The sequence below is a fragment of the Microtus oregoni genome, unplaced genomic scaffold, assembly GCF_018167655.1.
Source record: "Microtus oregoni isolate MIOR12 unplaced genomic scaffold, Mior012 000109F_ref0000275, whole genome shotgun sequence".
NCBI classification, from domain to species: Eukaryota; Metazoa; Chordata; class Mammalia; order Rodentia; family Cricetidae; genus Microtus; species Microtus oregoni.
In genome coordinates, this window is record NW_024544727.1 from 888,426 (window position 1) to 958,166 (window position 69,741).

The following is a 69,741-nucleotide window of genomic DNA, read 5'->3' on the forward strand; positions in this document are numbered from 1 at the left end:
ATGTAGTTCTGGCTGTCCTGGAACTTACTTATGTAGACCAGATTGGCTTCCAACTCACTTACCTCTGTCTCCCAGGTGCTAGGATTCCAGCATGTGCCACCATGCCTGGCTTTAACATAAATACTTTTGAAGTCACATATCGGGGCTGAATAAATGGCCCAGTGGTTAAGAGCAGAGGACTGGGTTTGGTTCCCAGCACCCACATGCTGGTTCTTAACCATCCATATGAGAGCTGATGCCCTGTTCTGACCTCTACGGGCACCAGGTGTGCATATATGGTAAGGACATACACGTGTAGGCAAAGCACTCCATTCGCCAAAATAAAGTTTTAAAAGAGCCTATTTTTCTGTTTTCCACTCTGGTCTTTTCAGTTTAGCCTAGCTACAAACGTGTGGTCACTAAGGAACCCAAGTGGACTTCCAGTTCTGCTACAGAAATGCAGAGGGACAGGTGACAGCCACAAAATAGAAAATTTTACCTTGGGACGGACATCCAAATTTAATAAATGAATCAAAACTCTAGTCTTGCTATTTCAAGGAGCGATGAACAGATTTTCTCCAAATTTGGAGGCTATGTGTGGAGTTGGCTTCAGTGCAGACGGGTGGCACTGGCAGCCCCGTCTAATGAAGCAGGAGTCCCTGGGGGCTGGCACTGCTTGCTGTCTTGGGTCTCTACTGCAGCTTTGTAACGGCGTAAACGAATGCAGACAGATTGTAAAACTATATATACAGCTTTAATGGCGAAATAGACTTACAGAACCACCGTTCCCGCAGAGACCAGGAAAGCAGAAGAGACGGCTGGGAGCACACTCGCCAAATTTATAGGCAAACATTAGCCCGAGGTGAACACGTCCCCCAAGGGGCTGGACTTATCCCTACATCTCCCCTTTTTGTCTAAATAAGACAGAACCAACCAAAATACAACTATATACAATAACAACAAATAATAAATATAACAAACAATATTGAGAACAAAAACTTTGCTAAACATTCTATCTCAAGGAGTCCAAATAATGTAGAGAGTAACTAAAATTATATAATCTTCAACTACGTCAAAGATCTGAGAAGGGAATAAACACTACTCAACAAACGAGAAATATCCAAAATGTGCAACAATTGACAGAGACAACTGACTACCTGGACAATCACCCAAAGTCTCATTTGCAATGTTGAGTCAACCAATTTTGGCTAAGGCCTAACATAACTGACATACCATTATTAAAGGCAAGGAACTTTTCAAAACTATCTTACCCTGTTTTGGCAGGATATGACAGTCCTGTTTTATCCATTGATGCACGGTCTGTATCTCTGTCAGTGGTTGAGGTATGGGCATTTCTTTGCCCAAAGGCCAGTTCTGCCAAATAGAAAGGCTCCAGGTGGAGTGTCTTTGGTGCTCAACATTCTCTCAGGAATAGAGCGGTGTTGCCAGGAGCAATTGTGTCTCACTATCACGAAACTCTGAGTTAGATTAAAGGCCATTTTCTACAGCTCTTTGAAGAGGTCGAAGATTATCTATCTATACTGAGTATAATCTCTATATATCTAGAGAACCTGATTAGTCTAATTATAAATGACAAACTTAGATGACTATTTATCTATATAATTCTCAATATCTATCTAACTTAAAGACTAAGACAATAAACAACTGTGTAACAAATGAGGATAATGACCTCCAAATATAAACACTGTACAAATATACATTGCAATATGGTAAATATATTATCAATACACAAGCATTATACAAGTATCTTAATCAGAGGTAGAAATGTAAACTGCAATATGGTAAATATATACAATAAATATTTATCAATACAATATATGTCAATACATAAAAAATGTTTTAAACAGAGATAGAAACATGCATGCATACAATAATCAATATAATTTAACTTTGTATCAATATACAAGAATGGATACCAATATATTTGTCTAAAAGCAGTAACTCACAATTATAAATCTATTATCCCATCATTCCCTCTTTTTTTTTTTCAAAATGATCCCTGAGCTTATAAAATTCCTCCCCCAACCTCCCAACCCCTAAATGATGTCCCTAAACCCAGGGGTAAACTTTACTGGGAGAGGGGACGTCGTCCTCTAGAATTACTTCCAGCTGTCATGGGGGCGACGTTCTTTCTGGGGGATCCTGTGAAATAAAATGATGGTTAAATTTCAAGATCAATGTCTTTTAAAATTGCAAATAGTCTCTGAGTATTTTGTGGAGGTCTGGCCAGAATGTTGTACAAGATGTGCACCATTTCAGCTAACCAAGTTGGGATCGTCTTGTGCAGCTGGTATCCAAAACAGGTCTTGTAGTAGCGCTATCAGTATCATGACGTCATATCAACCAGGTAGAGTTGTTGTTGTGGGGCCCCGTCTTCTTCCTGGAAACTTCAAATGTCACTTCAGGAAAAACTCATTGTTCATTGTGAAAAACTTAAACATTAATCATATAGACATATATAGACATACATATATATATTCAATGAAAGGCATGATAGATATATTCAATGAAAAGTATGATAGATATGAAGAAAAGCAAAGATGTTTTCTAAACTCATATTTCTTTCTGTCCCACATCATGGCTCTTGACATGAGACAGAAACTCCAGAAACTCTGGGTTTTTCTCTTACTAACAGGCTTGGAATTGGAGAGGGACTGAGCCAGAGTCCAACTTCAAAACCAGCTTATAAAGAAATGTTTAATAAGACATATATATATAAATTAATACTTACAAAATGTGTCCATCCATCAGTAATTAAATATTCAGGGTCCCTTAATTTCTTTGAAGATGAGTATTTTCTTGTGGAGATAAGAAAAGAACCCTGCCTCCAACCTATCTGTATTTCTTACCATCAGAATGCTTGCCATCCTTATGAAAGAATTGTTATTTATCTTTTCCAAGTGGCTTCTCTTCTTCAAACCGAACCTTTATTAATTTTGACGGTATCCACAATTTTTCCTCACCTGTGGAGATAAGAGCAAAACCCCTTCCCCAACGTAGCACATCTCCTGGCTTCCATTGTGAGGTCAGCACATCCTTGAAATAAACTGGTTGATGTAGTTCAGTAGACTTTTCCATTATCCAATGTCTTTCTGCAGCTGTTGTTCCCTTCTCATTAGCATTGAGAAAATTCAAGGTTAACAAAGCATTATGTAGCCTATTTCTGGGGGTGTTTTCCACCCCTTTCTGTTTGTTCAACATATCCTTTATAGTTAGATTTGATCTTTCTATGATTGCTTGACCTGTAGGGTTGTATGGTATACCTGTAACATGCTTGATATTATAATAATCAAAAAACCGTTTCATTTTCCTAGAAACATAAGCAGGACCATTATCCGTCTTTATTTGTGTAGGTATACCCATGATAGCCATGACTTCTAATAAATGAGTGATTACTGAATCAGCTTTTTCTGAACTTAAAGCAGTTGCCCACTGAAAGCCTGAATAAGTGTCAATGGTGTGATGAACATATTTTAATTTGCCAAATTCTGCAAAGTGGAACACATCCATCTGCCAGATTTCATTCCTTTGGGTGCCCTTTGGATTAGCCCCTACAGGCAGTGGCGTTTGGTTATAGAAAGAGCAAGTAGGGCATTTCTTTACAATCTCCTTAGCTTTTTGCCATGTAATTGAAAACTCTTTCTTCAAACCTTTGCTATTAACATGATGTTTTTTATGAAATTCAGAGGCTTGTAGCACACTACCAATCAATAATTGATCAATTTCTGCATTACCTTGTGCTAGAGGACCTGGCAGACCTGTATGGGATCGGATGTGTGTTATGTACATAGGGCAAAGCCTGTTCCTGATCAAATCTTGAACCTGGAGAAACAATGAGGTTAGTTCTGTATCATCAGGTATAAATTCAGCAGTTTCAATATGTAAAATAACTCTTTCTGCATATTGTGAATCAGTGATTATAATAATAGGTTCTTTAAAATCCCTTAGCACCATAAGAATGGCATGTAATTCCACCTTCTGGACAGAATTATACGGACTTTGTTCCACCTTACCCAAGTCTTCTGATTTGTAACCTGCCTTCCCTGATTTATTGGCATCAGTATAGAATGTACGGGCTCCAGTTATTGGAGCATCACAGACGATTCGAGGAATAATCCAAGAAGTTATCTTTATGAAGTTAAGCCTCTTGCTTTTTGGATAGTTGTTATTAATGTCTCCCCAAAAATTAGCACAAGCTCTTTGTCATGGTTCATTATCTTCCCATAATTTCTTTAGTTCATCAGCAGTGAAAGGCACTATAATTTCTGCTGGGTCTATGCCTGCTAGTTGACGAAGTCTCAGCTTGCCTTTTATAATTAACTCAGAGACTTTCTCCACATAAGTTTTCAGTTTCTTACTTGGTTTATGTGGTAAAAAGATCCATTCCAAAATAATATCATCTCTCTGCATTAAAATTCCTGTAGGAGAAATTTTTGATGGTAGTATGACGAGAATACAATCGAGCTCTGGATTCACCCTGTCCACATGTGCCTGTTGTAATTTTTCCTCAATCATTGTCAGTTCCTTTTCTGCTTCAGCTGTTAATTCTCTGGGACTGTTTAAATCTTTATCACCATCCAAGGTTTTGTTCAAATGAATTATTAGATCAGGTGTTATTCCAATAGCTGGTTGTAGACTGGAAATGTCTCCTAACAGTCTTTGAAAGTCATTAAGAGTCCGTGGGCGATCTCTCCTAATTTGTGCTTTTTGTGTCTTAATTTTTTGCAAACCTATTTTATAACCTAAATAATTAACAGAATCTCCCTTCTGAATCTTTTCAGGAGTGATTTGCAATCCCCATTTAGGTAAAAGTATCTTTATTTCTTCAAACAGTCTGTTCAAGGTATCCATGTTTGAATCGGATAACAAAATGTCGTCCATGTAGCCGGGCGGTAGTGGCGCACGCCTTTAATCCCAGTACTCGGGAGGCAGAGGCAGGTTGGATCTCTGTGAGTTCAAGGCCAGCCTGGTCTACAAGAGCTAGTTCTAGGACAGGAACCAAAAGCTACGGAGAAACCCTGTCTCGAAAAATCAAAAAAAAAAAAAAAACAACAACAACAACAAAATGTCGTCCATGTAATGGTATACTATAGATTTGGGAAATTTCTTGCGTATTATTTGCAATGGTTGGTTCACAAAATATTGGCACAGGGAGGGGCTATTTAACATACCCTGGGGGAGGACGGCCCACTGGTACCTCCTCGAAGGTTGAGAATTGTTATAAGTAGGCACTGTGAAGGCAAATTTTTCTCTATCTTCTTTTTGCAAAGGTATAGTGAAAAAACAATCCTTTAAATCAATAACTATGAGAGGCCATCCTTTTGGTAATAAAGAGGGCAAAGGAATTCCATATTGCAGAGGGCCCATAGGTTGAATAACCTTGTTGATGACCCTGAGATCTGTCACCATTCTCCATTTACCTGATTTTTTCTTAACCACAAATACAGGAGAATTCCAAGGGCTGGTAGATTCTTCTATATGTCCAGCATCTAATTGTTCTTGTACCAGCTGTTCTAAAGCCTGTAACTTTTCCTCAGCCAAAGGCCATTGCTTTGTCCATATTGGTTTCTCAGTCAACCATTTTAGAGGCAAGGCTGTTGGTATCTCCGAAGGGACATCAATTGCTTGTTCTTGTACAGCTCGAATGGCCGGTTTTCTCCATTTGTAATATCTTTTAATATTATTCTCAGAAATATAGGCTCTAGAAGTAGCAGGAATGTTAATTTTGGTATTCCATTGTTGTAATAGGTCATGACCCCATAAATTCATTGCGATAGTGGCTACATATGGCCTTAATTTTCCTATTTGTCCCTCTGGCCCTATACATTCAACCCATCTTGTGCTCTGCCTTACTCGAGATAGGGTTCCAATTCCCAGGAGCTGAACATTTATATTCTGAAGAGGCCAATATGGATGCCAAGATTCTGGGGTAATGATACTTACATCAGCACCTGTGTCCAGCAGACCAGTAATAAAAATGCCATTTACACACACTCTCAGTTTAGGTCTTTGATCATTTATAGAAGTTTGCCAAAACACACGTAACTTATCTTTCTGATCATTATTGCTTGTAACAGTAAGCATGGGGCTTCCTAATTGTCCTGACGAGGCACGTTCTCTGCAGAAACTGGAAATGACTGAACCATATTTGCCATGAGGGCCTGTGAGGCCCCCCTCTCACGTTTCCCGTCTGTATCAGGTTGCCTTGTCTATCTCTTGTAGACCTGCATTCATTCGTCCAATGTCTGCCTTTTCCACATCTTCTACATAAACCTGAAGGCTGAGTCCTCCTATTCCTGTTATTTCTAGAAGATGCATTATTATTATTATTATTTCTGAAAGATGCATTATTATTATTATTATTATTTCTGAAAATCCGTTGTCTACAATTCCTTTTCATATGACCCATTTTGCCACAATTAAAACATTTGGTATTCTGGTGTCTCCTTTTACCATTGGAAATTGCTTCTTCTACTCATGCTTCAGTGGCATAATCAAATGTATCAACATTGAGTGTATGCAAGACCCATTCTTCCAAGGGCACTGATCTGAGCTTTAAAGGGCCCAAAATCCTTTTGCATTCCACATTTGCATTTTCATAAGCCAAAGACTCAATCATTATACGTCTTGCTTCTGGGTCAGATATCCCTATTTGTACAGCCTTAGTTAATCTTTGTAAAAAGTCACTAAAGGGTTCTCTCTGATCCTGTTTAACTCTGACAAATGATTCCATTCTCTGTCCTGGGTCTTGTACCCTGTCCCAAGCTCTTAAGGCTGCTGTAGTACACATGGAGAGTGTGTTTTCATCCAAATTAGCTCGTTCCTGAGGGTCGGAAAAGAGCCCTTCATCTAGAATTTTATCTAGGGAAATGTCAATTCCCTTCGCGTTTTCCTGCTGTTCTAAGAGTGTAGCCTCTTGCCTGAATAAGCATTTCCATTTCAATTGCAGTCCACTCTCAAGTACTGCAGAGCTCAGCTGGAGCCAGTCCGAGGGGGTTGCTCTGCTTGTTGTGGCCCAAGATCTTAGCATCTCTTTAACAAAAGAGGCTTGCATCCCAAAAGTCATGACAGCCTGTTTTATTTCCTTGAGATCATTCATTCGGACAGGCTCCCATGCATCCTCCTTAATGACCCTAGGGTTTTTGGAACCAATCACCTTCTCTGTTGTTATTACTGGAAAGGCAGGTAGAGCTGTAGGTAGAGCTTTGTGGAAATTGTCCCGGAGAGATTTACCCACAGATGTAGTTAAAATTTGCCTTTCTACCCTTTGCTCTTCTTCATCAGAATTTAGAAATTCCTCAATCTTTTCAATTCTGTTCACCATTGCCTTCTGCAATGTCTGAATCTCCTGTCCAGAATTATGTTCCAAAGCCTTCATTGATGATTCTAAAGTATGAAGTTTGTCCGTTAGAGATAACATCTCATCTTTGGACATAATTTTTATGGCATAAACCGTGCCTTCTTGTATTGACAATCTTTCCGTCAATCTGTCATAAGCTTTAGACAAAATCCGATTGTCACATTCAGCAGTTTTGATTCTCTCAGTTAATGTTTCATTTCCTACAGAAAGGGACTGAAGCTTACAATCCAAATCAGCTGTTCCCTCTTCCATAGTAATTAATTTCTCCTTAATATCAGCCACTAATGTTTCAGTTCCTACAGAAATGGACTGAAGCTTACGATCCAAATCAGCTGTTCCCTCTTCCATAGTAATGAATTTCTCCTAACATCAGCCTGGAGAACTTCAAACTGATTCTTGAGAAGATTGTTGTCATTCTCAATTGTTTTTAAGCGTTCAATCTCTGCCTTAATAATCCTGGATTCGTCTCGTAAAGACTTTATCATATTTCTATTATCAAACCATTTAGTGCCAATGAAAACTATGAATCCCAGAAGGATCCATAGATGTGGGGTGATAGACACCTCTTGTAAAATCTCCCACATGGTACAATTAAAAAAACTGTTAAGTTCTTGAACAGTAATGTGTTCAGACATTTTATTTATTAAAGAAAATTTTTTTTACCTGCAATGATCGGTTCCTGTCAGTGGTGGTCTCTGTGTTTTTGGAGCCTGTCCTAGAACTAGCTCTTGTAGACCAGGCTGGCCTCGAACTCACAGAGATCCGCCTGTCTCTGCCTTCCAAATGCTGGGATTAAAGGCGTGCACTACCACTGCCTGGCCGGCCTCAAACTCACAGAGATCTGCCTGCCTCTGCTTCCCAAGTGCTGGGATTAAAGGCGTGTGCCACCACTGCCTGGCCGGCCCCTCTGCTTCCCAAGTGCTGGTATCAAAGGCGTGTGCCACCACCGCCCGGCCAAGTCACTTTGTATCAAACCAAATCTGCCGCTGTGGAAGCTTTTGTTGCAAAACTGCAGGTACTTGAGTTTCTGCTAATTCAGGCAGTGGTGTTCTGCTGCAAACTTAGCCAAGGCAGGCAGGGAGGGGTTAATTGCTCTGGCGAGCAGGCGGGGCAGAATGGGCCTATGTGGCCGAGTGTGTCTTGGACTCGGCACTGGAGCCCGAGTCACGAACTAAAAAACAGCACCCAGGAGGATGCTGTGTTAGCTAGTGGGCTACCCGCTTGAGTTGGGGGCAAAATAGCCTGACGTTGGACGCCAAAATGTAATGGCGTAAACGAATGCAGACAGATTGTAAAACTCTATATACAGCTTTAATGGCGAAATAGACTTACAGAACCACTGTTCCTGTGGAGACCAGGAAAGCAAAAGGGATGGCTGGGAGCACACTCGCCAAATTTATAGGCAAACATTAGCCGGAGGCGAACACGTCCCCCAAGGGGCGGGACTTATCCCTACATGGCTTGCCGAGTTCTCCCCTAGGCACTCGTGAAGTAAGGACAGCCACCACTGGTGTGTGAGCCTTATGGGCACACCAGCTCGCAGACCCAGGGACCCAGGTGAGCTCAGCGCCGTGCCTTGCACAGGTGATGTGTGCCTCACAGAACAGCAGCCTGGGTGTTTCAGGAATTCCAATAATGAAATTCAGTTGGGACGTCAGATCCCTAAAATGTCTGTTTTTGTTGTTTTTCCGAGAGGCTAATTTTTCAAAGGTATAAGTTGGCAAGAAAAGCTGTCTATGAGCCAAGGTGATCCCCTGAGAGGAGACACTTCACCAGCAGAGAGATTGTGGGTCCAGAGAAGGGACTCCGAGGTGGAGATGGCAAGCCCCTGGGGACAGGTACACCCGCACAGGCCAGAACTTGCTTCTGCTGGGCCAGCTCTGACATCAAGTCCCCAGACAAGAGCCCCAACCCTCAGCAAGGAGACATCCACAAGATCTTGGCCCTGGCTAGAGAGCTGTTCCCTAATATAGTCCTTCCCACTCCCCAACTGTACCTGCTTCTGGATCTGGTTCACCTGAGTTGAGCCACGGAGCCCTTGTGAGCTGGAATAGATTAGGGACAGCTGGAGGCCACACTGACTTCACCATGCCTCATACGGCTGTCTTCCCAGGAGGCCTGCGGGCCTTTGCCACCCGATGCCAGATCCTTGGTGGTCCTCCCCACCCCCAGCCCATAGGATGGGGCGCTCCTGGCAGGCACAGTTCTCCTGGCACCTGGGCTGGGACCTGCCTCAAGGGCCCCACCATCACCTATGTATTTGCTCAATGGAAGAAAAGCTTCAAAACTATCCCGGAGCCCAGATTTCCTCCCCTTTTATTAGGCACAGCTTTCAAAGTCTTTAATTAATGAGGAAGGGTCTGGAGAGTCAGAAAGGCCAAGTTAGAGGAGAAAAGAGATATGGGAAAAGTTCAGCCTACAGCTGCAGCTAATGTCTCATCCCTGCATCTCAGGATATCCTGCGGCTCCATCTAGTGGCCGCCTGGTCCAGTCTCAGCACTAACCCAGCCTGGGGGTGAGTCTTTTCCAGCTAACAGGGTCAGCTAGAATATACTTCAACTGTCATTGCCCAAAGCCACCAGGGTGCAAGTCTCTCCTAGACCCATATCCAGACTGCAACGTAGGGACAAATTGGAAGTGAAAATGCCTTTGCTCTTCCCTGGGGGAAAGCCAATGTGGCTAAAATTTCTTCCCGGAGAAGACAAGAACAACATCTCCTGCTCCTCCTAAGATCTCAATTATAAACTAGGGAGTGGGTCCAGTAAAGTTTGTGGGGGGAGGAGCCCAAAGAGCGCATTAGGCTTACTTACACAGCAATGGTTGAGGGACTGGGGGTGGGAGCATGGGTGAAGGGTTTGCACCCGGCGGGGATGATGGCTTCCCCATAGCTGTGTAGATGGCGCTCTAGTTCTTCCGTGACACTATGAGGTCACACGCAATTTTGATCAGAATTGCATACACCTGGATGGGAGGGTAGCCGGATACAGAGGTGAGAGTTCCACGATACTCTCCTCCTCCAAGAAGGATGGCCAACAGCCAACAAGCCCAGATGGAATGAGGCTTAGTAAGCAGACTCAGTTGGACTCCTAAAGAAGGTGTCAGTTTGCCTCAGATGATAGTCGTGCATAACCAGCTTTCTCCCAAGGTCATCGGGCTCAAGACAACAATGGAACTAGATAGCACTCCCCACGTTGTGCCTGGAGTGTGAGCAGCCCACTGAGGAAGGAGGTCGCCCTCTCTGTGAGCCTGAGGCTACGTGGTTTATAAACCTTCACTAACCCCAGACGTGTGGAGAGTGTGTGGAGGGGAGTGTCATATCTAAATGTCAAGTCCAGTTAAGGCACCTTGTGAGTCTAGAGGCTCTTAGGAAATTCTTCAGCCCCCTGTCCTGAAGTGGCCTGGAATAATCTAGTACTCAAGGACCCTCCCTAAATGCGTCTGTGTCACCAGACAAGTTCCCTATGCCATCTGGTATAGTGCCATTTCTGGGTGTTCACTAAGAGAGGCAACAGCTCTTAAAGTCTTTAACAAATTTCCTGGAAGTCCCCAATATCCTATATCTTGAAGCACAGAAAGGCTGACAGCCTCTCTTGGTGAATTCCTGGCTAGTGGGCATCTGTACTCCTGCCACACCCCATAAAACACTTCCACTTCAACAATAAGGAAGTCAGATGGATCCTACACAAGGGTCCAGGACCATGCATGAGGCTATGCTCTCAATTTAACCTGTATGTCCCAGTCCTTTTACCGTCTTGGGGAAGACGCCTGTCAGCACCTCCTGGATCACACTGTAAGATCTAAAGAGAGGCTCTCTCTCATATTCCTGTCCACCCAGACTCTCAGCTCCCATTTTTCTTGTAATGGCAAGACCCTTCTCCCAGGTTGCTCAGCAGCTCCTGGGGACTCTCTTACCTCAGGGCTTTTAGGCTAGCCCCTGACTTTATGGACAGACCCTAGCAAGAGACCTGCCATCCCCTAAATTTCACCCTGGAATTAGCCGCGTTCCATACATACATCGTTAGACACCATCATAACTCTCCAGAAACAAGCCTCATGTATATTAAAGGGTTCTCTTTCAAAGGCTCAAATGTCTTCACCAAAGGCTCAGGTCTGGGACCAGCTGGACTGTATTCATGCATTAATGATCTCATTTTAACTACAGAGATTCCAGTCACAAGAATAATAACCACAGACCCTCTTGGGGACAGCAGGATTTTTTCTGAATTTGTATTCTCTATCTAGTTCAGCCAAACAGCTAAACCTTTCTATGCGCTCTTCAGGGAACCAGAGAAGGCTGTTAGTTTGGACCCCTGAGATGACATGGGCCTCAGACCTCCTAAAATTCACCCAAGCATCAGATCCCCCAATCATAGTAAACCCTCTTCATTAGGCTTTTGAGTGAGAGAGCACGGAGCACTTGGAGTTCTAACCCAAATTCTGGGGCCCACACGGTGCGTAGTAGGTTATCACACGAAGTCATGAGATCTGGTGATATGGGCGCTGGCTCCCTTGCCTCAGGTCCCCAAAAGCTTTTTAGATCAAGGCTTCACACTCACCCAGAAAGGGGGCTTACAGTTCATCTCCTTCAACCCTCCACAGTGGACCCTGGGGACCAATGAGGGATCAGAGAGGGAATAACCAGGTCATTAAATGAAGAGCGTTGAGTGTACAAGTGTCAAACACACGGTGGTGTTTGGGTCCCAGCCAGAACGAGGTGCCTCACTTGGTCTCACCTGAGCGCTGTGCTTCACTTGGCCTCACATGGCTTCACCCTGTACCATCTCATCCTTATCTTGCCCCAACCCCCCCCCCCCCCTTGTCAAGGCAGCCAGCACGGAGACTCTAGAACAGTGCTGTTCCTGCAGTGGCAGTTGCGGGAGGTGAAGAGGAACTTGGGTCCCTCTCCATCTCACCTCAGCCTCTCTTATTCTAAATTTCATTCAACTCTTAGAAGTCTCAAACTTCCCTCAAAGCAGAGTAGGTTTTTAAAGCCTTATTTTTGCTAAGACATGTCCACAGGCTGAAAAACAAGAAGTCTGAGGACCACAAAGAGGCCCGAGTGACGGCAAAGTGTGAGTGGAGCCGACAGGAGAGGTGTACTCCTCCCTGTAAGTCCTCCTGAGGTGAGCATGCAGGCTACACATCACCTAGGTGTCTGCGATGTCCCCAAATCTCCCCTTTCCAGCCCGCGGGGCAGATGCACAATTGCAGGAAAGATGCAGATATTCAGCGGGTGCTGCTGGGCCCGTGCAGGTGCACACACTTCCTGCCTGTGCTTGCTCTCGCTCCTCACAAGCCTAAGGGAGAGGTTAGTCATAAGAGCCAGTCACAGGAACATGTGATTTTTTTTATTATATTACAAAAACAAAAATTCCCACCAAAACACAGCTAAAAAAATAACACATTTTTCTAAGATGACATTACCCAAAACAGTGACTAGAGTCGTTGGACTACATCCATCAATACTGCCTGGAGAAGCATGTCATTACACTGGAAATGGACAGTTTGGTTTTGGTTTTTGTCCCCTGTCTGAAATGCTGTTCTAAGTAGCAACTTTTGACCCTTGCAGGATTCTTACACGGGGATCCAGGGCTGGTGCTGCAAGCTCAATGCCGTGACCTCAAAGCAGCCCAAGCCAGAGCAGTTAGCTGGGGGACAAGCAGTGCAGGAGGACCATGAGAGCAGTTAGCTGGGGGACAAGCAGTGCAGGAGGACCATGAGAGAGAGCAGTTAGCTGGAGGACAAGCAGTGCAGGAGGACCATGAAAACAGTTAGCTGGGGGACAAGCAGTGCAGGAGGACCATGAGAACAGTTAGCTGGGGGGCAAGCAGTGCAGGAGGACCATGAGAACAGTTAGCTGGAGGACAAGCAGTGCAGGAGGACCATGAGAACAGTTAGCTGGGGGACAAGCAGTGTAGGAGGACCATGAGAGCAGTTAGCTGGGGGACAAGCAGTGCAGGAGGACCATGAGAGCAGTTAGCTGGAGGACAAGCAGTGCAGGAGGACCATGAGAGCAGTTAGCTGGGGGACAAGCAGTGCAGGAGGACCATGAGAGAGAGCCATTAGCTGGAGGCACGGAGCTTCCTGGGACCACACAGGCTGATGTGTGGCGTGGCTACTTGTCCAGCCTCGAGGTACCCGCAATTGCTCAACAGCTGTCTCCAGGTCACCCCCAAATTCACTCCCGGTCTACCACATCAGCGCTCCGGGAATCCTGGTGACTGAAAGATTGGCTTTCTCTTGCTCTCTGTGTTTTGCAGAACAGAGTTTATTTTGGACCCAAAGGCCGGTTTCTGGAGAGCTACATGTGTTCTCAGAATGGCAAGGCTTGCTCCCGTGACATTTATTCTCTGGAGATAGTCCGTGGCGGTTCCCTTCAAGTGTGGCAGATCCTGAAGGCTCTTGAGGCAGCTTTGGCACTTGAGGCACTCTGAGGAGATACATAGCTCTGAGTCCTCAGATGGGTTCTTTCCTATTGACAGCCACCATTAAATAAGTCCTCCTAACCCTTCCCAGGAGCATGAAGTGGGGCGCTTAGGATGGCTCCTCCTGGACAATGCCTGAGATATACTCGTGTGAGACCCCAGAACTCAAGCACATCTCAGTGGGGCTCACAGAGCCAGGAGTGAGGATACAGTATGCTATGCTATCCCTATGCTACCTCAGTGTAGTTCCTGAGGTAGCATAGGGCTGTGTGTGCCTCGGGAGTGTCACCCACCTCTACTGTGACCTGAGGCCGTAGGCAGGCAATGCAGTCTGTCTAGCCTCGGTTTGCTCATCTGTGCAACAAGAAGGGTATACTTGCCCTCACTTTGTGAGGTGTGTTAGTGTATGCCAGGATGGCCACTCCCTGCACCCAGGAAGTCCTAAGCCAGCGGCTGCAGCTGCAGCCGACCATCTGGGTGCAGGCCTGCTTAGGACCCCCTCCCAGAGGCTAAGCTGCAGCATCTGTCCAGTTGGAAGAGCCTACATGATCAGCTGATCTCTGGCAACCCGGTGCCTGCACCTACCCTGAGTGCACCCAAGCCCCGCCCCTCAGAGGCCCACAAAGCGTGGTGTGGGTGATAGCAGCCTGAGTTTGCAGAGCCCGCTAAGATTGGCAGTGTCTGCTCCTGTGCTCCCAGGAGGCAGCCCAATAGGAAGCCAGTCCTGGTGGTGCTGACTGTGTTACCATCCCACGGTCTTCACCGCCTCTGTTGGGCCATGCTAACCAAAGCCAGGCCGAAGGAGAATGGCTGGCTGCGCAGAGTCTGGGCAGCGCATCAGGCTTTATGGCATCAGGGGCTCCCTGTGGTCCTCCACTCCTGCAGGAACTGCCAGGGCTCTCGCTGCAGGAGTTCACAGTTTCTGGCAGGCAGAGAGAGCTCCGATGGTTGAGTATAAGCAGGAGCTGTCTCTCCAAGGCCACTCTGTCTTTGGGGTACACCATGAAGGCTGAAGCCCCCAGCAGCTGCCCCGGTTCCCCCACGGGGATGAGCTAGCATTTAGGCTGGGCAGGACAGATGTTCTTCTCCCAGCTGGACTTTGACCTGCCCTCCCACAGCTGTGCTCTCTCTGACTGTCCCATCCAACCATCCTGGTAACAGACACTCGGTTTTCCTAGGCTTGCTGACAACAGTGTCTGGAAAAGCCAGGAATGCACTAGGTTGATCACAGAAAGGAATGCTGGGAAAGTTAAAGTGGTGGGGTTGGGGGGAAGAAAGCAAGCTGACCCATCAAATAGAAAGAGTAACATTTTATCAAATATTGAAAATTCAATTTTCAATAGTCTGAGTCCCACTGTCCCTCTGTCTGCTGAGAGAGGTCCGTGGAGAGGCTGTGGCCAGAAGCTTTGGGTGCTGGCTGAGCGCTGATGCCAGAAGCTTCCCCTGGCCCTCCAGCCTCCCCTGGACTCTGACTTTGTTCTGGGCAGGAGACTCAGGGGACCAGCAGAATGGCATACATGAGGGACAGATCCATCCTCACATCCTACAGAGGCTGTCTCCAGACTTCAGCTTCAAGACACAGTTTGGAATCAACCTGCAGAAGACATGGTGGCCGTGCTGCTCACAGCTAGCAGGAACGATAAGACGCCAGAATACTTAGCGGCAGAGGGTAAGTGAGAAAAGGCTCTCGCTCTGTTCTAGAGATGGCAGAGTCTTCAAGAAAGAACGGGCGTAGAGAGTGGGTATGGGCATACCTACCCACAAAGGGACAGCCCCTGTCTCAGCCTTTGGCCCACCAGCTGCCTCGTGTCCATGTAGGTAGGGCAGTTCCAGAAGTTTCCTAGGGGCAGTTCATGAGTGCCATTCCTTCGGAAACGGCGTCTGGCAAAGGGCCCTTGCTGTTTCCATGGGTACAGTTGAGGGGTCCTGCTTGCAAGGGCGGTTTCTCACAGAGGAAGGAGAAGGCACGGCTCTCAGTGGCTCTCTGTCTCTGTGAACTCCTCTTTGATGGGTTGCTTCCGAGACTTGCAGTCAGGCAGGTCAAAGCCAAAGTCTGCCCACTCGTCGGGGCCCGTCACCCCACCTGGGCCTCCGCGGTTAGGGATGGTGATGGTGTGGCGTACGCGGAAATGGACAGCTTCCATGACGCGCTGCCGCTGAAGCTCTCCAGAGCCACCGATGGAGATGGTGGCCGCGTTGCTGCTGGTGCGAAGCAGCTGCTGCCCGCAGTCATGGCTCTGCTTCAGGTCCTGCAGGCCCCTCCAGATGGTCATGCGGTACTGATCGGGGATTTTCAGGGCCCCGAGGTCCTGCGGGAGTGACGGACACCTTGTGGTTATAAAAGAGAAACTACAGGGTTGTGTGTCCCCCACACCAGGGACATCCTACCTGCAAGGAAGCTTCTGACTTATTAGGACACGGCAATGTGGGTGACAGAGCAGCCCAGAGAGGGACAGCATCAGGGTCACCTGAGCACACACAGTGTCTAGCCACACGGTTTTGTAGGACAGCTAAAGGGCGTGTGGGAGTGTCGGAGGGGACCGTGATGAAGGCCTCTCCGGGGGCCGCATGCAGCCTGGAACGTGGATCACAGTGAGAACAGAGATGGGGGCCTAAGGGACCACCTGTCTCCTGGCTCCAGGCTGCCCCTTGGCACCCATTAGTTGGCAGCGGCTCCAGGCTCATCCCTTAGCTTCAAGCGCATGAGTCTCACTAGTGAGGCAAGGGTTAATATGTGACTCTAGATAGAAGGAAAGCAGTTAGTGGTGACACAGATGCGGGTCGTCAGGCACCGGCCTCACCGCCTCTGATAAGTCTCTGTATCCAGCCTGGGTCCCTGGGCAGGCGGCAGATATGGACTGTCCTCTAACTTAGGCGGGAGTCTAGGAAATAGTTATAGGAGGGGCAGGAGGGACTGAGATGATGCCCCCGGGCCCTGAGGCTGTGTCCCATGGACAAATCAAGGCTGGCTGTGTTACTGGGCTTTACTCAGATGCTGGGGCTCCAGTCTTGATGTCCAGCACCTTTCTAGTCCACACCCAATCCAGAATGTTCTGTGTTGTATGTGTAGGCTGGTCTTTGGGCCCCGTTTATTCTTTCTGGGCCTGTTCTCTCCTGGCTCCTGCACTTCTTAACCACTGGGTCTGGAAAAATCCCAGCCCCCTAAATTAAAGGTAGTCTGGCTGTGGCACCAGGGGGCTTTAACAAAAGCGGAAGCCCTCCAGGTCACCACCAGGGACCAGAGCACATGTCCACCCAGCCTCCTTCAAGTCACCCGAGCCTGTTTTGGCTTCTAAGAACCAGAATCTGATTGTTTGTGGGAAAGGCTCTGGGAGATCCCCCGGCTTGCCACCCTAAATGGTGCGTTCTACTCTGCCTTGGGCCAAGCCCTCCATCCCTTCGGGGAGGTCTGCCGGTGTTTACCTCTATGGTGAGGTTCTGCAGGTGGTAGATGCTCTGTAACCCTTGGGAGGTGAAACATTCGATGCAGTTTGGACACCCCAATCCTGTTAAAAAACTGCAGAGAGAATTTGAGAAGGTAGCATTAACTCCCATTGCTAGGCTGTGTGCTCAGGTCTCCCAGGAGTAAGCGGTCTTGCTGGGGAGGGAACTGTCCATTGCAGTGGCAAAGCCACTGGTCCCTTGGAGCAGGTATGGCCAGCCATCAGTGTCTCAGCCTAGGAGTCCTGGCTCAAGTGCCCTTCTTCCCAAGGTTCTGTGCCACTACCTGCTGATGAGCCCCGACACATCCGACCGTCTTAGCCTGTCTTCCTTTGGGGGCAGCCAAGCAATTCAAACACAGAATAAAACAGAGCCACATGCAAGGCTGCTCCTCCAGAGCAGGAACCCAGTAGCAGGTGAGGAAGAGGGGGTGCAGCCCAAACCCAGGTCCAGACATGGCCCACACACCTGACGAGGCTTGGGTCTGCGTGATAGGGGGGTGGCGGGGTGCAGTGTGACCCCGAAACCATGGTCTGGGAGCCGTGGCCGCCGTTCATCTCACCGTTGGCCGCCATGGTGTGGCTGTGACTGTTGAGCATCCCGGAGCCTGGGCAAAAGAACGGTGGAGGAGTCTGAGAGCAGCTCCACATGCGGTGGGAAGTGTCCCAGGTTAGGGTCCAGCCTAGTCAGGGCTGTCTGAGGCCGAGCAAGGGCTGAACCCGTAGGCCCAACTCTTTTCCTCAAGAGGTGGAAGTGGGACGTGGCTGTGTACAGGGCGCTTAGTTTAAATGATCCAGGGATTAGCAGCTGGTGTATGGGTGTTACCAGGTTCCGGGGCCCTAATGGGGGACGCCCCTGGGCGTATTGCCAGAAGCATATCCATTAATGTCCATGTAAAGACCTTACAGAGGAGACCCACATTCCAGCCTGCCCGGCTGTGATGCCTCATGTCCTATAATCCTTCAAATGAGGGGACTTAGTGCTGCCATTTTGCTGATGGAGAAACTGAGGCAGAGTGAAACTAGGGACCGTCCTCAAGAGGGAGGATGGGCCAGGCATGTGTTGTTAACTAACCACTTCTTCAGAGCCCCAGACACAGGACTCCTGGGACTAGAATGAAGGCAGCCAACCTCCCTGTGGCCATTGCCCTTCTCCAGGCTGAAGCGGCAGGGAAAGCAGCCGTTAAGAGTCCCACACCAGTCCTGTTTATGATCCTGGTAAATCCAACCAGTCCCCCCTTGGGTCTCTGCAGCCCACACGAGGTGTCCTCTGCTCTAGGGACTCACCCATGGGTCCCAGGTTGGGCCCAGCTGCCGAGCTGTGTGGTGGAGGCTGGCCCACCAGCTGGTTGACGGAGGGCAGCTTGTTGACGCCACCATGTACCTTGTTTATCGGGGAGAGGACGGGCCCATAGGATGATGACTGCAGGTGACTCCTGCTTAGAAAACAACAGCATACATTCCTAAGAGGTAAAAGCAACTCCTTTCTCACCTGGCACTTCTGCGGACATCCCTGGAGGCAGGTAGATGAAGACCCCACCTCTCGGAGAGCTACCAGGAAGATGAACACCTCACCAGCAACACCAGCCTCACCTGCCCACTCCTGATCAACATTTACAAGGCCCATAGGAGGCAGAGGTGTGTTTAAGGTGGGGGCTAAGTCCCAGAAGGCTAAGATCCTGGAGAAGATGCCTCTGAGGACTGAGTTGCCTTGGTCCTACTGTGCGCCATACCTCCCGGGCTCCTGGCCTTCTCACTGCTGGGTCAGAATATCCACACTTCCCCATCCAGATGGTGGGGTTCACTCACGGCCTCTGTAGGAGCTGCTGCTGTTGCTGCTGTCGATAGGAGTCGACCAGAGGCTGTGGTACAAGTTCCATCAGTTCGAGGCTCTCCTTGACTTTCATCAAGATCTCAAAGTTCTCCCGGCCTCGCACCTGAGCACAGAGAGGCAGACCCTCTGCCCAGGTGCCCGGGAGCCTCCCCTGGCTCCATGCCTCTGGTGGGAGGGGGCAGCCGGAGCCTTAGGAGGGACCCCGGGTTTGTGGCAGAGTGTAGCTCTTCTCTCAGGGTCCCCTTGCACTCCAGAGCTCAGGACAACTTGGCTTTCTTTCCTCTGCCTAGAGGCAGATGCAGGAAGGGGGTTTGCAGGGGTTCAGAGTTCCATGCCCAATCTTCCCACTAAGAGGCTCTCCTCTTCCTCCTCCCACCTGGCAGCTATAGGCAACAGGACCCATGCTCAAGGAAATAGAAAACGTTCTCTCAGAACCCTTCATGACCTTGCCACCATCCAGTGTTCTCTGAGTCACGTAAACACAGGCTGTGCCCTGTAGGATCATGGATTCCTACTGAATCTCCACTATGGGGGTCTCTTGGATGCAGAGCTAACCTGGCTGGCATCTTTACACTCACTGAGTTCGGGCACTGCAGGGTCTGACTCTGAGCAGGGCCTCCTTCAAACCCCTTCTCCTCCAGGGTCATAGTCTCCACCCCAGGTGCTTAGATGCCACCTTTGCCCAGCTCTGTGGCATCTGGAATTCGCCCACCTGGGCTTTCTGGTAAGGGGCACCCCCAGGCCTTGTCCTCCCCAGCTCACTCTGACAGTCACTCACATGCATGTAGAACATGTCCTCATCCCCATGCCTCCTCTTCTTCACGTTAGCGCCCAGGGCCGGGATGGCGGGAGGGCTCTGCTTGAATGCTGGGAAGCAAGTCAGGAGAGACATGTGAGTCAGAGGGCCAAGGTGCCCAGGTGAACACCTGCCACAGGTGGAGCATGGGCCCAGAGCAAGCCTAGGCCAGATGGAGCTGGGCCCAGAGTCGCCTGGCCCTGGCCTTCGAGCATAGAGACAAAGGAACTGTCTTGGGTTGGCTTGGGTTGCACTTGCCCTGTTCAGCCAGAGAGGCCTCTAGGCCCAGGCCACTGAGACCCAGATCCATCCCACGGATGTGAGCATGCTTGGTGTCTTTCTGTGGTGGCACGCCAGCTCACACCCAGCACGTCCAACTCCATCCTGAGGGATGATCCGCCCTCCACCCTGGCCCAGAGCCCCACGCACCACGTTTACTGGCAGCCCCATTCTTTGTGGCGCTCTCATTCAGGGCCTGCTGCTCGCGGTAGTGGTCTTCATCGGCTTTGCGGTCACGGCCAGGACAGGCGCAGATGCGACCCTCGAAAGACCGGCGGCCCAGAACCTGTCCACTGTAGGGTGGGCGCAGCACAGTGGTGAACTCCTGATCATGTCCACCCCCTGCAGACCCCACAGGACTGGCCTTGGACCTGAGTGCCCTCCAAGGAGAGCAAGCCCTCTCTGTGTCCATGACATGCCCCCCACAGTGCTGGCCCAAGTCCCTGCCCCACCCCTACCATCCTGGCACCGCAGACTCACTCCCGGGTCTCCAAGGTGATGATAACGAGGATAGGCCTCCGGTTCATGCCCCCTACGCAGCTGCTGTTACACATGAAGTTGTACAGGATGGTGGTGAATTCTGTCCCCACCTGTGCACAGGGGAGACAGGGAAAGGGCTTGGCTTCAGTATGCAGAGCCAACCAACTGGAAAAGGGACTTCTAGCTGTCATGTCTGGCCCTGGTTCTAGATAGGTATAGGAGTGATGCACTATGGTTCTCTGTCATCTACCCATCTACCTGCCCAACCACTCACCGTCTATTAATCCTGTCTGTGCACTATCCATCCATCTCTCCATCTCTCTGCATCATCTATCATCCATCCATCAAGCCACCCACCTGCCCATCCACCCACCCATCCATCCATCCATCCATCCCTCTGCATCATCTATCATCCATCCATCTACTCATCCATCCACTCATCCATCCATTCACTCATCCATCCATCCATCCACTCATCCATCCATCCATCCATCCATCCATCGATCTACCCATCCATCTATCCATCCATCCACTCATCCATTGATGGAGGAAGGTCATTGGTTAAAAAATAAAGAAAGTGCTTGGCTAGCCCTCATAGGTTAAAACATAGGTGGGAGGAGTAAACAGAACAGAATGCTGGGAGGAAGAGGAAGTGAGCTCAGAGTAGACAGCTCTGCTCGTTGGAGCAGAGACACCATGCTCCCCTCTCCAGGGCGGACGTGAGAGCTCTGCTCTCTGAGACACACACGATGAAGCTCCGACCCAGGATGGACGTAGGCTAGAATCTCCCTGGTAAGCCACCTTGTGGGCTACAGCTGATTATTAGAAATTGGCTAGTCCAGGTGCGAGAGTTAGCCTAGAAGAGGCTAGATAGAAATGGGCCAAGCAGTGATTAAAAGAATACAGTGTCCGTGTAATTATTTTGGGGTATAAGCTAGCCAGGCGGCTGGGGTGCTGGGGACGCAGCCTCGCTGCTCTTATTACAACAATCCATCCATTCATCCATCCATCTACTCATCCATCCACCCACTCATCCATCTACCCATTCATCTACTCATCCATCATCTATCCATCCATCCTTCCATCCACTCATCCATCCATCCATCCATCCACTTACATGCCTGCCCGTCATTCACACATCCATCCATCCATCTACCTACCCACCCACCCACTCACCCATACACCTACCCCGTTCCCTTGCCCGCCAACTTCTCACCCACCTGCCCGCCCATCCATTTGCTTGCCCATCCATCTATTGACCAGTTTACATTCCTGCCCACCCACCCTCCTGTTCATCACCCACTCACTGGCCTGACTCCCCCCACCTACTCACCCACCCCTCCATCTACACATCTAGCCACTCACTTGAGATTGCCTACCCAGCCACGGGTCCATTCGTGCCCTCATAACACTCTGCTGGCTCTGGGATCAGAGCGCTTGGGAAGTGCAGAGTCTATGGTGCGATTGCCTCAGCCAGCTCCCATGATACATGGAGGTCAAATCTTAAGGCCGTATGTGGGTGTGAGTGTGCATGGGCCTTTGTGTCACGTGTTTGCCGCATGCTCTGGGCTCGTCTGAACAGAAGAATGAGAGGGACTCCATCCTCAGAATGGAGGAAGTTCCATGGTCTTGCTAGATCAGGACACCAAAGCCACAAATGCCAGCCCTTCCCAGAACTTGCACCTGGCAGCCACTAGAGGGCATGAGAATCCCACTTTGTTTGCAAGTCTGCTCAGGCGAGACCTGTGAGGATAGGGGAGGAGGCTGGTCCACCCTTGGCCCTGTCCTACTGATACAACAGCTTCCTCAGAGGACCACGGGGCCTGACAGAGGACGGGGGAGGCCTCACACCAACACAGCATGAGACCTGCCTGTCTACAGTCCTCCTCTGAGTCTCCACCCTGGGGCCACAGGCCATCGTTCCTGTAGAGCAACTTCCCTCCACCTTGGCCTTTGGCCCCAGCTGTGGGCCTCATTTCAGATCTAGAATGGTGATCACACACCCCTCTGTTGCCAAAAGTCAACCCCTGCCTCCTCCAGTCTTTCTTCCTTTGGCTGCTTTTTGCAACCACCACTTCCAGCCTGGATCCCTCACTTACGTCCAGCCTGAGCCTCCACATCCACCCTGTACCCCATATATAGCCTATGCTACCCACCTCCACTATACGGCACCTCCAGCTTGCACCCCACTTTCGAGGCTCTGCACACAGGCCCTTCACCTCATCTTTCCTGCTCTCCTGAGCCCACGTTCCACAGCTCCAGTCCCCTTTATCATCTTCTATGATCCCCAGCCTACTAGGGGCCCTTTCATGACCCCAGCTCCCAGCATGGAATTCCCTACCCTCCATCCAAAGCCCTATGCTTGCTGGCTTGGTTTTGTCTTTGCCAACGGAGTCTGAGATGTCCAGGAACTCTTTCTCACTCTTCATTCCCATGTCTAGAAAGCTATGCTCATGTTGGGAGAAACATACAAGACTAGACTCTCCTAGTAGGGAAGGGCTGAAAGCTTAGAGGTCATGTGACCATTCCTTGCTATACAGCTAGGGATAGAGAGAGAGAGAGAGAGAGAGAGAGAGAGAGAGAGAGAGATAGGTCTGAGGGTCATATCACACAGTATGTGGTCACAAATGAACAGCCAAGAAAAGGCTCTGGAGAGGCAGGCTGAACTCAGAGCAGTGGCTCCAGGAACCCCACCCTGTCTGGCCCCCAGCCTACCTGTGGGGGTTCATAGGGTACAACCACGCTTTGCCTGCCGGTGACAGGGTCATCCACATACTGGGAGAGGTTGTTGCCTTCTACTCGGATGAGGTGGCTAGCCGGGGCAGACTGTCCTGCCAGGAGGGGACATAGCTTTAGAGAGTGGCACATCCTCCAGCCTGTCACCCCGTACCAGGTGCATGGCAGAGCTGAGACCATAGGGCTTGTCCCTGTGAGAGTCCCAGACGAGGCTCAGAGCTGTACAACCCTCATTCAGGTGGCCTTGAGCCTGGCAGATGCTGTTCCCAGATCTTCTGACCCTGGGGGTGTTGCGGGCTTCTCCAGGAATGCTGCAGGAATGCTTGTTCTACAAGGCTCCCCAAGGTCAGCTGGTCCCTCAGGCTTCTCCCAAGCTACACCCCTGCTGGAACATCAGCCTCTGAGGCTGCAGCCAGCGCTGAGAAAATGGACTGGGAGGGATGGGGCGGGGTTCCTGCTCAAAGTTCCCGCTAGTCCACCAGCCCACTCATTGGCCAGCATCTCTCAATTGCACTGCTGGCCGGGTTTCCCCTTCAGTTGGGCCCTCAGGCCACTGGCCATGGTGCTGTAGAGGTTGGGGACCCACAGTGGAGAGGGGGTGCTCACCTTCATTGAAGTCCCTGCCAAGCTCGTGGTTGGGGCAGCGCTTAACGATGTCGGTCACGTGCTCTGCCTTCTTGTAGACAGGCATGGCTCTGATGGCCGTGCCCGGGGGTGGCGGCGTGGACACCTTGATCTGGATAGGGCAAGTCTTGGCAATCTGACAATACAACTTCTTCAAAAGTGGGGAGTACTGGGGGAAGAGAAGAGCCAGGTTGAGCTCACAGCCCAGCTCCGCATGCTTGTCTGGGCTGGGCACTTTCCGCGAGACCCCTTTCCCAGGCACCCTGATAAGGCCTGCTCCCATGTGTGCCCTCCTTCAGACATCCTTCCTCCAGAACACAGAGATGGCTATGCCTGCTGCCCACTTAGCAACCTGAATCCCAGAGGCTGCAAGTGGTGGGCAAGGGTCAAGGGCAAGAAAGTACAGGAGGACAGTGGGGATCAGTCTCTGTCTTGTTTCCCCAGCAGAGCTCTTATGCTCGCTGCAGAGGTGGATCTGGAGCGTTGAGCTTGCTTGACAAGTCCACAGTTGCATTTTGCTGCCTTGCACAGAAGAAACACTCTGTAGGTAGACGGCTTATGCCTTCCACTCTCTGGCCTAGCACGGCTTTGCAGGGTGACCTGTCACACCGGCACTGTTCCACCAACAAAAGCCACTGAGTCCAGGTAGCCAAGCTCGACAGTTGCATGCAGCAAAACCCGGTTTCCCCACCCTAGAACCTGACTGCACCTGAGATCATGCCAGGGCGGCAAGGTCATGCTGCCATTCCTCCAACCATCCTGGGGCCCAGGTCACCCATCTAAGGACCAAACTGGCCCTGAGGAGGCCACTTCAGGTATGTCCATTTATGTATATGTTAGCTGACCCTCCCTCGCACTCCTGAAACCCCTGGAGACTCCTCACACCTTCCTCCCCAAGGGGCAGTGGCGGTTCCCAGGCCCTTGGGTTTAGAGGGGATTTTTATGGTGTGCCGCTTCCTCTAAAGTCCCCATTGACTTAGAATTATGAGTAACATCAACCTGGAAAATGTTCACCACGCTCCATTGGGACAGTTGGGGAAACCGAGGCTAGAGATGGAGAGTTGTCACAAAACCGGGAAGAGCCGGCGATGTTCACATACTAAGAGTCTTTCCTTTGCAAAGGACAGTGGGGGATCCTGACCACCCCAATCCTGTAGGCTCAAGGTTTCCCGTAAGAGGCTTACCGAAATATCATATACAATGGGCAAATGCAAGGAAGGGGAGGTGGGAAGAGGTACCATGAAGTAGGTCCCTCCCGTTCTATTTAAAGAGCAAGAGAGGCTCACTATCAGGACCCTTTGAAAAGCAGTTGAGAAAAAGAGTTCTAGTCAAAGCAGCAGCTCGGGGCCACACCAGGGAGGCCAGTTTGACTTCTTGGGGTGACATGAAGTTCACAGCGTGGGGATCCCCAAGCATTAAGTAAATTCATACACAGTGCCAGGCAGACCAGCGGAGTGCCCAGGCCTCTTAGTCACAAATGAAGGCTTCCCAGCAAGGCCCAGGCTCAGACAATTGTGCTTGCTCTCCTGTTGGGGAGGGAGGACCGAGCCAGTCCTGAACTCATAGGGGCTTCACCTGAGGCTAACCAAGTGACTGTTGTTTGCCCATTGCGGAGGATAAGAAAATGGGCTCAGGGTTGGGGGTGGAACTGGGGTCAAAGTCACCAGGAGCAGCAAAAAGAGGTTGTTAGCCAGCCTTTGAAGTCCCCCGTTCTGGTTCAGGAATGTAGGTTGGATTGCCCTAACCACGGGGCCACCTGTCAGGTTTGCCTACCACTGACTTACCACAAGACCCCCAGATGCCAGGCATGTGGCAGAGTGCCAGCAAGGTCAGACGCCTCGTGTTCCAGCATGGACGCTCTCACTACCAGGTGAGGTGATAGGTGAGTTGGTACAGCTGCCGGGCACACGGACCTGGGGGCTCCTACAATCACCTGACTATCCGGAGGTTCCTTCCTCTCCCATGCTCATGACCTGAGAAGGGTTCATAGACCCACTGGGGCCTGAGCCAGGATGGGCTGAGAGCAGGGCAGGTATGGTGGTGCCTTAGGCCACATTCCTGGGAAGCCCAAACATGCCTGGCAGGAGGGACCGTGCATTAGGCTCATCTCTGTGCTCCTATCAGGATGGAGCCAGGCTCAGGGAACAGCCCAGCCACGGAGGGAGGCATCAGGGCTCCCTTCAACCACCTACTCCTGAGCAGTGCCTTACCACAGTGCCCAACCATCCCCGGGGCCCTGCCCCAGCCCTGCAGGCCACTGTTGCCCTCCCCCACCACCGCCCTCTGAGGATCTAAGCCTCCAAGCCGTCAGTGCACCACTACTGCCAAGGTGTGGCCAGAGGTAGCTGAGGCCTGACCCTCCTGCTCAGGTGCTTTTGTACCTATGGGTGCCCTGGGATGGGTGTGAGGTGGCACAGCCCCCCAGGGCTTACAATGGGACCCTGGCAGGGGTGGGGGAGGGTGATCTGAAGAAAGCTAGGGAACTGCTTCAGAGTAGCAGGGCTGGTAAGGGACTAGCCATAGATGCCCCTCCCTGGGGAGGAGCTTAAAGTGCCAGGAGCTGTCCCTGGTACCAAGACAGCGGCTGCCGCATGATAATCTCTCAGAGAAAGAATCACCTGATGTCAAGTCATCTCTGGTGGTGCAAGTGTCTCACGGAGCCAGTGTGGACGGGAAGCCCACGTTCAGGGATGAAGCTACAGGAGGTTCCTCTCCCTAGGGCAAGGCAAACACTTCACCTCACTTTTGCGCCCTCAGGTGGCAATGCTATTAAGTCAAAAACAGTGGTTTTTGAGGCGTTGGGGCTCACAAACACTCGCTAGCCCTACACTGGCCACAGGTTAAATCTGTGGATATCTATTTTAGCCAAGAGTAGGGAGTTTCAGGGTGGGGTGCCGAGGCTTCCCCACATCCCGGAGGGCCAGATGGTATAACCAGTGGCCACAGGGAAAGACTCCAGGATACTCAAGACCTGAGACCAGGAGGTCGCCAGTGCTCCCCTTCCTGGGCAGAGTTTGTAGGGTCAGTCCTCAAGGGTCAGACTCTGAAGAAGGGGCAGGAGGGTGGATATCTCTTTTCCAGAGTGTCACGTGAGAAGGCTTCCTCCCTGCTGCCCTCCTCCTGCCTCTCCATCCCTAGAACCGCTAGATGGATGTGTTTCAACAGATTCCGAGCTGATAAAATCTTATTTATCTTCGGCTGTTGACACAGAGCCGTCCAGACTTGCCTGCGCGGATGCGTGTGTTCCGCGGGGCTTGCAGGAAATACTTTGCCCAACATCGGGGCAGAGCAGACGTCCCTCCTGCTGCACTCCTCTCCTGAACCCTCCTCCTTCGCTCCCTCCCTGCCCCCACCCCAGTCCACTATAGTCCCCGCCTGGCTGGAAGCCCCTAGCCTGGCAGGGCTGGTGCAGGGTGGTGGGTGAGAGGGCGGGTGGGGGCGGGCGCGGCACAGGGCTGTTAATTTCCTCGCACCCGCTCCCAGGCAGCTGGGTGCCCAGCACAGGCAGGTTTGGGCAGGAGGACAGTAGGGAGGTGATAATAACTTGTCTGTCATTTTCTCGGGACATGTAGCGTCTTGAAAACCGCAAATACCGTTAACCAGCTTGGGTGAATCTGTTAGGACAGATTCTGAACGAAAGGCGGTGGTGGGGGCTTTATTTTTTTAGTTTTTTTTTATAGCCCACTTTTATATAGTTTGTGTGTGTTTGCACGTGTCTGGACTCTGGACCCCCCTTGAGAATCAGCCCCATGGTCACAGGCTTTTACTCTTGCTAGGACAGATCCACAGAGCAGAACACGGAATCTGGTAAGCTCAGACTGATCTCTTAAATCTGGAGGGACCCAGGTCCACAGCCCCTAAGTTGTGCCTCCCCTCCCTGTTCCCTTTCCCCTCAAGAAAGGCCACTGGGAGAGCCGCAGACCCATGGATCCCATCAGCGGAGAACAGGTCCCAGGCAGCCACTCCGTGGGCGCATCTTAGCCTCGGCTGAGTTCGCTCTCATGATCACTCATGTCCATGATCAATCAGGGGACATCTGAGTCTGGGGTTGGTGCTCACACAGGCTAGGCCTGATAGGACAAGGGTCTACACCTAAGCCCTAGGGAGGGGATGATGCCCAGATGACATCGCTCAGCCTATGCCAGAACACCTCCATGCCAGGATATAGGCTGAGGGCAGGGAGAGTCCGTGTTCTACGAACCCTTCTTCGGAGGACCCAGGCTTCAATGCCTAACCCTGCCAAATGCGCAATAAAGAGGCAGTAGTCATTCCTAAAGAGCTGCAATCTGAGGGAGGGTAGAAGACCCCCAGGAGCATCTGAAGCCTGAGTAGGCCATAGTCTAGAAACAAAGACCCATTCCCCTAGGGAGAAGCAGGCCAAGAGCTAGCTGGGGCACCCCTCAGGAGCTGGGCAGCTTGTCCCACCAAACAAACAAGCAGGAGCCATATGGGTACCCTGGTAGCCTGTGCCCTCTTTCACAGCAAGACTGTGGAGTCAGAGGGCCCAGGTCATGGGGTTTGGGCCTGCTTAGCCTCTGCATGGCAGAGAACCTTCCAGCAGTTTCCGTCCTAGGCTAAGGAGCTGGGAAGCAGATGGATAGCTACGTGTGAGGGCCCGATAGAGCTGTCTCAGAGGAGAAAGGGAGGGTGATGGTTGAGAATCTGGAAGGAATGTACGGTTGAGGGGTCCACACAGAAACCTGAGGAAGGAAAGGAGCCCTGTCCATGCCATTTTCTGCAAAGCTTCTGGGTCTACTTTGACTTCCTGGGAACTAGAACTTGGCTTCCAAAAGCTGCCGTCTGAGCTGGGGTAGATCGGGTAACCAGACCTTGTCAGGTTGCATTTGTTCTACATCTCTGGTTCCTGGTAAACAGTTCTCAAAATGCAGAGACTCTTCAAAGCAACAGTGCCTTTTTATGCTAATGACAAGCTGAGGGCTGCTTCCCTGAGTAGCTCCCGGAAAGATCCAGGCGGTAGGTGCTGCACCCAGCCCCAGCCTTTGGGAAGGAGCAGAGAGCATGAAGGTCAATTGGGTCCCAAATGTCAGGCTCCATAATGAAGCCTCTGCATTAACCCCAAAGGACAGGACTTGGTCAGCTTCTGGACAGCTGGACGTGTGCAGGTGCCTGGATATGGTAGCCAGAGAGGACCAGGAAACTATATCCTTTCTCTACCTTGGCCCACACATTCCTTCCCTACCCCCACTGTACCCCGTGTATCTCTGTGTCCCCTGAGTAACTAGACAAGCATTTTGCAGAGTCCTGTGAGCTTCTGGAATAGATGACAGTCCCAAATGGTAGCAGGCAGAAACATTACATAAGGCAGTGGTACCACAGGGGCAGCCTTGGGTTTAGAATCCCTGCCCTGGGGAAGGCATCAGACCTCCAGGAAACCCAGCATCAGAACTGTCTAGAGATGGTGCTGGCTGGTATCCACTGCTGTGGAGTTGTTGGCTTGCTGGAGGGAGGAGTCTCCACACCTTTGGCCCTTTGTTTCCATCAGACTTGGCAAGTCAGGGGCCTGAAATCAGGGTCTAAACAGACTGGGTTAGTGTAAGAGGGCAATCAGGTGGCCAAGCAGCACACCAGAGCCAGGAGAGACAGGTGACTCTAAGCCGGGGTTATATTTCTGGGGGAGAGGAAGCTGCCAGGTAGGGGTGTCTCCCCCGACATCAAGTCATGGGGTGGAGGGAGGCTCCAGAAGCTGATTGGATGGGTACAGCTGAACTACGAGCAAATGCTGTGTGGTGCCCCAGCTCCAGAGTGCCACTGTCAGGATTTTCTGAGACTTCTCTAGGAGGTACTGTCACCTACTCCTAGCTTGGACACCTAATCTTATCCCAGGATCAAAGGCCATCTGAGGACCTCAGGAGCAGCTTAGGAGGAAAGTACTTGGAATACATCATGACGGGGTCCTAAGCACCCTAGCTTTATCCTCCCCGTGAGTCCAAACAGGGACCCCGTCATCCTTCTTCCTGATCCAGCCAGCAGGAGAACTGTGCCTTGTGTCTTGGCCACGCACGGGGGCAGCCGGCTGCTGCAAGCAGACCTGCTTGGCCCGTCCTCTGGCCTCCAGTCATTGGCTCAGTGATAAGGGACTCACAGACCTGTGCAGCACAGGATCCCACAGGGAGGGTGGCAACCAGCCTGCTCTGTGCACAGCGTGGAGCCCACGCTGGCTGTCAGTGGCGACATCCACAGGCAGGATCAATCTCGTCAGCATGAGGATTGCAGGGCATCATAGGACAGTCTGACATACCCATCTCTACTCCAGCTGTGACCCTTCTAAACACAGACCTTGGCCAGCTCTTCTCAGGACCGGTGACTTTCCGTATAGTCTCAGGGGCTAGTGACAGCCAGGAGCCAGGGAAGCAAGCTGAGTGTGTGTGTGTGTGTGTGTGTGTGTGTGTGTGTATGTGTGGTGTGTGTTGTGTTGTGTGTGTGTATGTGTGTGATGTGTGTGTGTGTGGTGTGTGTGTGTGGTGCGTGTTGTGTGGGGGGAAGTTGCTCCTCAGTGCTGTAGGCAATAGCTGACTAGAATATAAGTTTCCACTGAACTTTGGGCACCTTAAGTAGTTTTGGAACAGGAACGTTCAGGTGTCTAAATGTCCAATCCCGCAATAAGCATTGCACAGCGGACTGGGAGCTTCCGTGAGACCAGGACCACATGCAGAGTGTGACACAGCCCTGTTTTACCGCCCGCCCCCTCTAAGGCTCAGCAAGCTCCCTTAGGTTGTCAAGCACAAGGGGACATGAAGTGAGCAGATACAGCTCGCACTGCTGGTGGAGAGGCAGGCATACAGGCCACGCACTGAGTGGTGAACCTGGAATTCGGGTCACTGAATGGTTTCTGACTTATTTGCCATACCAGCAACTTGTCCAGAAGATTCTAATCAGCCCTCAAGTGTACTGCATAGCCCGGCTTCACAACCTGCTACCCAGTCTCAGAGCACCAAGGTTGGTCCACCATGTCTTCTTGGACTGATTTTTGCTGGGTGATGGCAGAAGACCCCTCCTCCCTGCTCCTGGAGCCTAGAATATTCCAACTTGTACAAGCAACAGAGTTTCTGGATGGGCTCTGGGCTTTTACCAGGAGGAGGTAACAGAGTCTGGGCTTCCAGGGCACAGACAACTATTCTGGAGTGGTCTCCATGCATCTTAGCTTAGCTTCCAAAGTGGGAGTCTCATAAATCTCATGTTGCTCCTATAACCTACCACCAGCCTGGAGGGGCAGGTGTGCAAAACCCAACTCACCATTCAGCTCTGGAGCTCACCTTACTTTATTCCCCAAACCCTTCCCAGCTTTAGCCTAGGATGGACACCTTCCCCACCCCAGTTTCTCATGCAGCTGTACAGTGTGTTGGTAGACCTGAGGGGCAGTGGGCAGGGCTAGGTCCTGCAGGTCAAGCATACCATGGATCAACAATGGGGAAAGGTGGTTCACAGACCTGGCTGGCTTACTCACCTTTGAGACTGGTCAGCCCTAGAAGATTCTAATCGGGAAGCATTTAAGAATCTCCCCAGGGTGGATGGTGGGCAGATATTGTATCTCTCTGCCAGTACAAGTGGCGATAGAAATTCTCAAGGTGCTAAGGAACAAGCCAAGCTCCCTTCTTCGTGGTAAGTGGTGCCCGCCCCCTGCAAGTGTCAAAGCCTCATCACTACTGTTCACAGAGCTCCTAACATCCCAGAACCACCCTTGGAGAACTTGGAGCAGTGGGTAGGCAGAGAGAGTTCCACAGACTCCTGGGATATGCTATTGGGTTAACATCTCATCTCTGCACTTTGCTGATGGCCTGACCTGACCCCTCCTCTGAGTTATCCTCTGCAAAGTGGGAAAGGAGGTATACACATCTCCTGCAGGCTGAGGGGTGGCAGCACCGGGGGTCCTGAGATGCCATGCCTGCATCAGCTGCAAGAATGCAAGAAATGGGGAGTCTTCCACAACCCCGGCCAGACCAGGTCCCTATCCACCAGTATGGTGTGAGCTTATGAGAGAGTCTATGTAAGTATCAGCTTTAGGCCTCCCGGGGTCACGCCAGACAGGCTGAGTGGAAAGAACAGGAGTGAACCAGGAACCACACTCCCAGTCCATACAGCCGAGTCTCCGAAAAATGGATGGTTCTTTGCGATGTATGAATCAGAACTCAATCCTCCATAGCCCCATGGGATAGAGTCCTATCCCACAAGGTGCCCTGTCTCCTGCTCCACACTAGAGCCCTGCAGGTATGTGGTGTAACCCCTCAGGTGGAGAGCATCCTTCGACACGGGGACCATGTTGCCAGTGTCTAGCTGCAGTTGGATCCAGGGGTCCAGAGTCTCCAGGCTAGATTCTGTGCCCATTGGGGACCAAGGTCCTCTGGGCCATCAGTGGAGGAGAGAACAGAGACCCATCTCTGAAGCCGGGACCCAGCATAGACCAGGGCCAGCCTACCGGTAGCCCGCCTTCTTCTGTGAAGTTACACACACAATATGAGCAATTGTTGTAATTCCTCTCTAAGTGCTCTTGTTTCCCCCCAATAATTCACGTTTCATCTCCACAATAAACATTGTTAGAACTCTCCTCTCGGCTTTAAATATACATAATTGCTCCCGGTGCCAGTAAAAGGTATTAATTCCATTTATGCATTCCATAAACTTTTAGGATAACGCAATTGATACCACAATCATGTTGGGACACCTCCTTTATTCTTCTGCTTTGCAAACCTCCGAGGGGCTGGAAAGTTTGTTCCAAACCCATTAGTGTTGACTCAGCCCCATCCTCCCCAGGAATCCCTCACGGAGGCTTTGTGCTTCCCGCCAGGGGCTGGTGGGTGGGTAGCTGCTCTTTCTCAGGATAGACAGGCAGGAAGGCAGGCAGGCAGACAGACAGGCAGACACACACACACACATACACACACACACAGACACTGAGGCTGAGCACCACTGAAGATTACTTGGGGCCGTGTCCAAGCCATTTCATCAATGATGCTCCCAGGCCAATCAAGTTATCTGAGAACACGGCCTCACTATTGGCCCCCTCTCTAGCAAGCTAGAGGTGTCACAGCCCAGACACCACACCAGGCCAGCGTTACCATACACACGGGCCCTCTTGCCCAGCTCCAGAGCTCTCTCTCTGAATGCCTCCGATATTGAAGACAGCCACCTCTGTAAGCAAGACGAGGGCAGCGTGAAGGGGCTGCGCTGGAGCTGGACAGTGGCTAGACGCCCATTGCATCATGCTTGTTCGTTCCACTTCCTCCTCTGTTGAGGGACTCTTGAGACCAGGTGTCCACAATCTCACACCCAATAATAAAGCCCTCTTCTGGCCAATCCACTCGCTGCTCAGCCTTGCCTGAGGAAAGGGGCTGTCAGAACCCAAGACAGCATCCAGGGAGACTAGCATGTGTGCTTGCATGTTCATTCCTAGTTGTTGGCACGCCTGTGTTTACTGGTGTATGTGCGTGCATCTCTGTATACATATATATAGGTCCCTGAGCCCAAGTATGTTACATCCTTGTGTGCTTATAGATATATGTGCGTGCGCTACACACATCTGTGTACCGAGGTGTCCACACATATGGGACCCTGGGCACACGTACACATACGTGTGTATATACACTCATGTAGGACCATGAACTGAGGGCACAGACCTCTTACTACACAAGCAGATTTTTAGGTTGAGGGAAGCTGATTTGGGCAAGCAGATCCTCTGGGGCTGGAAAGGTGACTTCGGCAATGCCGAAGCCAAAGGCCCCATTAACAGCTGTGGTCACTTGGAGGCCAGTGAGGGTGTTTTTGCCAATCTGAGAGGAACGAAGGCAACAGTCAATATGGAATTGTACTTGAGAAAAATATGAGTTATCTATCAGTTACCAGCCAGTGGTGTGGCAGGGGCCTAGGCGCAGAATCCTAGATGGCAAGTCTGGGCAGCACACACACAGTTGGACCCCCAGAGCTGAGAGCAGCCGCTACCAGCCCTTCCCTAGGTATTGAAAAAAGCCCTTGGGTGTCTGCTCCCAGATCGCCAAGGTGCCAAAAATCTCATTATCAATGTTGGTCCCACCTCCGCCCCCTGTGTGGCAGGGCTGGGAGGGTGCAGGAAATAGCATCCTCTTGCCCAACAACTCAGCTCTGCTGCCCTGGCATTGGGTGAAGGTTAGGTGGGGAGGCCAAGCCTTCTGTGATCCATGGCAAGTCTGGCCAGCCAGAACTGTCTCTTGTCTGAGCAAACCATCCCATGAGGACAGAGCAGGGCAGCAGGAAACAAACCATTATGGGAGACTTAGTGCCAGACACCTCCGATGGGGCTGCAGAGGCCCCAAGTGGAAGGAGGAAGCCAGCAGAGAGGGCGTTGCCTGCCCCTCCCAAAGACAAATGCTGACCATCTGATGTACCCTGAACCCTCAGACATGCCAGAGACTGACCCCATCAACATCCTCAGCAAATAAGATGGCGGGGGCGACTCTACAAGCTGCATCATCCCCAGGGTTTAGGGGACCTCCTCCAGACACCACCAGACCTCTATGACAGACCAGGTCCCCACCTCACCCCAGGTCAGGAGCTGGGCTGGACGAAGGATCTATGGTTTACCCCACCCCAGCCCAGCTACAGACACAGGAGAGACCTTCAGCAAGGGTAACAGTTCTATAGAAAAGCCAACTAAGGAGGCCACGCTGGATGGCTCCCTCATCTCCACTGCCCCAGCACTGTGTGCTATACCGGTCCTGTCTCATTCGGGCCCTTACCACCGCCCCTCAGTCAGTGGTTGGTGAGAATGGAGCGTGAGAGAAACTCAGGATGAGGTACTGTTATAGTCACCCAGCCCCTCTTGACTCACTGGAGCCCGTCAGAGCCCCAGCAGTTGGGATGAGCCATCAGTTAACCATGGATCAGACACTGGGGAGCCCACCAAGAACAGTAGCCAAAAGAAACTGCAGGAGGTCAAGGCCTGAGACCAGACCCAGGCCAACTAGACTGATCTTCTGTGGCCACATACAGGGCTGGCTCTGTCCAGCTCTTCAGTCTCCAGAGAGAAGGTGAAAGCCGCACCAGTGGGACTAAGGTTTTGGAGAGGAGCCTTGGGAGGGGCCTTGCTCCCATTGAGAAGGGGAGGTGAGACAAAGTTTGCACCGCAGAGATGGCCCCAGCCCCAACTCCAGCTACAGAGAGTGGACGCTGCTGCTCAGGGGACAACTGGACGACCCAGTATCCCTCCGTGCACCTCCTACTGGCCCAGCCGGTGCAGAGTTCCCTCTTCCCCACTGGAAGGGCAGCCCTTCCAGACCCAATGCCTTGTATGCCCTGCACATCCAGACAGTGTCCCCAAGGTCTCACTCTGCTTCTCCCGCAGCCCTTGCTCCCAGAGACAGCCTGGATGCTCAATGGTTAAAAAGGCTCATGGCAGTGACCCCTGAACCCCAACTCCAGCACCTACTTACTAGTTGCACAACTCTGAGCAGGCTGCTTCCCTTCTCACACCTCAGCTTCCCTGGCTGTGCAATGGGGACAAGATTGGACTCCACCGTGGGCAAGTCAAAGCACTTAGCTGGCTACCCAACTCGCAGCCAGTGAGCAGGGGGTGGATTTTGACAACATCAGCTAATTCCCAGCCACAAACCAGACTGTTTCTAGAGACGTCAGAGAAAGGACCAGAGCTCCCGGCACTGTGCTTACACTCCTGGAGAGCCTGTCCACAACCAGCAAGTGACCACACCACCTGGAGGAGGTAGTCCCCTAAGGATCATGTGGGTCCCCAAGCCTCAGCAGAGGTGCGGAACTCAGCTCAGGATAGATTCCAAGGCACTGAGCACAAAAAAGCCGGCCAGTCTCCCTGCCCCATGGATCTCATTGATTGCAACACTCCTGACCTTTCCAGACCCATGGGAGGCTGGCTGACTCTGGCCACACGTCCGAGGAGTGGGCACACCCACACTGCCAGAACCCGCCTCCTGCTTGATGCTCCTCCTGGCTCTGGCCAGGTGGGAACCCCATGTGGACAGCATGTGTGCTCAGACAGACCTCAGTGCCAGGGCCGTGGTATTCCACCCTGCTGCCCTCCCACCGGATGCCCACTGACCATGGCTACTCACCGTCCAGGTGGCTGACTTGGCTGTGCTGGACTGCTGGAAGGTGACCTCGAAGTGGTGGGGGCCAGGGTAGTCAGTGTTGGAAGGGATGACAGGCGCTGGAGACATGGTGTCGAAAGTGGAGCTGGGCTGCGCGTAGGGAGAGTGGGTGGGTGCGCTGGCAGCGTGCTCCGGGGTGTAGGGGCTGGCCGGGGCCGCGCGGCTGCCCATCTGGTCCATGGCGCTGCTGAGCAAATTGAACTGGGCCTGGCAAGGAAGGGGGAGGAGGGAGGGGAGAAACAAGGGCTAAGGTGGAAGCCCCAGCTCCAGCTCCTGTCCCGTTGGGGAGGTGTCTTGTTACAGAAGCCTTAAAGGGCCAGCCGGCTCCAAGTCATCCCAAATATTTCCTGGGGCCCCCACCCCACCCCAACAGGTCACTACTTGTGTTGGGATAAACGCATATTCACCTCTCCCGCCTGCCCCCTCCGTCTGCCTCCCGGGTGCCAGGGCTTCTGGGGATCCACCCAGCTGCCAGCAAGGTGGATTGGGGCTTTGTACACCTACCTGGAGGGGAGCTATTTGGTTGGGAAGGTTCCCAACCCAAGACCCTGGTGGGCTCCACTGTGCTCCTGGGGCAGCACAGGGGCTGGAGGGCCACAAAGATCAAAGTTCTGAGAGCCTGTAGCCTGGCTGCAAGGGTGGGGATGCACTGGGTTTTAGAGCATGGGTATCCTGAAGTCCTGCAAGGCCAGATGTGACTAGGTCCAGCCCTCTGAATGATGGACAGAAGTAAGGCTGCCATCAGTCCCCAGAAGTCCCAACAGCCATTTCAAAGGAATTTCTTTAAGCCTTGGCTTTATCTCCATTACAATGAGTTCCCCATTCCTCCAGGTCTGGGCAGCTCCTCCAAGAACCCCTGCTGGTTCTCTAAGAAAGCCCAGGCTGGCCAGCCCTTCCCCTGAATCAACTACCCCACTGGCCCTGGAACTTGAGGGAGGCCCCACCTTCCTGCCACGGGTGTCTCAACAGCTATCAACTGGAAGACTGGAAGACGACCCGGTCCACAACAAAAGACATCACAACAAGAAGGATTTGGGAGGATAGTATCAATGGCGGATGCTGGTCAGAGTGGGTCCCTAATTGAGTTGCTTAATTGATCCTCTCTGCGCTGGTGAGCTTTCCTACAAACTCCGATGGACCTCCACCGGCCTGAGGTGGGTACTGCCATCTGTTCCCACTTCACAGACGAGAACCCCAAGACTCCGAGGGGGAAATGACTGGCTCCAGTTAGCCAGCAACATAACAGAGACTGGATAGACGGTGAAGAAAGGGGATCACAGTACAAAGTGCCTCCCTTTACTCTGTTGCCCTCTTCAGAGAGGCCTCTGAACCTGGCTGGAGTCTTGTCTTCTATGTCCCCTCCCACTAACGTACTGCAATAGGTGTTCCCAGACAACACGGCTCCAGACCCCAGGTTTCCCTTCTCGTGGGGACCTTGTGTTCAGCCCCTCCTGTCCCTCAGTCCTCACACGGAGGGCAGTTGTACAAAGTGACCGGCAATGCCAAGGCCCCAGTGGTCCACTCTGAGTCCTTGATTGACAATTCAAGTGTCCTTGAGAACACCAGACTGAAGTTAACACGTGAGGGAGGGTCCTACAAAAAGGCTGCCCAGCAGGAGGAGGATCAGCTCAGAGGACAGATTAGATGAGGGAACTCCGGGAGACAAGGGGCCAGAGATGCGTTCTAATTTGTTTGTTTGTTTGTTTGTTTTTAAGATTTATTTACTTCTTGATTGACTGATTGGTTTTTCAAGACAGGGCTTCTCTATGTGGCCCTGGCTGTCCCAGAACTAGCTGTATAGACCAGTATGGCCTTGAACTCACCGATATCCTCCTGCACCTGCCTCCTGAGTGCTGGGATTAAAGACTTGAGCTGCCACCTCCCAGCTCTAGATAGATTTTTTATGTTATGTGTATGAGTGTTTTCCCGGATGTGTGTTTTCCTGCCACATGTGGAAGCAGGCTAGCATGATGTCACCCTACCCCTGAGTGATACTGAAATGATGCTATTCTAAAGAGAGACTCGTGCCTCTCAGTCAGTCAGAATAGTAAAACAATGGACCCCAAAGAAATGGAAATTTCTCCTCGCACCTCCCACCTCCCCAACACAATCTCGTGGTGGGAGAAGGAAAAGGCCTCAAGACTGATTGTCGCTCAGAAAAAGATTTCACATAAATTTGCCCCCACTGAGGCTGATGATCAGTGAGAGCTGGGTCACACCCTGACCAGGATGCTCAGATATGCACATTCCTGGCCCTCTAGTTAAATTTTGATTCATTTTGGACCCTGAAGCCAAACTTTAGTGGCCCTCTTTGTCCTGCTTGTCAGTGTGGCCACATTGAATAAACTTTTCCTGTCTTCATTTGACTTCTTCAGTTGGCTTCTTGTGTATGGGTGGCCAAACCTGGCTCAGGATACAAGGTGTAACCCCAAGTTCAACAACAAAGAGGGCATCAAATCCCCTGGAACTGAAGTTATGGGTGGTCGTGAGTTGACGTGTGGGTACTGGGAACCAAACCTGTGTCCTCTACAAGGGAAGCAAGTGCTCCTAACCACTGAGCCATCTCTCCAGAACCAAGTTCTGTCTCTCGCTGGAACTATGGCCTCCAAGGGAAGCAAGTGCTCCTAAACACTGAGCCATCTCTCCAGAACCAAGTTCTGTCTCTTGCCGGAACTGTGGCCTTCAAGGGAAGCAAGTGCTCCAAACACTGAGCCGTCTCTCCAGAACCAAGTTCTGTCTCTTGCTGGAACTGTGGCCTCTGCACCCTGAGACTGAGGACCAGTCAGAGACCACCAGCTCTGGGACACTGGGGCAGCCAGCTGCTGCCATGCAGAGCAGATCTGAGCAAACCTGAGCTGAGCCAATGTCTAAGCCCCACCTTCTCCCCAGTATGCAAGGCCCTACTGGACTTGGATGGATAGACCTTGGCAGGGGGATCCGTTTCCATAGTAAAAAACCATCTATCCACAGAGGGGCTGAGTCCAGACCCAGACCACTACATCCTCCCTAGTCCTGGGCAGGCTCCCGAACCTTCTCAACTTCCTGTACCATAGGACACTAGCCCCTCCACCCCTACCCCGGACATGTGGGCAAAGGAGTTAGAAGAGCACTGGCAATGAGGACTGTGATGACATCATAGGACTGTGATGACACCATAGGACTGTGATGACATAGGACTGTGATGACATAGCACTGTGATGACATAGCACTGTGATGACATAGCACTGTGATGACATAGCACTGTGATGACATCATAGGACTGTGATGACACCATAGGACTGTGATGACATAGCACTGTGATGGCACCATAGGACTGTGACGACATAGGACTGTGATGACATCATAGTATTGTGATGACATCATAGTACTGTGACGACATAGGACTGTGATGACACCATAGGACTGTGATGACAGAGGACTGTGATGACATCATAGTACTGTGATGACATAGGACTGTGACAATGTAGCGAGCCTGTGGATGAAACTCTGAACCTTGTTCCCAGCAGACACCCAGTGTGACTTCATGTCGGTAAACAACGCAGAACAGGTGAAGCCAGAGAGGCAAAGCCAGAGAGGAAGACAGCAATAGACCACGGGACTGCACAGAGAGAGGTAGGAAGTTCAGGCACTGTTCCTCTCTGGCGAGGAGGAAATGTTCTGGAGGTGATGGATGCGCACATCCCATCAGACTAAACACTGCTGGGTGGTACATTTTGTTATTTACTTGTTTGTTTTGTTCTTTTTAGTTTTGGGGATGTGGTCTCTTGTAACCCAAGCTAGCCTGGAGCTCATTATATAGGAGGTTGACCTCAAACTCCTGATCCTCCTAATCTCCCTCTCAAGTGCTGTGCTGGGATTACAGGCAGGCACCAGGGTGCCTACTTCATACCGTGCTGAGAATTGAACCCACGGCCTCAGACACTCTAGGCAGGAGTACTCTACCACCTGAGTTATACCCCCCACCACCATATGTTTTAAATAGTAGATTGTGTGGTGTGTGAATTACACCTTAATAACACTGTCTAAAAGCAGGAAGGAACTGATCCTTACCTCCTCCAGCACCAAGACCATGTGAGGGGAGCATGGGATGTGACAGTTGTCTCCCCTCAGAAAGAGGGGTGAAGCCTCCCATGTTGGAGTATCTAGGGTGAGGAGGCCCCATCCCACCCCAAGATCTGACGACAGATTCCTGGTAGGAAAGTCATGGTCCCGCTCCTCCTGCTGGCACAGGAGTGTGGGTGGGATAGAGGCAGAACTCTGGTTGGCCCAGCACATACCCCCACCCAAGCATCCCCGTTCTCAGACTCCTCCTATAGGCCTCTGACCCCAGCCCAACTCCCAGAAGAAGCCTCTGCCTTAGTCTTGCCACAAACTCCACTGAGCTCAGAGGGGCTAGCTCTGGCTACAGCAGCTGGAGCATCTGGGCACTCTGACCTTTGTCCAGTCCTAATGCTTACCACAGGAAGGTGTCACTCCTATGCCTCCCACTGAACTGTGAGCGTGTGAGGACCCACACCATCCTGTGAGTTGGCCTAATGGCTACAAAGTGTTTAAGCACATGAAGGAAAGTATCCCAACTGCAAGGACTCTATGCCAGAGAAAGAAGGCCTACCACCTTTCTCCTAGCTCCGTGGTCCCACACTGGGATGACCCTACGTTGGCAGGAGTAACTGTCGGTTGCATTTACCAATTCCTTTCATCTGTTTTATGTTGCAGTCCTGGGGACTGAGCCCAGACTTCACGCAGGCAAACACTCCACCCCCAAGCCACAGCTCCAGCCCTCTTCACCATGTGAATGCAGTTATTCAAGTCCAGAATTCCACACGTGGTTCACATTGTACATGTGTCCCGCAGCGCTCATGAGCCATCAGGCCCAAGAACCCCATGGATGCCCTTAACATAAAGCCCTTTACAGACAACAGCATAGCACTTACATGGAGCCTACACACATCCCCTGGCTGGCTCACAAAACCTAACACGTGGTATCTGCCATGTAACCATTAGACTGCCCGCTTAAGGGATGAAGAGAGTCATGTCTGTACATGTTCAGTATAAATGCGATATTTCTTTGATTCCTACTCATTAGAATTTGAGGATGCACAACCTACACACATGGGTCCCCACAGACACGGGTCCCCGCAGACATGGGTCCCCACAGACACAGAACACACAGACAGATGACTCAGCAGACACAGGATCCCACAGACACAAAGGAGCCCACAGACAGGATAGGGGTCATAAACACTGAGAGTCACACAGACTCAGACAGGAGGATGCCGTCGCCACAGAGGAGCCCACAGACGCAGGATCCCACCCACCGTGTTCCCTGAGAGGCGTGCATTTCAGAGCGGTTGCATGAGGCATTTTTCTGCGCACACAAAGTAGCAGAGGAAGGAATGAGTGAGTGAGTGAATGAATGAATGAATGAATGTGACGGCGAGGCTGTGAGTCCAATGATGGCTTCCCATGTCTGAGTGATGGTCAGGAAGGCAGCTCTCTCTGGTGTAGCTGTCTAGGAATGAGGATAGAGCCATGGTTCTACCTCACGCTTCCTGTCTTCCAGGGGATCCCTGGACCTCGGGGAAGGCATTTCCCTGTTACGTTTCAGATCCTGGATGGTAGGTCCACCTCCTTCCTGCAGCCCTCAATGTCTCCCCAGCGAAGTGCTTTGGGAAGGGAGGTCACGACAGTGGCAGTGGGCAGTAGCAGCCTCTCCATGCCCAATTTCTGTACCATCCCTGATGGGCAGAGAGCCCTGCCTCTCTTGCGCAGAAGCAGAGTACAGGCCCATGGCAGTGAGGTTCATATTTTAACTTGTCTGCATTCTTCCGTGATTGGAGGTGGGTGCCAAGGACTTAGTAATTGAACCAAAAGGAACAGCGATAGCATCTGTGGGGGAGCGTTCTGCAGGAGGGACCGGGAGCTTCCAGCAGTCAGGCCCTCAGCACTGGAGTGCAGAACCTGGCTGGCATGGCGAATCTGAGGCCCTCTCACAGAGGCAGGCCCCTGAAGACCTGCTTTGGGGACACTGGACTGGCCAGCCAGTAGACTAACCTGTCCCCTTGTCTAGTGAATGCTGGCCCTCCCCTGCCTGCTCTTTTCTTGCATTTCAGGGACTCCACCCACTTGCTCACACCTCCCAAAGATGGCAAGGACCTCACTGATTACAAAGTGTAGGAGATCTCCATAGCGCTCCCTCCTTCCTCTGAGGCTCTGGGGAAAGGACCCACTTCTGTTTCCTCATTGCCAGGCTGTGAGGCTCAGTCAGGGCCCCTACTCCTGCCTCCAGATAAACTGCTGAAATGAGAAGCTTGTCAGAGAGGTCTAAGCAGGTCCACACAGAAGCCCGGGGGTCCCCCAGGCCCAGAGGCCCCCCGGAAGCCCAGACAAGGCCCACTTGGCCTCAGGGAAGACCTGGGCAAAACCCGAACTTTTTTGGTTTGTTTTCCTTTCAATGAGAACTCCAAGATAGTGGGCTAATTAGGACATGCCCGGCCTGCGGCAGCCCACATGTGCCTACATGTGCGTGTGGGGTGCCTGGGCGTGACCTGAGGAGGCCTTGAGGAATGAAGGAGTCATGGAGCCAGCGGGTGGCCTTTCCTCCAGTGTCCAGGCCACTAGTGGGCCAGTCTCCACGGGAAACCCCAACATCAGGGGACAACAGCTCTGATGGGGGATGGGTTTGAGGAGAACACAACTCACCCCCAGGTCTCTGTGTCCAGTGGTGCTGGAGTCATCTAGCAAACCTTCAGGACACTTGAGAGTAAGACCTGTCCTGGGCTCAGGAGATGGGGTCCCCTGTGAGCCCCACCCTCTACACTGTCCTGGGCTCAGGAGATGGGGGCCTGTGAGCCCCACCCTCTACACTGTCCTGGGCTCAGGCAGATGGGGTCCCCTGTGAGCCCCACCCTCTACACTGTTGGGCACAGAAAGATGGGACCCCTGTGAGCCCCACCTTCTACACTGTCCTGGGCTCAGGCAGATGGGGGCCTGTGAGCCCCACCCTCTACACTGTCCTGGGCTCAGGAGATGGGGGCCTGTGAGCCCCACCCTCTACACTGTCCTGGGCTCAGGCAGATGGGGGCCCCTGTGAGCCCCACCCTCTACACTGTCCTGGGCTCAGGCAGATGGGGGCCTGTGAGCCCCACCTTCTACACTGTCCTGGGCTCAGGCAGATGGGGTCCCCTGTGAACCCCACTCTCTACACTGTCCTGGGCTCAGGCAGATGGGGGCCTGTGAGCCCCACCCTCTACACTGTCCTGGGCTCAGGCAGACGGGGGCCTGTGAGCCCCACTCTCTACAGAGAAGGTCAGGCTTTCTCCAAAGAGTTTCCCATTTCCTCAATCTCCGGGAGCTCTTCTTGGCCCCTGCATAGAGATCTGCAGGAGGCCTCCCACCCACCCCTGCTGGAAACAGCGCCATCAATGCCTCTGCCCTCCTTCCCTGGGCTCAGACTTCAACTCAGTTCTAACACCTTGTCTCCTGGTAGTCTCTTCATGCCCTGGGTTGACAGCGGCTGCAGAGGGTCATGAGGCACAGGTCACACAATACTGGGTCTCTAGCTCCCCAAGCTCCTGCTAAAGGCAGCTGAGTTTCTTGTCTGCTCTGAGCAGAGAGAGAAGGAGATAATACCAGTCTAACCAGCACTCTCTCCTGGTTGACGGTGGGTCCAGGGAGAGAACTGTGCCCCAGGACGTGGGGACAGCAGGAACTGGAGAGAGGTAGGATAAGGTTCCACATCCCTGGACCTCCGTTTTCTCTTTTGCATAGTGGGAATTAAGTCCATTCATAACTTGTAGCACAGTTGTGAGGGTGGGGCCTGGAAGCCGAAACCCTATGGCTATTAGAGAGGAATAACCCTGGCTCAACCATCAGGACACTGGAATCCAGGAGCTCCATCGCCTTGGGCTGGCACATTTCCACCCTAACATACTGGCACAGGGCCCAGTGAGGAAGGGACAGAGGCTGTCTGCCCACAAGAAGCAAGGCTGGTACCAAAGGCTGAGCAGAGCCATGAAGCTCCATGTGGGATAGACTTGCCGTCCCCAGCGGGGGTCTCATTCTTGGATGTGTACCGGTTGTGCTGACACCTGGCATGGAAAGAGATGCTCGGAATCTCTGGCTGAGTGAAACAGACCCTGAAATACCCACGGAGACCCAAACACAGTCAGACAGTTCTACTCCTTGGACTTCAGGAGCCTCTGGAGGAAATGTCCACACGATTGCTGATTGCTGTCCTGTTGGCCTCCACAGACAGCATCCGGGGCAGAGGATGGGGGCAGGCTCTTCCTGCTCAATGCTGGAGTGAGGGCAGGGCCTCCCCGATGCATCCCTTTCTTCCCCCACCAGTCACCTGTCCTGACCAGACAAGGAAGCTCTCGGCTTCCTGCCCTCACATGTTAAACTTGGATACTGTGCTTTTACCTTAACGACTCCCACCTCCCATCTTAACTGTTTCAAACCCACGAACAGTCTCGATCTATCGGTTCTTATACGTGGATGGAAACTGAGCATCTTTTTAAAGGCTGGGGGCAGGTTATCTCCCTTACACAGTCCCTTCTGACGTCATCAACCTCGACAGCCTTTGTCATAGCCCAGAACACCACAATGGACCACGGAGGTGGACGGGCTGCGCCCAGTTCTTTGCAACAAAAGCACATGCTTTACACGACATGCAACATTCTCCAAAAAGGTGATTTTTTTTCCCTCTAATGAAAATAATGACAGAAAATCTGCCTGTTGCATGCACTGGATGTCGAACATAAATGCAAAGGCCCAGGGGTGCAGGCTAACTTCATTCTCCATCTCCTCACCAGAAGACGAGCCTGCCAAGGTGTCCTGCCTCCAGGAAGCTCCTGTGTGATCTTCAGCTGCCCTGGTGTTATGGGCTTCCCTTCCCGTAAAACATCTAAGGCCGTGCTGTCTCCTGTGTCCCCATCTGCTCCACACAGAACCCAAGACCTTCACGCAACCGCTCTGCCTCAGTTTACTCTGGGATGATGTGGGTTGGTGATACTGGGGGATTCGGAAGTCGGTACACACAGAGAAGTGGGAACACGTGATGGCACACGGGGCTGCGAGAGTGTCGTCTACTAATGAGGCTCCCTCCAAACTCTGCCTTCTCGAGGGGCAAAGGCAAGCTCTGCTGCAGGTGTGCTTCCAAGAACCTCACACTGAAGCCTCCAAATCTCCACAGACAAAAAGAACCAAAGTCCACGCACCAAAGTGACCAATCGGTTCCTGATCCACAGTCACCAGCCAAGGGCTTGCTTGCCTGCTAGGGGCACCCAGGTATCTCTGTACCCTGGATTCGGCATGCCTTGAACCCAAGCATTTCTGTACCCCGGATTCAGTATGCCTTTGGGGGGAAGGAAACTTCCTTTGTCCTTCCTTCCTGCCTGTCTGCCTCATGCTGAGTCCACAGCTGCTCCAATAGGTCCACCTGGTCTGGCCACTTCCTCACCTCAGCCAGGCTCACAAGGATAATGCCAGGGACCCAAGTACCCAGCAGGAGACGGCAGCAGCAGCCTTAAGTTCAGAGTTCCCTGAGGTTTTGACATGCACAGAGGGGAACATGGCTTCACAGACCACACAGGATACCTGGAGAGCCTGGAGCACAACCCCACCCAAGTCCACTGCGGTCTCAGTAGAAGAGGACCTTTGTTTAGGTTTCCCTTTCTTCTTTCTCCTCTCTACTCTTCCTCCCTCTCTCCATCGCTTCCTCCTTCCTTCCCTCCTTCCCTTCCTCCTGCATTTCCTCCCTCCTTCCCTTCCTCCCTCTCTCCACTACTTCTTCCTTCCTTCCTTCTTCCCCTTCCTCTCTCTCTCCACCATTTCCTCCTTCTTTCCTTCCTTCTCTCCTTCCCTTCCTCCTTCCCTTCCTCCCTCTCTCCATCATTTCCTCCCTCCTTCCTTTCTTCGTTCCTTCCCTTCCTTTCTCTTTTCTCCCTTCTTTTCTTCCTTGGCTTGCTCCCTTCCTCCCCTTTTTGGTCTGTCTTTTCTTTCTTTCCCCCATCCTTTCTTCCTCCCTGCCTCCTCCTTCTCTCTTCCCTCCTTTCTTTCTGAAAATCACCCTGGCCTCTGTGTGCCCCCTCCTGTGATGACAAGGCAGTTGTGGCCCACCCTGGATTTCTCATAGAAGTAGCTGGGATGGGAACTGAAGAAAGGAGCTAGCTGCCAGGTCCCCATATGCTGTGGTCCTTCAGGCTCCCCTGTGCGGCCGCTAGTACTTCATATTCCAATGCCACTTTCTCAGTACAAGGCCTAGCCCCTGGGCACTTGATCTGTTGTTCCATGGCCGTTTCTGCCCCCTTACTAAGGTAGTAACTCTGGGTAGGAGCCAAGTAGCGTTTACCCATCCAGCACAGGTATGGGTGCCATGGCCCCCGTGACCACATCTGCTTCTATGGGGTCTCAGAGTTCTGCAGAAACCTGCTCACTCCTGGGCCTCTTTCCTTCTCCCTGGGGCAAGCGTTGTGCTCATTCTGTTGTGAGAGATGGGGAGACAGGGTCCTCTCGTTTCTAGAACACCAGCCGAAGCTGTGTGGACTCTTCTAAGGGTAAGTAGGCTTCTGGAGCCCCAGTCTTCTCCCGTAGGCATGTCTGAGCCTGGGTTCAGCTTGCCCGGGGTTAGTGACTGACAGAAGCCTGGCCCTGTGGAGACCTCCATCCTGATGGTGTTTCCCACAGTCTCCCTGAGCCTGTGATTAAACGGATGGAAATGCCAACAAGACACGACTTGTGCATGGGGGGAACGGCTGTCTCCCTGGAGGTATGCACACAGCACCCTCCTTTTGCCCGCTGAGGCAGAGCCTTGCCCGGTCCCATGCCAGGGCCATGTGGAACTTTCCACACCTCACACCCGGGAAACGTGCCCCCAGAAGCTCCACTCAGTTGCCAGGCGTGCGTCTGCAAGACCCACTGTGAAGTCTGGGCCATCCCTCCACCCAGTGCAGCCTGAACCTTGGGTATCGTGGAGCAGAACATTCCTGGGGGTCTCTGGGCAGCTCCCCCATCTCTTTGGCACTATACGAGCAGCAGTGATTTACAGAAAATTTCAAACCATCTGAGTGTGCCCCAATAGCATAGGGGAGGTGGCGCTCAGAGAAAGATGTAGGAGGGGGCATGCCTCTGCCAGCTCCTCTCCCTGGGCACATTCTTGTACTCAGGAACTCAGCATCCACATCCATGCATTCCTCTTGCTGTCCTTCTGTCTGTCTTGTTCATAGCTGAGGACACCTGGAGCCAGTCAGTGAGGATCCCCCAGTCTTTTCCTAGACTTTAGGTTCACGTGGAATAAAGAACGAGCAGCTGACCCGAGAAATTAGGATCACGACAAAGGAGATGCGGGCCCAAGCAATGTGGGCCATCTGCAGTGACCCATAGTGAGATGGTGACACTGTCTTGGGACCCAAAGAGGGAGAAGACAGCCCAGTGTAAGCTGGGAGATGGGCCATGAAAGCTAAGGACAGATGCTGCCCACACACTCAGGGCATCCCATGCCCCTGCATTGTTCATGTCATCTCTTGGCAGAGGGTCCCGAGTTCTCCCCTGGGAGTACAGTGATGAACCTTCTGGACAATCAACAAACTAGCTCAGGGCTTCCAGGAAACAAGGGCGAACACTGCCCAGTGAAGAGGCAGAAACAGGCGCCTAGGTAGGGTGGGACTTTGGGAAAGGCACGGACTGCTGTGGTTTCTAGTCTGTAGGAAGCAGTCCCTTGGACCCCCCAAATCTTGTGGGATCTGGTGTAGTCCTACGCAGGGGTGCAGGGAAAGGACCCTGGCCAGAGGAAGGGCCAAGAGCAAGTGCTTGGGTGATGAACACAGCAGGAGAAGTTGGGGCTCATAACTGGGTTCAGCAGAAAGGGTTATGGACGAGTCTCCGAGGACCTCTGATGGGAGGAAGGGCAGTGGTTCTGTGCACGACTGAGTGGTTCTGTGCACGTCTGAGTGGTTCTGTGCACGTCTGAGTGGTTCTGTGCACGTCTACGTGGTTCTGTGCACGTCTACGTGGTTCTGTGCATGTCTAAGTGGTTCTGTGCACATCTAAGTGGTTCTGTGCATGTCTACATAAGTGGTTCTGTGCACGTCTGAGTGGTTCTGTGCACATCTGAGTGGTTCTGTGCACGTCTGAGTGGTTCTGTGCATGTCTACGTGGTTCTGTGCACGTCTACGTGGTTCTGTGCACGTCTAAGCATGGGGTAGGCATCATTGCAGCCTTTGGACACAGTAGCAGTAGAGAAAAGGTGTTTAAAAGGGGGGTCAGAGATAGCGCTAGGGTTTGGGTCTGGTTCAAGGGAGTAGAAGGTGTCTCACGGCTGAAATGATGTTGCCCGGGTGGGTCGCCGGAGCTCAGTTTGGCTTTATGAGTGGATATCCCATCATCTGGCTCCCTGGGAACCAGGAGGGAATACAGAAAGTGGAAATGTCCCCGGACAGCGAGGAGACAGAGAGAACACAGGTTTAGGATGATCTCCCTGGATCAGACTCCAGTGGGTGTGCCGCTCCCTCATCTAATCCTACTTCAGTTCTATCCTCCCTGGGGTCACCAGCCCCCTCTCTGTGATTGACTCTGGTCCCTTTCATAACCTCATAGTGGAACCCCTTGTCCCAGGGCACCATGATGCCCCCTTCCTGGCTTCCAGGCTTCTCCTTAAAGTGGCTGTCTTTCCCAGAACTGCTTCCCCCTCTCCCATAGCTCCCCCTTAAATAACGTAATAACAAATAATAAATAAACTTAATGACTTAAATAACACTCATGTTCATCTCCACAGCATCTTGCCCGCATGGCCTCCCACACCTGAGTTGCACATGGCCTCCCCCATGGATGTCCATGTCCACAGCATCCTGCCCGCATGGCCTCCCCATTCATCCATGCACTCACGTTCTTGAGCCTCCCACACAGAACCCTACAGCCTTCCTGACCACTGCTTCAGGGCTCCTAAGGCAGCTGTGGCCTTGTCCTCTAGCCCTGTCTCAGTCCTCCGCAGGTCTCACACCTGGCCATCTCCACAGATGCCCTGTGCCAGCCACCAGATGGTCAGATCCTGCTTCCTCCTTCCTTTTGTTGCTTCAGGAACTCCACGCTTAGTCTCCAGTTCCTACCAGCCAGCCACTCTCTCTGTCTCAACCATTCAACTGCGGAAGCACCCCTAACTCTGCACGGTCACAGAACAATGCTTGATTCTCCCTTCTGAGGCTCCTGCAGCAATTCTCCATCACGGTGGAAAGCCCTTGAAGTCACCCTCACACACCCCACCCCACCTGGACCACATCCCTTCTCCCAGTCTCAGCTCTGCCCTCCTCTGGTCACTTCCCAGCACTGCACTGTGCCTTTCTAGACCCTAAGGCCAGCTCCACCCCTCTGCTCTCCAGTCCTTTCTTGTTGCATAGCTATCTTTTCCCTCATGAGATCACCCCTTGGGCTTCCTGTAGGAGCTCGGGGAAGCCTGCTCCAGGCACAGGGTGGACTCCAGACCTGAACCACACATGCGCTTCTCTGCAACCTCACACACATCTGTGTGTGTGCACACACATGCAGGAGAACTGGAAACTGAGGAAGAGGCTAGGAGTTCAGGGTGTCAGAAGATAGTCCTACCTATCATAGGCTCCTGTTCATCTCATCCCATCTAGCAGGCCCAGTTCCAATGGCCCTCAACTTCTTCCTACACTGTAAATGGGCTCCCTGCATGCAGCCCATCCTGCATTGCATTCAGGGTTGGACTCCAGCTGAGAGACACCACTTGGCTAAAGACTCTTTACTCCTTGGAGAGAGAAAGGAAGGTGGGGGGGAAAGGCAGAGTCAACGGCACAGGAAGCAGCAGCAGGAAGATGAGCTCACGCCCAGTTCTTGCAGTCAGCTTCTCTGTAACTCCACCAACATGTAAAGGGCCGGCACAGCCATGGCCAGATGCTGTCATTGGGATCTCACAGCTCATCTCTGTGACCTAAGCAGGCATCAGAATTAGTACCACCCTGCTTACAGAGAACAAAACTGTGCCTCGGCATGTGGCCTCATACTCTCCCTAAAGTCATAGCTGGGGGTGGGGGCACCAGAGATAAAGTCTGAACCCATATACTGAACCCCAAATCAATATGGGGTACACTTATCAGAAAAACCATCCCTGGATCAGACAGCATCCTGAAAACCGGGCACTTCTTCAAAGACAAGGCTGGCCTGTGGACTCCCAAGTGGCTGCTTCCACCAGGCAGGGACAACAAAGTCAGATGAGTGGGAAAGACGCATCAGCGAGTCCATGGTTCACATTATCTTTAATACACTCTGAGCCAAAGGCTACTCTCTGCTACACATCCTCTCATTCACTGGGACAAGGTCACGAGCAAATAATGAAAACGAGTCACCCGCCCACCCAGTTAGACTGATGACTCTGCCCGGCTCCCAGCAGGAGAAGCTTGGAGCCCCAGCAAATCCTGGGGTGCACTGCTGCATTGGGCCGAATGCAGAAGGGGCATCCATGGTCCACAAAGAGAGGACACGTGGCTGGGGAGACGGCTCAGTCAGTGATGTGCATGCCACAAAAGAATGAAGACCTGAGTTCCATCCCCAGCACCACGACAAGGGCCAGACGTGGTGGTGTGAGCTTGTAATCTAGTCTCGGGAAGCAGAGACAGACAGACAACCCAATCTAGCCTACTCAGTATGCCCCAGTTGCAAGAAAGAGATTGTCTCAAAATACAAGAACACATATAAACACACATACATACCCCACCAAAACAACATAACCCACACAGAATAACAGCGTGACATGGTAGCCATTACTGGTTCTGAGACCTAGGGCAGCAGTAGCTGGGTGGGAGTCACTGATTGTCTCGGAAGCAGGTCTCTGTGTGGCCCTGACAGTGGCTCTCTGTCTCCTATTTGCCTCAGGAAGGGCATCCATGAAGAACCATGATTTGACCTGCATTCAGTCAATGGAACAGGTGGCGCCTGTTCCATTAGAGGAAAAATCAAGCCGGGGAAAAAACAGCACAGTTCTCTGCCCTCTGACTTCCAGATAAGCCAGTTAAGAGACCCTTAGATTCCAGACATGGCAGCCAGATACCCCAGAGGTCAGTAAACTATACGGCCCAGAACTGGGTATGGGAGTTAAAGGCTACCTGGGTAGCTGGTATCTGACAACGACACACTGGCGGACAAAATAATCGATTAGGATGTGGGTGAGGACAGACAGGAAGAAGGACACCCCTTCCTTGGATTTCAGGTGAAGGTAGGAGGAAGGGTGGAGTTGCTGTCCCTTGAGCTATGCCAGTATGCCCCCAACATATGTGCATGCATGCACACACATACACATGCACGCATGCACACACACATACCACACACATCCACACACACCACACTCACACCATACCACACACACATACACACACATGCACACACCTCACACACCACACACGCACACACCACACACACACACACACCACACACATGCACACACCACACACACATGCATGCAAACACACACGCATGCATGTGCATGCACACACACCGCACACACACCACACACGCACACAATGCACACAACACACACAACACACACATGCACACACACACACTGCTCATTCTGTTAGGAGCTGCAGTTCTCCAAAGATCTCTGATCTTTCACAAAGACTTCTGTGGCTCTGTACTCATGGCTCCTATCTTGGGTACAACTGGACTCTGTCATCTCCCACAATCCTTTACCCATTGTAGGGTCCCTGCACAGTGTATGTGTTCATGGCCCTTACTCTGCCTGCTCCCCTAACGGAGAAATAGTCCCATGTGGGGCAGCTGCACCAAGACCTCCATCTGCTCAATTAGCAGCCTGGTGTCTGCTTGACCCCAGGGACCTGGCAAGTCTGGAAATGAGCCTAAGTCCCTTGGGCTCAGGCCAAGAACAGGCTGTGGCCCCTTCTGCCTTCTGCTCCTCTGCCGAGGCTAGCTGTACCTGAATGAGAAGAGCAACAGGAAGCCTTGGGTTCAGCCTGCTACCCATCTGTGCCTTGGAGTTCACACCCACATTGGGAAGAGCCCACGGCTATGAGAAACACCCCATCTGTGCTGTCAAGTGAACAAAGTCCCAGGTGAGGATGCTCTTGGCAGGGCGGGGCAGCCTCACGCTCAAGCACAAAGCAAAGATGACCTCTTTGCATAAGTTCCTCAGCAGCTGAGTAGGCAGCACAGGATAGCCCAGGGACCCTGAGCAGGACCAGAGCCACCAGACTCAAAAGCTGTTTCAGGATCACCCAATTCACAGGGCAGTAACTCAGCCACCCCATCAGACACCAGCAGAGCCTCCCTCCAGCTTCCCACTCGCTGCCCTGCCAGAAGCTTCTGGTCCTCAAGAGTCACCTCTGAATGAAGAGAACTAGAGCCGTCCACCCTCCAGCCCAGGATCTGCCTCCAGCCTCCCCAACGCCACTGGTCACCCCACCTGGTAGCAGGCACTTGGTCATGGAGACAGGTGAGAGAATGTCTCTCTGAACCCCAACCATGGCAGACCCTGCCAAGCCCCAGAGATGCATGGCACCAGGTCTCCAAGTAGACCGGGCACAGCACACCTACCGTGGCAAGGTGTCTCATGGGGTCACCGACGTAAAGCATGGTATGCTTGTGGGGGGCTGCACACGCTGAGGAGCTGGTGTGCCGCGGGACGAGGCATGGGTCTGGGTGGCTCGGTGGGGTAGGGGCAGATTGGTGGCTTCCCGGTGGGGTGGACTGAGGAGGGGCTGAGGCTGTCTGGCTAGGAAAGTAGGAGCCAAGGATGCTCAGGAGCGCGTGGGCTGTGGGCTGGCATTCTCACCCTGCCTTTCTCCCTTACTTCTGTCAACTGGCTGCATCCAACAACAAACCGGGGCCCACCCCTTTCTTCCTCATGACTATTCATCAACGCAGGGCAGGCCTCAGCTTGCCCGCAGATGTGTTGGACCGCACCAAGGAGGCTGCACAGGGGGAGCCGGTGGGGATGCGGGGTCACTGGCTGGCTCGGAGATCACCCATTCCCACCGTGCTCCTTCCTAGCTGCCCCCAGTGAAGGCTCTGGGGGCCGCGGCTCTCACCTATAAGCAGCCGCCGTTCCAAAGCATGAGCGGTCAGCCCTGGTCTTGGAGACCTTGGTAGCCAGGGCTTGGCCACCCTGAAGGAACAGGTGGTGCTGCCAGCCTTGGCGACCCAGGTGAGAGGACCTGCCTCCTCTCAGAGAACTATGGTCCCATAGGGACCACTCCCAAGGCCTGAATAGAGGAAAGACACACCATTATGCTTGTGCCAGGGCACCCGTGGAGAGCCTGGCACAGGATCAGGTGGTCAAAAGCCCACATTGGTGGGTGGAGCCAAAGAATCCATAGCATTGCATTATAGATAGTATTTTTTTCCTGGCTCTAACTAAGCCCAGGAAGCAGGGACATGGCTACCCCACCGAAGAGAATTCCTGAGGGACCCCTTTAGAATGCATCTCAACCACTTAGACCTTACAGAGAAAGGGGCTCTACATCAGCATCTGCCCAGTGGTGGCCCTATGGCGGTTACCACTGCCCTTTGTCTGGGGTCATCTAAGTCTCAGGTTTATTTCAAACCACGAAGTCACTTTTGGTGTAGGTACCTGAACCCACCTTGTCTACAACAGATGTGTGTCCTGTGGAAGTGGACATTGGCCCTGGATTTCCAGGCCCCCTAAAACACATCAGTGTGATCCCCACATTGAAAGTTTAAAGATGTTCAAGAAGATGCAGAGATGGCACAGAGACTGAGCCCTTCTAGCCCTTTCTTGCCAAGTTCCAAACCACCTTCTGCCTCTCCAGAGAGCTGGAAGTAGCTGGGTTTGGGTGGGAACTGTAGCTATAGCACTAATTCAGAGTTCGGAGACCCCCAGAAGCAGTGGAGGTACCCTACGTCATACAGAACCCTACCCTGGCTGAAAGCCACAGCTCCACCACACTGCTCCTAAGTCAGATCTGAACAGTAAAGCCAGTTTGTTAAGAAAAATTTTGTGAGCCGGGCGGTGGTGGCGCATGCCTTTAATCCCAGCACTCGGGAGGCAGAGGCAGGTGGATCTCTGTGAGTTCGAGGCCAGCCTGGTCTACAAGAGCTAGTTCCAGGACAGGAACCAAAAGCTACGGAGAAACCCTGTCTCGAAAAATCAAAAAAAAAAAAAAAAAAAAAAAAAAAAGAAAAGAAAAAAGAAAAAAAAGAAAAAAATAAAAATTTTGTGGGGGGAAAATCTTTTGAGAAACACTGCTCAAACTGGGGTTCATAGTAAGAAGTTCTGGGGGGCATCTGCAGTTTCTCTCCTGGGGGCTAAGGGATAGGTTTGCAGACGCCCACCCCAGTAGGTGTGGCCTGGCTGCTCCAGAGAATCCTGAAGAGATGGCCCTCAGTTTCCAGAATGGGGTTGAGGGAACTGTGCCGCTTGGCAGCTCTGAGTCCTCATCAATCAACTGTCATGTTGGTTTTGCAAAGGAGAAAACGCAGGGGAGAATTCCTGCTCATGTCCACACTTCCAGACGAGGGACCTGGCCTGAGAGCCCATGAGTCCCATGAGGGAAGCCGTGAGTCCCATGACGGAAGCCATGAGTCCCATGACGGAAGCCATGAGTCCCATGACGGAAGCCATGAGTCCCATGACGGAAGCCATGAGTCCCATGACGGAAGCCATGAGTCCCATGAGGGAAGCCATGAGTCCCATGACGGAAGCCATGAGTCCCATGAGGGAAGCCATGAGTCCCATGAGGGAAGCCATGAGTCCCATGAGGGAAGCCATGAGTCCCATGAGGGAAGCCATGAGTCCCATGAGGGAAGCCATGAGTCCCATGAGGGAAGCCATGGTGTCCATCTCTGAGCTCTCTTCTCCACTGCAGCCTCTGCCCCAGCCTGGCTCCTGCCTCCTCCTGGGTGGTCTACTGGAGGTGCAGGCCTGGAGGAGGACGTGGAGAGGGGAGGAAAGGGCGGCGATCCTGCAGCCACCCCTGGGGCACCTGCCTCTCTCCCCCTTCCTTTGTGGAACCACCGCCCCCTCTATGGGTTTTCTGCAGCCTAAGAGCTGGAGGGGCTCTGGCTCTCGGTGCCTATCTTCATATGGCTCACGGAGACTAAGGAATCAGAGTGAAGGGGCTGATCTCACAACATGTTTATCATGTTTATTGGGTGAGAATTGGGGTTCCTGCCCTCAAAGCCAAACTTCTACGGTTCCTTGGCAGCAGTTGGTGTTCATGATGGGGACTTTGCCCTTCCTTCAATCTTCCAGTCACTGTGGTGGAAGCCTCAGTGATCTGGGACTCCCCAACACACACACACACACACACACACACACACACACACACACACACGGACGGCCGCATCCGAAGCATCTCAACCTTGCTGGGCACCCTAGAATAGGCTGGAGCAGTCATTCCCATCTCCAGCCTTTGGCATGGGCTCCACCCCCAGCTCACCCTAATAGTACCTGGGAGAGTACTGCTCTGAGTCCTCTTCTTGTTGGACAGGGATCACTTCATTTTTAAGACAGGGTCTCCCTAGGTAGATCAGGCTGGCCTCAAACTTGAGATCCCCCTAGCAGGGTTACCTAGGAGCTGGAATTTTAGGCATGGGCCACAACACCCAGCGACCAGGGCCTGTTTTAAAGCCTGGTCCTGGAATCTTCGAGGGCAGCTAGAACTGAAGACCACTGCCAGGGCAAGGAGCTGCATACACAAAGGCCGAATTGGACACGGGGAAAACCAGCTCGAGGACCCAGTGCCTCTGCGTGGCAAACTGTTCAGGGCCTTCAAGGAAACAGCCTGGGAAACATAGGACACCATCCTTGCCCTCCCCATCACTCCCGTGGGAGAAAGAGCACCTGTTGCCCCCAAACCCTAGAGAATTCTAACTGTCCATCTCCCCATTTTACAAATATGGCCACTGGGACCCAGAAGACTAAAAGACCTTGTGGTCTCCCCAGCTTAGAAGGCCAGGGTGGGCTAGGAACCTAGGATATTTAGTCTTTGGGACATCGATTTCCCCCTACTCATCACAACCTTCTAGATTCTGCTACATTGTCTACATGGCCACAGGAAACTAAGACCACAGGGGCTCACAGCTTCCCTCACCAAGTCTGGGGCTCTTTCACAACCCACCAGGGGCCCAGCTGTTCCTGTTTACCCCATTTTCTTTAACCCCACAACACAGTCTCCTCGAGTAAGACAAGGACGTGGTCAGATGTCAAGCCCCTCCCTCCACACAAGGCCAGGCAGGTGAGCTGGTTCCCAGCATCCGCTGGTACTTCTGAGGATCCTGCACATCCCCCAGCATCCTCTCTGTTCTAGCCCCTTCCATCACACCAACTTCACAAGCAAGGACACGGAGACTCAGAGGCATGTGAGAACTTGAACTCACTGACGGTACCGGTTTCTGCCAGTCATGAAGGTGGGGTGAAGGGTATCGTGTGGTTTTTGAGGGTTCACTGTAGCTGGCAGACCTGTTCAAGACCTCCCATGCGACAGGAAGCAATCTCCCACATGAGGTCCCTTGGTCACAGCATAAACCATTGAAGAGATGTCCCACCTGTTCAAGAACTGTGCTGGTTTAAGCTGGATCACCTTTGCCAGACTATCCTGGCATTTGGGTGGGGATATCCAGCACATAGGAACAAATAGGTACCAGTCAGCACTGGGTGAGCTTCTGTGGGGATGGGTGAGAGTCCCTGAGGACACAGGAGGTGGGGTTGCTGAGAGCCCTCGGTACCTCAGAGTCCAGAACTGCTCGCTGACCTGAGAGCGAAGCTGGGTAGTATTCCTTGTGCTGGACCCAGCCAGAGGGTGGGCTAGAGTTCCCAGGGGTGGGGCTAACATCTGGGAGCTCCCATCCAGTCACAGTGTTGAATAGGCCCAGGTACCCCGGCTGTCTCAGCACCGTTTCCTCTCTGTACTTCCCATTCCCCCAGGACTCTAAGATCTTAAAAGCCACCCAATACTTTAGAAGCTGCTGCAGACTGTGGGGTGTGAGGTGGGGGCCTTACTCTGTGCTGGTGTCCTGTTTGAAACAACACACGGAACCCACATGTGAGTCCACGGCATGCGCACCCTCCTCTCTGTGTGAGTGTGGCCAACTCCTCCCTCTGATGTCTATCATACTTCCGAGCCCCCGAATGGGAGCCATTAACCCCCACTCCTGGGCTACACACTCCACATGTAAGAGCACCCATTCAGCTGACACGTGGGAGTGTGGGCCTCTGCAGGGTACCCTCCTCCGTCTGTGGCTTCCCCAGACCGGGAGTATGTGCTCTCAGTCTGAGCCCTGACCACTGCTTCCTGAGAGCCCTACCCTGCAACAGTGAGGGACCTTGCAGGTCCCCAAGCCACCCCAACACAGCTGTACCCCAAGCTGTTATTTCCACAGCCACCTCCATCCCACAGACTCAGCTGGTGACTGCGAATCCCAACACTGTCCACCTCGCCTTGCTCTGGGAGCATGCGTCCTGCAGTGTCAAGCTGTCCCTTTCTTCCCTAAGCATTGTTGATCCTGATAAGCTGCAATCAGCCATGTCGTCTGTGAGCTCAAACTTCAACCACCTCATTTCAGGTAAGAAACAGCTATCGTCCCCTGCAGTTCTCCGCAGCCCTCTGCCAAGGGTGGCAAGGCCGTCTTTCTGCCAATGAGTCTGGAGCACAGCCGCCAGATGGCCATAGATGTGGCTTACATCTGAGTCTTGATCTTTCGCTTTCAGAGCGGCTGGGAGTTTTGAAACATACAGGAAGCTGTTGGGTCGGTAGCTGTATCTTGAGAGGACTGGGATAAGGGTCAGGTGAAGCCTGAAGAAGGAGGCCAGGAAGTCCTGGCTCCAGGGAATTCCCACTTCCAGGAGCTGAGCTGTGCACCCAGGAATTTCATCCATGGCTCTACTGCAAGGCATGTTGCTACCTGACGAAGCGGGCCCCTTGTTTGTGGAGGCATTGTGCCCCACCCGAGTTACCCCCGCTGGGAGCAGCATGCCCCAGCAGGTGAGGTCTCATGAGCACCCTGCCAACATGTTTACATTGGGTATCCTTAGGGCCAGGGGTGGGTATCATATCCCTAGCCGTAGGGGCTTGGGACTGTTCCCTGTTTACACCTTCAGTCCAAGACCCCCACCCAGGTAGGTCAGTGGGGTCTCTGAGAATTCTGTCCTCTCAGGCATGGGCTGGGCAGCTTGGGCCGGGGGAGGCAGCTTCCAGCATTGCCAAGGCAGGCATCTTTAGAGTCTTTGTATAAGGTCCCCCCTCCCTGCAGCCTGGTAGCCATTTCCTGTCTCTCTAGACTGGAAGACACCAGTATTGTAGACAACAAGGGTCAGGATCTTGTCACTTAAGGGGTAACAGGCAGGGTGGGGGACTATCCTTCTTGCCACACTGCACGTCTGTCTTCTGTTCCTAAACCCCAGGATACCCCTGCTGCAGTATCTGCCTCAGTTGTCATGCCTGTCACACGGACACGCAAAGGTGTTGAATGAAGGTGAACTCTGAGACAGTCTCCTGAGTAGGCAGAGACCAGGGCTGGACAGGCAGAGCTCAGAGACGTGGACATCACCAGGCCGACACCTGAAAGACCCCGGCCCACCGGGGCTGCCGCTGTAGGAGACAGTCTTCTAGTTCTGTGGGGACCAGTAGGCCCTGACCCATGCTCTACCCTCTACAGAGGGGGGTGGGGCCACAAGGAGATGTCTCCTGCCTCTCCAGCCTTGGTGTACACTCATTCTGACAGTGTGAGTTAGCCTCACACTTTCCCAGCCTCTCCAGTCCCCGTCCCTCTGGCACATGGGTCCTCAGGGGCTAGTGGGAGAAAGGCTGTCCTGGAGACCTGCTCAGCTCTCTGGTGCCTCTGCAGCTGACATGTGCCAACTTGGCCTGGGTTTTGCTCTTCCTTCATATGCTTGCAGGGTTCCTCCAACGAGTACCCGCCTGACACCTTCCCAGCCTCCATGTCTGATGGGATCCCAGCACCCTGGTGGGCCAGTGGGGAGGCTGTTGAGGACAGAAGACCTCAGGACCAGAGGTCGTCACAGGCCCCTTCTTACACGCACCAGCCACCTCCCTCCAGCTCCTGGCATCAGCAGGGCATCGCAGCGGCAGCCGGAGAGTGGGTCAGGGACAGAACCACGCTAACTACTGTTCCCAGTAGGAGCTGGCGGGCTGGAACCCCTCCTGGTCCAGGAAAGAGACTGTTCCCATTGGCCACATCGTCCCCTTCTCATATAGAGAGCTAAGCTCACTGCCCTCCATCCTGACCTGGTCCACAGTGGAAAAGGGGACACGAAAGATAGGGATAGCTCAGAGACAGACAGCTACGCGCTTACTCAGACCAACATGGAGCGGGCTTTCTGGGCAATGGAAAAAGAGACGTGCCCTCTCCACAGGGCCTTGAGATGTTAGAGAATCTCAACTCCCTTCTCTCTGAGGGGTGAAGCCGCCTGAAAACAAAGGCATCTCAGGAAAAACTAAAGAAAGAAACAGGTGAAAGAGGCAGCTGGGAACCCCTGGGTCCAGCCATGCTGGCAGCTCCTCCCACACTGGAGCCAAGCATGTTTAAATTCATTCCTACGTAGGATCTGACATAAGACAAGCTGGTTCTACTTCTTATAACTTAAATATATTTACTTCTTTATAATTTGAAGTGTCCTGACTAACACAAGGTGGGCCACCCAAAGCCCTGGCTTCCTCGTTCTGCCTGGCTCCTGAGAAAAGCCGACCCCTGTTTATTACCAATCTCGTCTTCAGCAAGGACCGCCCTACTCACCATGCCCGGCAGGTGGAAGACATCCATGCTGGTCTCCTCGCTGCCCACTGCCTCGCTATTCCCCCTGCTGGGCTGGGGAAGGTCGAAGTAAGTGCTGTCTGGCTCCCTGCATTGTGGAGGGAGAAAATCGGCTGTTAGCATGTGGTCCATCATCCCCTGAGTTCCCCTGGTTCAGGATGCCAGGCTTCCCCATGGCTCCTGGCAGCATTTGTGTGTCCCAGAGATCGATCGTAGTCCTCCACCTTCTGCAGCTTTCCTGCTCCCGTCCCCACCTCACCAGCTCTTGGCTTGCCCCTCAGACCTGGCAGTACTGGGATGAAATCGTTTTGCATACATGATCTCTGCACCCTGGACCTCTCCGCCCATAGCCATCAGAGCACTGGCCAGAGGACAGACCACCCAGGCCACGGCCTAGGGTAGCTGCTACCCTGGAAGACCCCTCTTCAACCTGCTCCAAGCCAGCCAAGGTCAAGCAAGCCCAATGATTGAGGGGGTTTCCATACTCACAGAGAACTCCACAGATGCTCGAAGGTAGCTCCTTCGCCAGGGGAGGAAGAGGCGGACTGGGTCATCTCTCCCACGCTGCGGCTCATTCTGGAGGGAGAAGGAGGACAACGTGAGCATCTGGGGAGCCCCACCCTCTGCCTTCTCAGGTGAGTGAAGTGAGCAGGGCTGTGACCGTGCAGGGGAGACTCCAGAGCAGCTGCCAAGCTCTCTGCCCATGCTGCTGACACCACCGCTGTGCCCTCCTCTTCCTCCTCATTCTCTTCTTCTGCTCCCTCTCTTTCTCTTCCCCCTCAAGCAGTCCATCCACTGGCCCAGGAAGTGAGACAGAGGCAAATTTGGTTTTTGATATATTATTCTTAGATTCTGCTGGGGTGGGAAGGGTTCCAGACAGGCAGTAAATAACCTCTGGGGAAACGGGTAACAAGGGCACCCCTTGTGTAGACGCTGTGGGGTGAGTGAATTTAGTCTCCAGGGTCTTAGGGCAGTTTGTGCAAGAATAAGCCAGGGCTGCCATCACCGTGTTCTGAGACGACAGGTATGGCCAGGGTTAGGTCAAGCCAGGTTTTGGTTGTGTGTTTGGTGGGGGAAGGTTGTCCCAGGTGCCCAGGACTTGGAGACAGCTCAGACATCAGTTCCTCTTAGTAAGAGCATGGACAGAGTGCCCCCTGCTGGAGCCAGGTCTGGGAAGCGTAGCTATGCAGGCTGCTGCGGAACTCAAGAGGGGAGGGGTCCTCTCTGGACCCACAGACAAGAAAACTTGACAGAGTCTAAAGCTAAGGCCCTGAGACTGTCCTGGAGTTGTCACCTGTGGGTGGTCTCCTCCTCAAGGAGATAAAGGGGAGCAGGGTTACTGTGACCCCAGCTAGAACCCACTAGCTCTCTCCCCACTATTTCCTTAGCACAGCCTCCCACATGGAGACTCCACCCAGGAAGCGGGTGGAGCAGGGGAACCCCAGTCCACCTGCCTGCTGCTGCCCCTATCCCAGCTGAGGAACAGCTCCCTGGGGCAGCCTTCTGAGCCCTGGGAGTCAGTCTGGCCCAGCCCTGCACTGCCAAGCCGACAGGTCCAGACTTGCCCAGGGCTGGCAGGGCAGATCTGTCGCTTTTGCCTGACCCCAGGCAGGCGGCGGCTCATAGAGGTTTGTGGCACGCTCTAGAGATGGCACAGGCCAGACCATTGGTCCCCAGAGAAGTAGCACAAGCTGGAAGAGCCAGGACAGCGGCCCAGCAGAGCATAGGCAAAGAGAGACCAGAGGGTGGAGGCTCACCTAGGAAGGGAGGGCGGCACCAGATAGTCACAGCCCCGTCCTCTTCAGAAGACGGACTCTGAGACATTAAGCGCCTTGCTCCACAACTATAATCAGCTCAGCTCACACAACTATAATAAGCTCAGGAATGAACAATTAATCTATACTCTTCTTTAATAATAGGAATTAATTTCCCCCCACTTCCCATTTACCACAGTTACGAAGGCTTGACACAGCATTGGCCAACCAACACAGAGGGTCAGAAGAAACCTGCCTTCACCAGTTGTGGGGGCGCTTGTCCTTTCTGGTGAGGAGCCATTGGTCATGGTGGGCTTGCCAGCAGGGCTAGGCTGGTGGATGGGGAATGAATGGTGTGAATGGGTCAGCTGGGCTAAGCCAACACCTTCAGACCCTTGCTCTGAGGTCCTGACCTATGGGCCATGTGGTCCTTGTCTCCCCTTTACACTGACTATGCCAGCTCAGAAGGGGAAAGGACAGCAAAGCCTATGTCCCTCCACAGAAGCACTTCACAGAAGCACTGTTCACTTTAGCCAGGTGGGGTGGAGGGTCAGGAACACATCGACAGAAGAGCTGACAGACACTATGTGACCCGAGCACACGGTAGGTGGCATTTGGCCGTGACCAGGGACAAGCTGCCGACTCAAAACCCCCAATGTGGATGAACCGTGAGAACAGCGCTGAGCCACCCAGTGTCTGAGTCTGTTGCTTCGACAGGTGCAGGACAGGAAGTCTACAGAGGGAGCCAAAGGCAGATCCGGGGGTGCCAGCCTGAGGTGGTGCAATGGTAAGTAAATGCTTATGGTCCCAGGTTTCTTCTGGGGGTTAAATATGCTGGGAGCAGGCAGAAGCTCGGCCGTACCACAAGATGAATGGAGGCCGCTGAGCTTCAAGCTTCAAGATGCTGTTTGGAAGCCAGCAGCGATGCACACAGGCAATCCCCGTCATCAAGAGGCTGAGGCAGGGGCATCAGTTCAAGGCCAGCCTCAACTACCTGAGACCTAGTCTACAAAAGCAGTATTTTAAGATAAGATGCTAATTATGTGTTAGGAAATTTTCAGGACATTCTTGAATTTTTATGTAAGTCCATTTATTTATACATTACCTATTTATACATGTGTGGTACGGTATATGTGTACACGTGTGCCATGGTGTGAGGGCAGAGGTCAGAGGACAACTTTCAGGGGTGGGTTCTCTCCTTGCAGGTCATCAGACATGGCAACAAGCACCCTTGCCCCCTGAGTCACTTCACTGGCTCACGTTGGTTTTTGTTTGAGAGAGAGAGAGAGAGAGAGAGAGAGAGAGAGAGAGAGAGAGAGAGACCCACAGCGGCATCTGGAACACGTCAGTCATGCTGTGATCATTTTGCCCTGGATGGTCTCCCACGTTCCTGTGCCACCCACTGAAGGCCAGTACTCAGGATAGGAATAAGCACTTTGAAACTCCCTGTCAGGTGGAGGACCCCAAACACATGCTCCTCCAGGGCTCCATCTTGGCTGTAGCCTGGGAACACAGCAACAAGAGCCTTGGCTGGAACTGGGTCTGGGTATCCCAGCCTAGGCTATGCCAGGAGTGCTCTGTGGGTACCTCTGCCTTCCACACGTCACCCTACCTCTCGCACCCACACCGGCTGACTTCTTCAGTTCCAGCAACGACGTATCTGAAGATGGTCAGCCCTCTGGGGGAAGCCAGAGAGAACATGGGTTCCACTTCATCCCTTGAGCACACATGGCCAGGACAAGCAGAGGGAGACTGAGAAGTGACAGATGCCCAATGCCCGGGGCGGGGAGATGTAGGGGGAGGGGCTACCTGCAGGCTCCAGACTCCCAGGAGGTCAGCGGATTTTACAACTCTGCCCCCACCACAAACCCAAGACTCCTATCTGAGTGCTCTTCTTCGCGCCCTTCCTGTCTGCCAGGTCCTCCTGTGTCCACACAGAAGGCACATCTGGCCAGAGGCCTAAGATCAAACCCTGGCCTGCTCACCATTCACACAGCACCCCCACATGCACACTCTCATCTTGCCCCCCACGGGTTCCTCTAGTCTTAATGGGGTGTGCTTGAGCCAGCTGCTGATAGTCGGCTCTGCACCACTGTCCCTTCAGCTGGGACATTGCCTTCTTGCCCGTGTCTTTGAAGGCTCCATCCTAGCATCCAGGTCTGGACTCAGAGACCACCACAGCCTCCGGGAGGCCACACACCATCCAGCCTTGTCTCCCTTCCTTATTTTCTATTTTCTACAAAATCCCCCACAGCTGGTAACCCACCCTTTACTACATTATTGTCTTATAATCTCTCTCTTCAGAGGGGGGAAGGGGCGGGGAAAAGGGAAAGAGAGGCAGAGAGAGGGGAGGGGGAGAAAGACCTCTGGAATATCTGCACCCTCAGGGCTAGGATTTGGTGAGGGATATCAAGGGCTTCTGTGCCCAGCTCCCTGTTCAGCCCTTCCCTTCCCACCAGACTGCAGCCCCAGCCTCTGCTGCCACCACCAGGAGTGTATGATGCTGGCCACTACAGGAGCCAATCAAAGGGGCTTCCTGGGGCCCTGGCTGCAGGTATGTGTGACCTCAGGGTGAGAGGGCAGGTCAGGACCTGCACTCCAGTAAATCAACCCTAAAACTCTAAGTTAAATCCTCTCAATGAAATCCACATTCCTCAATAGCCTGTCTTGTGTGTGTGTGTGTGTGTGTGTGCATGTATGTATGTGTGTGTGCATGTGTGTATGTGTGTGCGTGCATGTGCATGTGTATGCATGCAGGTGTACACCTCAGAGGTCAGAGGTCAGCTTTCAAGAGTCAGTTTTCTCCTCCCCTGTGCAGGTCCCAGAGCTAGAGCTCCAGTCGTCAGGGTGGGCAGCATGCGCCTTTACCCTTGAGCTATCTCACTGGCCTAGGAATTGTAGATTTTGTTGGAGTTTTTCTAGAGAGAACATGCATCCTGTGATGCGATGGGAGCCACAAAAGATCCAGGATCTTCAGAGGAAGACTTCAGGCTGAATTACACTTGGCCGTGGTACCCGCTGATGGCAGAAGCACCAAGGGCCCCCAGGGGAGCTCCGAATTCAGAGACAGTTGTATCATGCACATCTGTCACAGCCTGTAAGCACAGCTGGTGTATGGGCTGCCTCTGGCCCCGTCCTAGCCCTGCCTCCACCTCCTCAAAGCCTCAGATAGCTTCTCCTCTTTGCTGAGCTGGACCTCTTCTAGGCCTGGCAGCGCCTACACTAGTGAGCCAGTGTAGCACAAATCTAATTGGTCTTAATAATAAAAACCCGGAGTCAGGTATTAAGGTGGTGAAAGCTGAAAGATCAGGGAAGCAGAGCAGCCAGTCACTAGTTCTTACCTCTACGAAATCCTCAGACCGAATTGGATATCCTGTCTCTTCAAGTCCTCAGACTGAACCCTGAGCTACTGTCTCCCCCCACCTTATATTCCTCTCTCCGCCCAGCTATATCACTTCCTGTCTCCACCTCCCTAGTGCTGGGATTAAAGGCATGAGCCACCACCTCTTGGCTCTGCTTCTCTTTTCAGATAATTCAATCTCTTATGGAGTCCAGGGTGAACTCACAGAGATCCATCTGCCTCTATCTCCAGAGTGCTGGGATTAAAGGCATGAGCCACCACCTCTTGGCTCTGCTTCTCTTTTCAGATAATTCAATCTCTTATGGAGTCCAGGGTGAACTCACAGAGATCCATCTGCCTCTATCTCCAGAGTGCTGGGATTACAGGTGTGTGCCACCATTGGCTGGCATCTATGGCTAACTAGTGGTTTAGCACCACACTCTGATCTTCACGCAAGCTTCATTTGTTAGATCACAAACAAGATAGCACCACACCCCAGACCACAGCAAGCTGCCGAAGATGCTCTGTGACCAACTCAGACCTCAGCACCTGCTGCACCCCACAGAGTCCCAGCAAGCATGGGAGAGTCAGGGGGTACATCAGCCAGGCCTGCAATGCCCAGGGCACCAGTAAAGAATAGGGTTATAGAAGGAAGTTAACGCATCTAGACAGCAAAATCTCTTTGAACCAAAGACAACACAGCTTATCACAGAGGTCTAGCAACTTTGAGTTGGAGTCATGCCATTAACTCTAGCTTCTTATTGGCTAACGCTTACAGATTAATTTAACCCATCTCCATTAATCTGTGCATCACCACAAGGTCGTGGCCTACCAGCAAAATTTCAGCGCGTCTGTCTCCAGAGGCAGCTCCATGGCTTCTCCCTCATTCCGCCTTTCTCCCAACATTCAGCTTAGTTGTCCCCCCCACACACACACCACCTAGCTCTGTTCCCCTATAGCTCTGCTATAGGTCCAAGGCAGTTCCTTTATTAATCAATGGTATTCACAGTATACAGAGGGGGAATCCCACATCACCAGGGTGACCTTGAACTCACAGAGATCCATCTGCCTCTGACTCCTGAGTTCTGGGATTAAAAGATCCATTGTTACCACTGGGTGATCCTACACGGAGAAACCCCAGCAATTCTGACTGAAGGTTCCTGGCAGGGCCACTAGGCCCACACAGACACTGTCTTTTCTCTTCCAGTCAGCAGGAAAAAACCCCAGAGGAACACACTGTGATCAGACCACCCCCACCATGGTATATCGACATGATGTCACAGTTAATGTGGTCTGTCAGCGGTTCACTTCACACCGAGTACTGGGCTCTGTCAACCAAGTTAGAGATGAAGCAACCAACGTCCCAAGCCCACAATGTTTGAGACCCCCAGGGACTCGCCCCAGTCACTGGCCATCCTAATTGGGGTTTGAGCTAAAACAGGTTTGTTGGTGACCTAATGAAAGTCACTGGCTGTCCCTGTCCCCTAACGGAAGCTGCTGACTCTTCTGTTACCTCACCCTGCCCGTTATGGCTGGTCTTAGTTTCCAAGCAAAAGTTACCGCCCTCTGAACCTTCCGTCTGGCTCCCACATGTTCTGGTATCAGCCCTGTCCTTCTCCCAAGCACCCCCTCCTTGTCCCCCGTCACCATGGCCCTGGACACATGCTACTTCTACATTCAGCTGTCCAACTCTTCTTCCCCGTCATTGTCCTTGAAAGCTGAAGGCAGCCTTCATCTTGGACAACTCTCAACTCTCCTCCCCCACCCTCATCTATATCACCCAACTGGAGGTGGGGACACAGATGTCACTTCTCATAGAACATATCAATTAAACAGAATGGGGGGCATCCTGCCCTTGCTATCCCTACTTTCTCCCATCACACCCCCCATTCCTGCTATGCCCATGCTTCACAACCACGTATGATATACCAGACACTCTCAGTCATCCTGGGCCATCTGTGGGGACAGACCCCCACACCTGCTAGAACCCCAGTGCCCATCCTCCCCTATGTAAGCTGTGAAGTCAGAGAGTCCACATTTAGCCGGGAGGCAGGCCCTTCAGCAATATGGGGATTTTTGGGTATGCTAATGATCCTCTCTCTCTAGGTCAGCAGGGGAAAGCCCCAGAGGGACCCACCTTGGCCACCCCTTTCTTGGTAACTCTACTACATGATGTCACGGTTAATGTGGTTTGTTAGCTGCTCACTTCGTATTAGCAGTGAATGTTAATAAACAGAAAAATGGAAATCAGAAGTGCCTAGTAGTAAGTTGGTGATGACCACAGAAGGGGCTCTCCATTGCCCATTTCAGTCATTCTGTGGCCTTTCTTCCAGAGAACTCAAAATGCCCTAGCTAGCACCCATGAGATCCTCTCATGGAGGGAAGGCAGGTGTCAGGCTCAGGGACATGGCCAGGGAGTGTCCCTCTGGAAACCGCAGTGTTTCTAGGCAGTGGCCCAGTCCAAAGATAGGAAGCCAAGAACCTGGCCCCAGGGGGCCCTGGTGCCGGGAGCCTGTCTCTCTCAAGCGGTGGGTGCAGCTAGGAGAGTTGCTGCTCTCACCTAGTATGCTGGGCAGAGGCTGGGGTCCCCCCTGATGTGCGGCAGAAGTACCTTCTTCCTCAGGGCCAACGTGGCAGTGACAACCGCCTTCGCCTGTTGGTCCTGTCCCAGATGGGAAAATCCCGACCTTCAGGCAGCCATTCTGCTCCCTAGCCAGGTGAGGCCCTTGACGTCCAGGTGGCAGCTGCTGCCCTCTCCCCAAGCTGGGGAAGTGAAGTACTGGCGAGGGGAGACAAATTTAGCCACTCCGTGCAGGGTGGGGTATGTTATGTGAACTATGAAGCAGCTGCTTTCTCTTGCCTGGGCTGAGGCCATCAGCCGCAGTACGGGAATGGGGCTCATCCTTCAGGTCACCGGGGTTCCCTGGACTTCTCAGAGGAGATAATAGTTGGTCAAACTTCCCACCCATGCCAAGTCACCTGGCACCCTGTGGGGACTCAGACAAGACCAAATGAAATGAGTATCGCAGCATGCTGACCTGTGCCCCTCAAGATGGCACATATAAGAGAATAGTGTGTCCCGCATCTTATCATCAGGGACATGGCCAGGGAGAGTCCAGCTAGCAAACAGCTACAGAGGCTGGGTCGCCCGCTCAGGGCGCATAGTAAGCACCCACCTCTTGATTCCTGCACTTTAATCTCTTCTTTCTAAGGTGGGGAAGCTCAGCCAATCACATCTGGCTAGGGTGTGGCTGCCTGGAGCCCGGATAGAAACACAGGGGTAGATAGGTGCGCATTCTCTCTAAGGCACCCCCGCCATCACGAGCCTCCTTCCCAGCTCTCCTTCAGCAAATCCTACCAGCGCGCAGTCCCTCTCCAATTCCAAGCCTGTTGTTAAGAGAAAACCCGGAGTTTCTGTCTCATGTCAAGAGCCATGATATGGGACAGTAGAAAAGAAAATAATTTATAAGCTTTCTTTGCCTTTCCTCATATTTGTTTTTGTCTTTATCATACCTTTCATTGAATATATATGTCTGTATATGTCTATATAGGTCATGCTTAAGTCTTCCACAATGAACAACAAATTTCCCTGCAGTAATCTTTGAAGTTTCCAGGAAGAAGATGGGGCCCCACAACAACAACTCCACCTGGGTAATATGACGTCATGATGCTGGTAGCACTACTACAAGGCCTGTTTTGGGTACCAGCTGCACAAGATGGTTCCAACTTGGTTAGCTGAAATGGTGCACATCTTTTACGACATTCTGGCCAGACCTCCACAAAATACTCAGAGACTATTTGCAATTTTACCAAACCAAATACTAATCTTGGAATTTAACCATCGTTTACTTTCACAGGATCCCCTAGGAAGAACGTCTCCCCCATGACAGCTGGAAGCAATTTTAGAGGATGATGTCCTCTCTCCCAGCAGAGTTTGCCCTCAGGGTTAGGGACATCATTTAGGGGTTGGTTTCAATTGGTATATGGTTGAGGGGTGGGGGAGGAATTTTATAGGCTCAGGGGTGTTCTTGAAAAAAAAAAGGGATAATTGGTGATGGGATAATAGATTGGTATTTGTGAGTTATTGTTTTTAGACAATTATATTGGTATCGATTCTTGTATATTGATACAAAGTTAAATTATATTGAATATTGTATGCATGTATGCTTCTACCTCTGTTTGAAACTTTGTTTATGTATTGACATATATATTTACCATATTGCAGTGTACACTACTACCTCTGATCAAGATACTTATACATTGTTTACATTTGAAGGTCATTGTTCTTATTTATTGCACAGCTGTTTATTGTCTTAGTCTAAGTTAGATAGGTATTGAGAATTACAGATCAATAGTCATCTATATTTGTCATATTTATAATTAGGCTAATCAGGTTCTTTAGATACATAGAGATTATATTCATTATAGATAGTATAATCTTCAACCTCTTCAAAGAGCTGTAGAAAATGGCCTTTAATCTAACCTAGAGTTCCATGGTAATGAGACACAATCACTCCTGGCAACACCCATCTACTCCTGAGAGAATGTTGAGCACCAAAGACACTCCACCTGGAGCCTTTCTTCTTGGCAGAACTGGCCTTTGGGCAAAGAAATGCCCATACCTCAACCACTGACAGAGATATCCCTAAATGGATAAAACAGGACTGTCATATCCTGCAAAGACGGGGTAAGATAGTTTTGAAAAGTTCCTTGCCTTTGAAAATGGTTTGTCAGTTATGTCAGGCCTTAGCCAAAGTTGGTTGCCTCGATGCTGCAAATGAGACTTTGGGTGATTGCCCAGGTAGT

At 52.1% G+C, this 69,741-nt stretch overlaps 1 protein-coding gene across 3 annotated transcripts; it reads right to left on the reverse strand.

Moving 5' to 3' along the window:
• Positions 1-15,691: 15,691 nt before the first annotated feature.
• Positions 15,692-60,410, reverse strand: LOC121443552 (tumor protein p73). 3 transcript variants are annotated; one of them, XM_041645331.1, is made up of 14 exons: positions 60,331-60,410; positions 59,820-59,929; positions 50,991-51,001; positions 36,046-36,288; positions 23,957-24,143; positions 23,330-23,445; positions 20,615-20,724; positions 20,285-20,427; positions 19,838-19,926; positions 19,035-19,162; positions 18,513-18,661; positions 17,695-17,833; positions 17,209-17,302; positions 15,692-16,094 (listed from the first exon to the last, which is right to left on the reverse strand). In XM_041645331.1, exons 1-14 carry the CDS (start codon positions 60,393-60,395, stop codon positions 15,759-15,761), a joined length of 1,920 nt encoding a protein of 639 aa, XP_041501265.1. In that variant the 5' UTR covers positions 60,396-60,410; the 3' UTR covers positions 15,692-15,758. The 3 variants fall into 3 exon arrangements, with proteins under 3 accessions (XP_041501265.1, XP_041501266.1, XP_041501267.1); XM_041645332.1 differs by lacking the exon at positions 50,991-51,001 and having other exon boundaries at positions 59,824-59,929; positions 60,331-60,395; XM_041645333.1 differs by lacking the exons at positions 17,695-17,833; positions 18,513-18,661; positions 50,991-51,001; positions 59,820-59,929; positions 60,331-60,410 and having other exon boundaries at positions 36,046-36,282.
• Positions 60,411-69,741: the final 9,331 nt, after the last annotated feature.

Bases quoted from the DNA above. Each gene is read 5' to 3' on its own strand.
- LOC121443552 (XM_041645331.1), bottom strand. From the start codon at position 60,395: ATGACCCAGTCCGCCTCTTCCTCCCCTGGCGAAGGAGCTACCTTCGAG. The intron at 19,927-20,284 runs GTGCGTGGGGCT...CTTGCTTCCCAG, and splicing joins TGGGGCTGCCAGTAAACGTG to CATTCAAGCAGAGCCCTCCC. The intron at 16,095-17,208 runs GTAAACACCGGC...TCACTCCCGCAG, and splicing joins TGCAGAACCTCACCATAGAG to GACCTCGGGGCCCTGAAAAT.